We start from the raw sequence: 72089 nt of genomic DNA, 5'->3' as shown, positions 1-72089 counted from the left end.
CACACCCATGCACACATTGATGAATATCATGATACAGTCACACATACACTTATGTATACAGTGAGACACACAGGCACACACAGATTCACACATTAACACACCCAGTGACGCACAGATTCATATACTAAGACACACATGCACACACTGACTCATACACTGACGCATCCAGGAGACATTGATGCATACGCTGACCCACCCAGATATACTCTGATGCATTCAGTAGCACACAGAGGCAGACACTGATATATACACAAATACATCCAAGCAGACAATGATGAATCACTGACATGCCCTGGGACACTCTTATGCATACACTGACACACACAGCAACACAATTATGCACACACTAAGACAACCAGTCACACACTGATCCATATACTAGCAAACCCTGGCACACACTTATTCATATGCTAACACATCTAGGCACATACTAAGGCACATATGGATGTATAACGTGATATACCCAGGTACACACTGATGGATACAGTAACACATACACTGACCCATATAATATATAAGGGTGGGCGTAGTTCGCGAAGTAGCGCTACGCGAAGCTACGCGAAGTGCACTTCGCACTACGCGAACTTCACGTAGCACTATGCGAGCTGCGTAGTAGCCTGTTCGCACTGTGCAAGATGCGTTTTCAATGATTGCACAGTGCGGACAAGCATCCGGCACTGTGCAAGCATTGAAAATGGCATCTTGCACAGTGCGAGCTGTAGTTTTCTGCTGCTCGAGTAGATTATTACTCGAGCGGCAGCTTTCTCAACGCGAACAGGTAGTTTCTCATTGAGAACGGTCGCGAGCATGCGCAACCACTCACAATGAGAAACCTGACCTCTTTGCGTTGAGAATCTCGCCGGGATGTCATTTTACTTGCTCGTGGTCGCGAACATGACGTTCAGGACCGCGAACAAGCAAAAAAGGACCGCTGCACTACGCTACGCTGCAGTACGCATGTTCGCACTGTGCTACGTGCAGCTCGCGTAGTGCGAAGTTGCGAAAACTTCGCAAACTCCGCGAGCGTAGCGTAGTGCTTCGCCCAGGGTTAATAATATGACACCCAGGCACACATATATGCATGCACTGACACAGCCAGGCGCACACCAATGCATATGTTGACATACCCAGCTCACACTGATTAAGACATGAAAAGCAACAGGCGTATAGTGGCTATAACATAGTGTTATAACTGTTTATGTGGGTACTTAAATGCTTAAGTTGTGCATTTTAATAGTATATAATGAAAAGCTAAATGTATTGATTCTTTTTTCTTTCCAGACATCCGCTTGTACTTAAAATAGAGAGTATTAATGCTGAAAAAAAAGCACAAAGAGGAAAGAAACAGAGGAAAGGAATGTGATCTTATAATACAGAAAGATAGAGGAAAACATATGAAGAATGTGGTTAAATAGAAAATAACTGCGGGTAAAAAAACTAAGAAGTTTCTTAAAATAGTATGTGGAAAAATGCAAAGTGAGCAAAACCATGTAAATAAAAAGCAAGGTTTCAAATCAGCTAAGAAAGGAGAACAACTAAGTGACATTGAGAGTGATAAATCTTATAAGAAAATAGATGGTTAAACAAGAAGATAGAAGCAATTTAAGAAAATAAGAGTCAGAATATTTTGTAGAAGGGCAATTCTTTCACCAACAGAGTTACAGAAAGGCCTTAAAGGAAAAGTTGTGTACTTACCTTTAGATGTTTAAAGTGAACATTGAAAGTGTTGGTGTATACAGAGATGTTGATGAACCACTTCTCATTCTTGAAAATGGTGTCCTTATGGAAAACAACGAAAACTTGCAAAAGTTAGTGGATGTTAATAAAGTTAAAAAAACGCTACATTATACCTCAAACTAAATAAAATGTACTATAAAAATGTCCATGTTTATGGAGATGTACATTGTATGGAGGATGAAACATTAGCATCAATCGGACAGATATACAAAGTAAATAGATCCAAATCAGAAGAAATATATGAAAATATTAGTACCCATCCATCACAGTCCAAACAAGTTATTGGTGATGCTATTGATTTCTTTCAAATGAACCAAGGAAAAGGAGCTCCAATGAGTGTTTGGTGGAAAATAGCGAGCCTTTAAACATTTCTCCCACTCTTTCCCACTGGAGCATGTGGCCAGTATGATGACTGCTCCGTACAAACACCAGCAGCTGAGTACGGGTCAACCAGATTATATTCAGAGGATGATAGATTTTGGCAGTGTGTTCCAGCACATATTCCATCTATTATTTGAGAGTGACTTGTCTGTACTTTCATATACTGTAAACCACATAGTGAAGACGAGTAAATCCACAAAATCTCTCTGCAAAGTGATTAATTGACAAAGTTTATGGAAAGGATGAAAAGTTGGAATACTCTTTGAATAATCTGATGGCATTCCACCGTAGGACCAACGAGTATTGGTTTCATTGACGTGGAGTACTGAAATGTACGTTGAGCAACCTAGGTGAACCTACTTGGTTTCTGACAGTTAAACAGAATATGGATGGGATGATTTACTTGACTTTTTGAGAGATGAAAACTCAGACATGAAGTATACCTATGTGAAATCAGCAGGAGTACTTTTCTCCTTGGATCCTGCTAATATTTGTAGATTTTTTAATCACAGGTTTCAAACCCTGCTGTCTTTCATCCGCGACAAAAAAAATGCTCCTCTTGGTGAAGTTACTGATTACTTTTGGCGTAAACCATACCAAGCAGGAGGTCTTCCTCTTATTTACATGTTGTTATAGATGAAATATGCACCAAAATTTGGTACAGACAGTGATGACTCTGTACTCACTTTCATAAAACAGTATGTGACCAACACCATACTGAAAGACGAGGATGACAAAGGCCTGAGATAACACGTTCTGCACTTTCAAAAACATATATGTGACAAGTACTGTCATTGAAAATACAAGTTGAAGGAATCTTTTATACAAGGTGTCATTTAGATTTCCAAGACCTGCCATTTTTAAAAGAATGAACAACTTTTTATCTGCAGTTGGACATACACTGACACAAACATTACAGAAAAACACATACAACCTCAGAAGAACAGATGCCTCCAAGTATAAACATGAATCTAATCCTGTGATTTTAAAAATGTGGAATGTAAATATGGATATAATATTTTCTGCAGACAACCCCATCTCTGCTGCTTGTTATCTCACTTTCTACATTATAAAATCAGAGAACACAGAGATAAAGGAGATGTGGTAGGAGATTTCTGCAGACAAGTCTCTAATGAAGAAATTGTACAGCTTCAGCTTGAAAATCCTTTCACCTAGGGAGATAGGCTCTTATGAGTGTTGTGAACAGTTGAGCTCAGCCTGTTTGTACTCAAAGTCAAGGAACATTGTTTGGATAGGTGTAGGCTTTGCAAGCACATGAAACAGAGTCTTGAAGTCCTTCCCAGAAATTCAGTACCTAGCAGAGTTTGACTCAGAAAGTACAGATATTAGGAAAACAAATATGTTAGATACTTACTATCTAAAAAGGAGTCCACACCTTGAAGACATGTGTTTTTATGAGATACTACAATACTATAGATATACAAACAATAACAGAAAATATAGATGAAGGGAAATATGCAGTAGTTGGTTACAACCGTTGTTTAGTTTGACATGCAAAAGGAAGTTTAATATAGCACAGAAAAGTTTGTTGAAAAGCTCTGGATAAAAGAGAGTTTTTCTTTTTGATGCTTCTGCAACTGTTCAATCCTTGGCGTTTTGAAACAAAGTAACTCGGACATCTTGACTGCTAGAAAAATTCTTTTAATGCTGTGAAAGACAGTATTCAGTTTTCACTTTTCCCCAATTACATGTAAGTGTTACATGATGAGATTGAACAGGAGAAAACAGTTGCTGCTGAGATAGCTAAAGACAGTTCATAAAGAGGCCAAAGTCAGGTACCGCTAAATCAAGATCCTCTTTGACAACCAATTTTTAAAAATTAAGCTGCTATAGCCATGAATGAGGTGGTGACTGCAATGCAACAAGCAATGCAATAAAGTATGGATTTGGAGAGTTAGTTGGACAACTCAACAACGATCAGAAAGAAATATATATGGAGGCAAAAGAGAAAATATAGAGCACAGATTCCTGCAATAGAAGAATTCATGTAAAGGATCATCTATTAAGCCACTACTAATATATATTTGTGGTCAAGCTGGCACTGGGAAAATCTTTTTATTGAAGTTGTCACTTCTTACCTACAGAGGACTATAGACTAAAATGTGTTGTGTTTGCTAACAGCACCAACTAAATTAGCTGCACACAGTATTAAAGAAATTACTTTGGGCCATATGTATCAACATTCCGTTTTGCGATTCCTAAATAGTGATTTTTAAGGAATCGCTATTTAGAAATCGCAAAATGGTATGTATGTAGAAATCAGCTTCTTTTTAGCGATTTCTTAATATTCCTTAATTGCGATTAGCAAATCGCCAATCGCAATTAAGGAATAATTTCCCATTCATTTCTATAGGCCAGGAGCCCCATAGCAATGAAGGGGAAATGTGCGATTAGCAATTAGCTAAACGCAAATTGAGAATATTTTCAAGGGTGCAGGGGTGTCCAAAGGACACCCTGCTGCACCCCTGAAAATGACATGTGTGCGCATATGGCGCACATACATGCCCTAAGGGCATGTATGAGCATCATATGGCACCTTTAGTTTTAAAAAAAAAAATGCTTTTTTAAAGTAATTTGCAACTTACCACCAACTTGAAGTTGGTGGTAATTTGCGATTCCTTAGGGACAATTAGCAATATTTTTCTGTATCATACATTGCATTTAGGGAATCGCAAAATTTGCGATTCCTTAAATGCAATCGCAAAATAAGGAATCGCAAATTGTGCGATTCCTTATTTTGAACCACATTTGCTTAATGTAAATGTAAATGTAAATGTACATGTATTTATATAGCGCAAATCACCGACACGGTATCTAAGCGCTTGCTTAGGGAACCCGTCCTGGTATTCCCCTGTGAGATACCCCGGCAGGGTATCCACAAGGTGAAAGCCAGGCATCCCGCCGCGAGGGGCCGTAGTCGAGATTAAGCAAGCCATTGCCCAGAGTCGCAGAGTGTGACCCCGTGAGTCGAGTAGGCACCGGAGCGAGAATTATCGATAATACATACCATATTGGGAATTTGCATTCGCAAAGTGCGAATGCGAATTTCAATGATACATATGACCCTTTATGTCGATCAACTACTTATGCTACCTGTAGAACAGGACAGCAAACTGGAGTACCAAAAGTTATCTGGTGAAGCTTATCAAGAAGTCTCAAAAGTACTGAAGAAACGGAAACTTTTAATCATCGATGAGGTGAGCATGGTCTTAAAATTAATGCTTGCCTTTGTACACTTGAGAATGCAATAGATTTAAAAAACTGATTATGATGTGCTGTTTGGAGGAAAGCTCTTGTTTGTGCTAAGTGACCTACTACAACTTATCCCCATCTAAGAACAGCCTATATTCAATACACTTCTCCATGATGAACCTCGAAATTACCTGGGAAGTGTTGGAAATGTAAACATTTGGCTAAACCTCTAATACAAGAAACTACTTTGCATTATGCGTCAAGTATCTGATATGGAATATGGAAATATTCTCAAGGATATTAGTGTAGAAGTTCTAATCAAAGAGGGAAAATGTAAATTCAAAAGTTGACTTGTTAAGAAACAGTTCCCTACAACCAAGACAGCAGCAGAGCTAATGTTTAGTTTCATCCAAGAAGAACAATCAATCAGTTGTCTGCCTAATGCCTACATTTCAAGAGTGCTCCTGTTATACTAAAATTGGAGAAAGAAGACATGTTGTAACTTACAGCAATAGACAAAATGGAACACCAGGGTGTGACAATACTCCTAAATGAATAACTAAATGCACAACTGGATTTATTGGGAAAATCTGTATGCAGAACTGCGGGACTAGTGAAATGTTTAAGTATTTCCAAGAATTGTAGTCATTGTACGTAGGTATTTAAAAGTTGAGGAAGGATTAGTAAATGGTGCTTTGGGTAAATGGATTGATTTAATTAACATTCCAAATAGGAATGAGGTTGAATACTAAGCAATAAAATGTTATTGGATTAACGGCGTAAAACAGATTGGTAGGTGCATTGACACTTGTTACTTATAAAAGACATGTTTGGCGGTTACAGTTTCCAGTTTTGTTAGAAAACATTGTGACTATCCATTAATCCCAAGGTTTAAGTGTAGAGGCAGCTTTTATTAATACTGAAAGTACTGTGTTTAAAGAAGGTATGTCGTGTGTAAAGTTATCTTGAGGGAGATCATTGTTCGGTTTGTTTTTGGCTGAATTTGATGACAACAAGGTAAGTGTTGATGCATGTTGTGTCAAAGAGTTAACTCAGTTAAAAAGTGTAAGTGCTCCTCATTTAGGACAGTATCCCATTTATGAAAGACAAGTAATCTGTCCAAGGCAAAAACTTGCAAAACTTTGTGTGGATATTGCTGAAAAGAAGGAGAAGAAGGAGAACAAGCAATCTGTTAAGAAGAAAAAAGTAAAAATAAGTTGGATATTCTAGGTTACCAGTTGTCAAACTCTTCTGGTGTCAAGTGCTATGCAAATGTTGTTCTAAATGTACTCTTTCAGTTAAAACATCTTAAAAATGTAATTCAGCATTAACCACAGAAGAGATTATGTTCTGCACTATGTGGTTTTCTGCAATGTTTACATAGTAAGAATACTGTTCTACATTGTGCTTCAGGCATTCAAGATCTAGTAAATATATGTAGTGGATCAGAACAATTTATTCAGAATGCCTAACAAGATGCACATGAGTTTATAATGGTCATCTTTGGAGTTTTAGAAGAAGAAATAAGTATTGATGACTTATTTAGACAGAGTTACTCATGAAACCATGAGTGTGAAGATTGCTCTTTCATGCCAAGTACTCAAATCAATTCAGAGCAATTTCTTTACTTAACACTACTAAACTCCAAAAATGTGTCTTTTTACAGAGTGATCAGAGAGCTAAACAAAACAATACCTGCCCAAATTGTTGATCAGATGTTATGTCAACAATACATATATGAAGACGTTAAACATACCTTATATTAGTGCTACCACAATGCAGAGCAGATGGAAGTAAATTGGAAACAGAAATTTCACACTTCAAAGGTGGACAAATATCATTTTCTGGAAGAACCTATACGACTATGTCTATCTTCTTTCACAAAGTACTTCGTGTAGCATGTGGACACAATAATTTCTATTAATAAAGTGAAACTGGATGGACCAAATGTAATGACAGCAACCTCAAATTCAAATAAAAAATGTCTTTTAAGCTACCAAATTCTTATATTTTATTTCTTCAACCAAAGTTCTAAAGAGGATTACTGTTAAAAAAAAGTGGCATTGTGTATTTGTTCTACACAGATCGTCAATGTTTATGACATCATTAGGCCTACCAGGGGTGATGTCTTTACAAGGGCCTGCATATTCTAGTATTCTTTATATCTATTATTAGTATTGTACCACTTTTAATAATAGAGGACATATTTTAACATTTGTTTCTTTAGATTAATTCATAACTATAGGTAAAACAATTGATAAAATAATTGTAGTGAGTGCAATGCACAGTTTAACTTATTTATATTAACATACTATGCAGTTCTGTTTTTTTCCACAACTGTTCAAGGATGAATCTGTATATAGTGCACATTGGTTATGGTGTACACGCATGAAAGCTGCAAACAGTAAAAAAGGGAACATGAAATGGCTTAATATAATGTAAGATACTATTACAGCATAAGAAATGTCTACAGTCTTCTTTTTATTATGAACTTATGCATTGCAAAAATTAAAAGTTTATTGTGTCATTTTATAAAATGTAATACTAACTTATAATTATGTTTTTTTCACAGATGAATCGCACCATCTACTAGAGTAATGTTGTTTTTTAATGAGTTCTTTCTGAGTTGTTGAACAAACTTACATTGTCAAGGTACACACCAAGGTATATAGTGATACAGCTACTGAAACATCCAGAAATACATCGATACAGCCAATCACATACCAACTCACATACAGGTTCATGCACTCACATACCCACTCACTCACCCATATAGTCATTGACAACCAGACTCACTTACCTATACAGCTACTAACACATCCACTCACCCATACAGATACTCACACACTCACTTACTAACTCAAACAGATTGTAACACATGCACTCACTCACCTATACATTCACTGACGCAAGCACTAACTCACCCATACCACCACTTGCAAAACTATTAACTCACCCTTACATGCACTGACACACCCAGTCACTCTCCCATGTAACCACTGACACACCCAATCATTCATCCATACAGCTACTAACACACCCACTTGCTCACTCATACACTCATTCACCCATACAATCAATGACACAGCTACTCACTCACCTATACAGCTACTAACACAGCCAGTCAGTCACCCATACAGCTACTGACATATACTTATTCTCCCATACAGTCACCGACACAGCCACTCACTCTCCCATACAGCCACTCACACAGTGGGTCGCTCACCTATACAGCCACTCACACACCCTCTCACTCACTCATACAGCTATTGATACAGCTAGTCACTCTCTTGTACAGTTACTGATACATGCAGTCAGGCACCCATAAAGTCACTAACACAAACAGTCACTCACCCATATAGTTACTCAGACACCCAGTCACTCACCCATACAGCTACTCACATACCCACTCACTCTCTCATTTAGCTACTAACACATACAGTCACTGAAACAACCATTCACTCATACATGCAGGCACTCACACAGCCACTCACTCGCCCATACAATCACTAACACACCTAGTCCCTCTCCCATGTAACCACTAACTCACCCAATGTAGGAAAGTGCCTCTTTTTGCATGGTTAGCCCCTACTTCTTGCCTTTTGTAATTTTGAACAGTAAGTGCACTGTGTCCCTACTAACATGGTTACCGGTGCCAGACATCTTTCCCAAAAACACTGTGACACCCAAGGGCCCCCTCACTAAGACTATGCACTCTGCAATTGCAACCTCCGTGTCTTTGTGCAGGAAAAGCTGAATAGTTGACATGGCACACAGCCCTGTGTGCCATGCCAGCCATACACGTCATAGGATATAGGTACATCACCTCTACTGCAGTCCTTTAGCCCTAAGGCAAGGTGCCCTATATACTATGTATGGGCATATCAGCACCAGCAGATATGCCCCTACAATGTCCTGTCCATTCTGTGATATAAGTGAACAGGGAAGCTATAAAGAATACATGGGCTGGATACTTGTAAACATGAGTTTCCTAGCTCCGTGATGGCTTTGCTGATTTCTAAGATATTTGGTACCAAACATCTTGTCTTAATAAATCATCACGGATGCCAGTGTTGGATTTATTGACACATTTGTACAGGAAACCCTTTTAGAGGGTGCACTGAAACTTAACTAAACAATAGTAGGGTATTTAGATGTTTTTTACCAGCCTGCCAACATCAGACATGTTCCTGACCTCAAGGTGTGAGAGCAGCACTCTCAGAGGACACAATAAATACCTGCTATGGGCAGGGGTGTTTGATATCTACTCCAGGACAGGATGGCCTTCCTGGGAAGGACGCTTCAAAGGCAATGCCACCTTTGAAATTCTACTCAGAAACCTCCAGACAGTTGTTAAGTGCAAGAAAATTAGTTAGATGAGGATGAGAGTCCGTGCCTCAGCCTGCTCCACCCTAGGGTGTGGCAGGTGAGATGAACCCCTTCTCCTGAAATTCCACCATGTTGAGATGATGGGAGAAATTCCAATCATGGCTAGGATAGTGTCTCTTCCCACAGGAAGTGATCAGTTAAGGGTGTACACACCTTAATGTTAGATATGACTTTGGCTATTACTTGTCTCCCCTTCTAACACCCAGAAATCCAGTGTTTAGGTGTCTCCCTGAGACTTGAACCTCAAATTCATTGGACCAAGGAAGACCAGGGCAAAGAAGACCCGCTGCATGAGAACTGAAGCCCTGCTGCACAAAGAAAAAGGCATCAAAGCATGTTAGCTCCAAAAAGGATTAACACTGGCTGGGTTGCACAGAAAAATCAATGTATATGGTGACAAAAAACCAAAAAGACTACCAACAAGTGCTGATTAAGTCCTATCAGCCCACCTGATGGCGGAGCCTCATCATGTAGGACTTCCAAACCTCGGTCTATGTGTGATCGCCCAGTTGTATTTTAGCAATACATCACTGGACCAAGGTCTGGTCACCGCAGTTATTAGTACAGAAGGTAAGGCTGATATGTGCAGTGCAAAAATTAAATCAAGTGGAGTGTACTAAAATGGCTGTCAAAGCAAACAAGAACCTTTAATAGTGTTTGCCTGGACGTCAGGTTAAAAGATAGTGAGGGGACAGTGTGAAAAAATCACTGTCTGACTTGCTTGGTAGAAATCCAAAAAGATCTATGTAGGGCCAACATGTTTCTGCCTTAATGTGAACAATCACTGGCATTCGTCAGGGCCAAGCTCTTATATGCTACTGCAAAAAACCACTACCGTATGTGCTAGAATAGTGAAAGCAAAAAATCAGTAGACCATTATCAAAAATAAAATAAGAGTGGTCACATAAGACCATCCTACCGCATCTTCTTAATATTGCTCTTGATGCAATTGGTCTTTCCTGTGTGAAAATAAAACGGAAAAGAACCATATAGACAATATTTATACATAATCCTCAATGTTACATATTACATATGTGCTACGTGAGGTTCCATGACTGTGCAAACCAGTGCCAATTCACCTAAACTCAAACTGAACCATCACTTATTTATGATAGCCACATTCATGGTGCATTGCGTCACCAACAGATAATCAGTATGCAAAAGTTTTTATTTGAAACTTACCCATCAATGTGTGGGAAGTAAGCCTCACCTCACCCGGCAACTGCTCGGACGGATAAGGCACCGCTCTAAACATACAAGGACAATCTCTATTAATAGATAATTGCTTAAAGGATAAGACCCTAGTGTACAGTTAAAAAACCCAACTCTTTTCTAGTCTGTCTAAGACATTACCCCACCAGTGTACCAGATGGCAGCATAAAACGACTGAGAAATGCCCCCCATTATATGGATCCAAGAGAGGTGCTCCATGGTGAACAAGATGGCACCAACTCTTGTACATAACAGCCTCTGCATGGTATTGCTGTTAGAAACCAGTGGGAAAGTGCCCCACATACTGTTCACCAAACATTTGGATATATGTCTAAGTGACAGCCCATAACCCCAAAAGCCCCTCACTAAACAGAGTCCCTGGTCCACTCTTCCCTGTTCGTCGGTACCTCACGGCGGAATCACGAGCCGAAGGGGAGGCACCGATGGACAGGAAGACCGCTGATTTATACTGCTGTTAAGTGGCTTATTGTTTGCAGCTGGTTCTGTTCGTTATTGAACTGCGCAGGCGCGGTGCGGAGACGCTACACCCAGCGCATGCGCATCACCGGCTAGTGATATGCCAAGTTGCGTGTATCCACAATGTTGTTGAACTGCGCATGCGCGGTGCGGAGACGCTACACCCAGCGCATGCGAATCAGCGTCTAGTGATATGCCACGTTGCATGTATCCACAATGTTCCTGCGCAGCCAATACGCATGCGTACTACCCCGCACTCGCGCTACTGCTAGAGCCAGTGAACCCGACCCTGGCGCCGATCTCCGCACATGTGCGGTAACGGAACACATAGAAGTGTGTTCCGTAGGTAAATGCAAGTACCGACCCTGGCGCTGATCCCCGCGCATGCGCGGTAAAGGAACACATGCATTTGTTCCCCGTTTGTAAATAATGCTAATTCCTGCTAAGAGCGTCATTCTACTATGACCAGTCTGTTTTATGGCAGGGCCGAGGCAGGAACCGCGGCAAAAGGAGAGGACAACAAACTGTGAATTGGGCTCCGCAGACCAACCAGACAGGCCCAACAACAGGAGCAGCGACCTAGTGGTGAACTTGAGTTCGAGGACCATCACACCAACTGAAAATATTGTCTTGAACAAAGGGTTGGGCTTTGTTCCTACGAATACAGGCGATTTATTCAAATTGAGATGTGAACTTGAAAGTTTTTATAGGAAAATACGTCTGTTTTTCTTTTTCAAAACTTCTAATCCCAACACAAACGATGCAAACATGGGTGAACAAGGGGAACAGAACACCGGCCTCAGACAAAAATCATCATTTACACCTTTGAGTCAACAAGTACCAGCCAATGTCCTAGCCTTTGAGCAGGCAGTGACGCATGAAGTGATGAACAACGATCGGCAACGCAAGATTTTCCACAACATGTCCAATGTGGAGAAACGAGCACTGTCTACCCTTGCAAATGATAGATCTCTTGTCATCAAACCTGCTGACAAGGGCGGCGCAATAGTGCTACAGGACACCATCGTGTACCATCAAGAATGCCAGAGACAATTAAATGATACCAAAGCCTATCGCCGCCTAAATGAAGACCCTACCCCGAGAGTCTCGAACGACATTAAGAGCTTGGTAGAAGAAGGAGCAGCAGAAGGCTGGATCACTGCCCATGAAGCAAGATACCTAATCACTACACACCCAGTCACTCCCTACTTCTACTGCCTTCCCAAAATACATAAGGCCCAAAGGCCGCCCCCTGGAAGGCCTATTATTTCGGGAATAGGTTCCCTACTCGAGCCTTTATCTACCTTCGTAGATTTCTTCTTGAAACCCATTGTAAAGGAGACACCCACGTACCTGCAGGACACTGGAGATGTTCTCAGACTGTTGGCTGAAGCTGAGTTCAACGTTGAGACAGACCTGCTGGTAAGTTTTGATGTTGAATCGTTGTACACTTCAATCCCGCAACAAGAAACACTGGATTGTATCAGGGCCCTCCTCGAGGCCAGACAAATGGACACAATAACACCAGTTGCCTTCATAATGGAGTGTGCAAGGATTGCCATGATGGAGAACTTTTTCCAGTATCAAAACGATCTGTACCTCCAGGTCTCAGGGACCTCAATGGGGAGCGTCTTTGCGCCTAGTCTGGCAAATTTGTACATGTACCAATTCGAACTTGATCATGTATTGAACCACAGTAACCCCTTTATCCATCAGGTGGTACTGTGGAAAAGATACATCGACGACATTTTGGTGATTTGGAGAGGGACGTTCACGGAGGTGTCGTCTTTTCATACATGGTTAAACTCCAGGAACCAGTTTCTAAAGTTCACCATGGAGTCCAGTAAAGAAAAACTGGCGTATCTCGACCTCCAGATTTTTCCAGCAGAAGGAGGCCTACAAAGTGAACTGTTCAAGAAACCAATGGCACGCAACTCGTTGTTGTCATTCCAGAGCTTCCACCCTCAATCGCTCCGTGAGAATTTGCCGGTAGGCCAATTCCTCGGGGTTAGACGAAACTGTTCGTCTAACAGCTTATATAAACATCATGCTGAAGAATTGGCACTCAACCTGAGAGAACGGCAATATCCAAACCAACTTGTACGCAGAGCACGGAAAAGAGCCTACAACAACAACCGGGAGGCACTCCTACAACATAAGACGCCACAGGCTACAAAAGATCAGATGACTATGGTACAAACTTTCACTACATCCTCAAATCAAGTGAAGAAAACCATACTCAAGTATTGGAAAATTCTCAACACATCAACAGTGGCTATACCTCACCCGTTGTTTGCATTTAAGAGAGGACCATCTATTCGTGACAATCTGGTTCATACAAGACCACGCAGCGAGATGAAACAAACTACCAACACTCTCTGGAATAGTAACCCAGTACAAGGCCATTACCCCTGTGGTAATTGTGCTGCCTGTCCACAGACATGCAAGACCTTGACGATAGATATTGGTACTTGTAGACCATGGAGGCTCACAAGACATACAAATTGCAATTCAGAAAAACTAATATACCTGATCACCTGTCCTTGCAAGAAGCAGTACGTGGGCCATACAACTAGGATGATCAAGTCTCGCATCAGCGAGCATAAAAGCACAATCCGATGCAAGAAGCAATCAACAGGCCTGACTAACCATTTTTTGGAAGTAAAACACAAACCTGAGGATATGGTCTGGGTCGTGCTGGAACAGCCTTATATCCCGTCACACATCGCTGATGTCTCCCATTTTCTCTTTGTCAAGGAGCAACGATGGATTTTTAGATTGAAATCGGACGTGAATGGGCTGAATGACAACATCCCGTGGTTGTCTATCTGAGTGCAACATTTGTCATTGGGTGCTCTTTGTGGTCACCATATGGTGGATTTACCATTGTGGATTGAGGCTCCCACATCTGGTGGTAATCACTCCGTCTACAGGGTGCTTTTGAATTACCTGCTTAGAATACGGAACACTGTGGGACTTAAACTGTGATCCTGTGTTCTGACAAGAATTACATCAGAGTATTGGTAATTATCCACATTGTCAATAGGGTTCGTCACTCAACCCATACTTTGTATGCAATCTCAATGTCCACTATCACTCACCTTTGACCTAGTTGTTTTACCGATTGATATAGCGAGTGTCTTTTTTGGGGGTGAAGGGATTAATGATGACTATACAATTTACATTTTCCCGAGGTATAGCCTGAGATAATTTTCAGTGGTCTGGCTAAGAACTATCTTCATGGTGGTATTACACAGCCACCGATTTGGTAAGCCGGATCATAAGAAACTTTGGAGCATTAAAAACGGGGTTATCATTTACCACCCGCTCACTCGTGGCAATCAGAGTTATGGTTGTTTTATATAAACAATAGGATAAATGTAAAGACAATTGAGCCACGACGCTCTTAGCAGGAATTAGCATTATTTACAAACGGGGAACAAATGCATGTGTTCCTTTACCGCGCATGCGCGGGGATCAGCGCCAGGGTCGGTACTTGCATTTACCTACGGAACACACTTCTATGTGTTCCGTTACCGCACATGTGCGGAGATCGGCGCCAGGGTCGGGTTCACTGGCTCTAGCAGTAGCGCGAGTGCGGGGTAGTACGCATGCGTATTGGCTGCGCAGGAACATTGTGGATACATGCAACGTGGCATATCACTAGACGCTGATTCGCATGCGCTGGGTGTAGCGTCTCCGCACCGCGCATGCGCAGTTCAACAACATTGTGGATACACGCAACTTGGCATATCACTAGCCGGTGATGCGCATGCGCTGGGTGTAGCGTCTCCGCACCGCGCCTGCGCAGTTCAATAACGAACAGAACCAGCTGCAAACAATAAGCCACTTAACAGCAGTATAAATCAGTGGTCTTCCTGTCCATCGGTGCCTCCCCTTCGGCTCGTGATTCCGCCGTGAGGTACCGACGGACAGGTAAGAGTGGACCAGGGACTCTGTTTAGTGAGGGGCTTTTGGGGTTATGGGCTGTCACTTAGACATATATCCAAATGTTTGGTGAACAGTATGTGGAGCACTTTCCCACTGGTTTCTAACAGCAATACCATGCAGAGGCTGTTATGTACAAGAGTTGGTGCCATCTTGTTCACCATGGAGCACCTCTCTTGGATCCATATAATGGGGGACATTTCTTAGTCGTTTTATGCTGCCATCTGGTACACTGGTGGGGTAATGTCTTAGACAGACTAGAAAAGAGTTGGGTTTTTTAACTGTACACTAGGGTCTTATCCTTTAAGCAATTATCTATTAATAGAGATTGTCCTTGTATGTTTAGAGCGGTGCCTTATCCGTCCGAGCAGTTGCCGGGTGAGGTGAGGCTTACTTCCCACACATTGATGGGTAAGTTTCAAATAAAAACTTTTGCATACTGATTATCTGTTGGTGACGCAATGCACCATGAATGTGGCTATCATAAATAAGTGATGGTTCAGTTTGAGTTTAGGTGAATTGGCACTGGTTTGCACAGTCATGGAACCTCACGTAGCACATATGTAATATGTAACATTGAGGATTATGTATAAATATTGTCTATATGGTTCTTTTCCGTTTTATTTTCACACAGGAAAGACCAATTGCATCAAGAGCAATATTAAGAAGATGCGGTAGGATGGTCTTATGTGACCACTCCTATTTTATTTTTGATAATGGTCTACTGATTTTTTGCTTTCACTATTCTAGCACATACGGTAGTGGTTTTTTGCAGTAGCATATAAGAGCTTGGCCCTGACGAATGCCAGTGATTGTTCACATTAAGGCAGAAACATGTTGGCCCTACATATATCTTTTTGGATTTCTACCAAGCAAGTCAGACAGTGATTTTTTCACACTGTCCCCTCACTATCTTTTAACCTGACGTCCAGGCAAACACTATTAAAGGTTCTTGTTTGCTTTGACAGCCATTTTAGTACACTCCACTTGATTTAATTTTTGCACTGCACATATCAGCCTTACCTTCTGTACTAATAACTGCGGTGACCAGACCTTGGTCCAGTGATGTATTGCTAAAATACAACTGGGCGATCACACATAGACCGAGGTTTGGAAGTCCTACATGATGAGGCTCCGCCATCAGGTGGGCTGATAGGACTTAATCAGCACTTGTTGGTAGTCTTTTTGGTTTTTTGTCACCATATACATTGATTTTTCTGTGCAACCCAGCCAGTGTTAATCCTTATATCTCAGCACCACTCGACCTACGGGCTCCATTGTTATTTATGTAGCTATACAGGGGGTATTAGCCTGTTTGGTCGTTAAACACCTCCCTCGGACCCTCCCTTACGATTTGTTATGAGATAGTACTGAGCAGCTTCCGGCTGCGGGTCTTTGTTCTTGAATTTGGCATCACACAGCAAGTGTTGTAGTGCCAATTAGCTCACCCTACTCTTTTATTTAGTTGTTTGTCTATCACAGTTCCTCACTATGGAGGACTTCGGTGGTTTAGCGTTTGACGATGAGGAGTTGAACGCCATCCTAAGTGACAACCCTAGTATACTAGATGATTTACCCTCCACCTCTAACCCCACGACAGAGGATGATTGGGTTAAACTTCTTAATTTGAAGAAGAATCACTCTCGTGTTTCTTTACACGGCGTGACCATGAATGAGTACCTACATGGCAAATGTGCACCGTCAGGTCTGATTGTCACCACGGCACCACGTCTTTTTTTAAAAGATAAAGACTTCTTGAAAAATTGGGCATTGATTGCATGGCGGTGTACCCGTGACTGGCTGATTTTAATAATTAAAACTGCAAAAAAAACAGCCGATGCCTTATTGATAGAGATCCAAGTCCTGGAGGGACAAATCAATGCAGCAATTCGCCCCGTGATTTACAAAAAGAACTTGGAAGACGCGAACAAAACAAACAAGGAATACCGTGACAACATTCTCTTGAACAAAGTGGAGAAATTTAAAAAAGATTTAGCACGTTTTTCCATGGAATTGGCTTATCCCTACTTGAGCGATTCCTATGTAGCGCCTACAACCAACTCAAAAGGGAAAAGATACGGGTCAAATTACTCTTCTTCCGGCTCGGATTCGGGTTCTAGTGATCAAGGAAACTCCAACGCAGGCCCGAATACCGGGACACGCGGTGGTAACTTCCAAAGGAGACCCACCAGAGGCCGTGGCGCACAACAGTATTCCAATCAAGGACAATGGTGGCCACCAGGACCATGGAACTATCATCCTGGAGCAATGGGACCACCATCAATGGGCCACCCCATGCCCATGTATCCTCCCAACCCGTCATTCTACTATGACCAGTCTTTTTTATGGCAGGGCCGAGGCAGAAACCGCGGCAAAAGGAGAGGACAACAAACTGTGAATTGGGCTCCGCAGACCAACCAGACAGGCCCAACAACAGGAGCAGCGACCTAGTGGTGAACTTGAGTTCGAGGACCATCACACCAACTGAAAATATTGTCTTGAACAAAGGGTTGGGCTTTGTTCCTACGAATACAGGCGATTTATTCAAATTGAGATGTGAACTTGAAAGTTTTTATAGGAAAATACGTCTGTTTTTCTTTTTCAAAACTTCTAATCCCAACACAAACGATGCAAACATGGGTGAACAAGGGGAACAGAACACCGGCCTCAGACAAAAATCATCATTTACACCTTTGAGTCAACAAGTACCAGCCAATGTCCTAGCCTTTGAGCAGGCAGTGACGCATGAAGTGATGAACAACGATCGGCAACGCAAGATTTTCCACAACATGTCCAATGTGGAGAAACGAGCACTGTCTACCCTTGCAAATGATAGATCTCTTGTCATCAAACCTGCTGACAAGGGCGGCGCAATAGTGCTACAGGACACCATCGTGTACCATCAAGAATGCCAGAGACAATTAAATGATACCAAAGCCTATCGCCGCCTAAATGAAGACCCTACCCCGAGAGTCTCGAACGACATTAAGAGCTTGGTAGAAGAAGGAGCAGCAGAAGGCTGGATCACTGCCCATGAAGCAAGATACCTAATCACTACACACCCAGTCACTCCCTACTTCTACTGCCTTCCCAAAATACATAAGGCCCAAAGGCCGCCCCCTGGAAGGCCTATTATTTCGGGAATAGGTTCCCTACTCGAGCCTTTATCTACCTTCGTAGATTTCTTCTTGAAACCCATTGTAAAGGAGACACCCACGTACCTGCAGGACACTGGAGATGTTCTCAGACTGTTGGCTGAAGCTGAGTTCAACGTTGAGACAGACCTGCTGGTAAGTTTTGATGTTGAATCGTTGTACACTTCAATCCCGCAACAAGAAACACTGGATTGTATCAGGGCCCTCCTCGAGGCCAGACAAATGGACACAATAACACCAGTTGCCTTCATAATGGAGTGTGCAAGGATTGCCATGATGGAGAACTTTTTCCAGTATCAAAACGATCTGTACCTCCAGGTCTCAGGGACCTCAATGGGGAGCGTCTTTGCGCCTAGTCTGGCAAATTTGTACATGTACCAATTCGAACTTGATCATGTATTGAACCACAGTAACCCCTTTATCCATCAGGTGGTACTGTGGAAAAGATACATCGACGACATTTTGGTGATTTGGAGAGGGACGTTCACAGAGGTGTCGTCTTTTCATACATGGTTAAACTCCAGGAACCAGTTTCTAAAGTTCACCATGGAGTCCAGTAAAGAAAAACTGGCGTATCTCGACCTCCAGATTTTTCCAGCAGAAGGAGGCCTACAGAGTGAACTGTTCAAGAAACCAATGGCACGCAACTCGTTGTTGTCATTCCAGAGCTTCCACCCTCAATCGCTCCGTGAGAATTTGCCGGTAGGCCAATTCCTCAGGGTTAGACGGAACTGTTCGTCTAACAGCTTATATAAACATCATGCTGAAGAATTGGCACTCAACCTGAGAGAACGGCAATATCCAAACCAACTTGTACGCAGAGCACGGAAAAGAGCCTACAACAACAACCGGGAGGCACTCCTACAACATAAGACGCCACAGGCTACAAAAGATCAGATGACTATGGTACAAACTTTCACTACATCCTCAAATCAAGTGAAGAAAACCATACTCAAGTATTGGAAAATTCTCAACACATCAACAGTGGCTATACCTCGCCCGTTGTTTGCATTTAAGAGAGGACCATCTATTCGTGACAATCTGGTTCATACAAGACCACGCAGCGAGATGAAACAAACTACCAACACTCTCTGGAATAGTAACCCAGTACAAGGCCATTACCCCTGTGGTAATTGTGCTGCCTGTCCACAGACACGCAAGACCTTGACGATAGATATTGGTACTTGTAGACCATGGAGGCTCACAAGACATACAAATTGCAATTCAGAAAAACTAATATACCTGATCACCTGTCCTTGCAAGAAGCAGTACGTGGGCCATACAACTAGGATGATCAAGTCTCGCATCAGCGAGCATAAAAGCACAATCCGATGCAAGAAGCAATCAACAGGCCTGACTAACCATTTTTTGGAAGTAAAACACAAACCTGAGGATATGGTCTGGGTCGTGCTGGAACAGCCTTATATCCCGTCACACATCGCTGATGTCTCCCATTTTCTCTTTGTCAAGGAGCAACGATGGATTTTTAGATTGAAATCGGACGTGAATGGGCTGAATGACAACATCCCGTGGTTGTCTATCTGAGTGCAACATTTGTCATTGGGTGCTCTTTGTGGTCACCATATGGTGGATTTACCATTGTGGATTGAGGCTCCCACATCTGGTGGTAATCACTCCGTCTACAGGGTGCTTTTGAATTACCTGCTTAGAATACGGAACACTGTGGGACTTAAACTGTGATCCTGTGTTCTGACAAGAATTACATCAGAGTATTGGTAATTATCCACATTGTCAATAGGGTTCGTCACTCAACCCATACTTTGTATGCAATCTCAATGTCCACTATCACTCACCTTTGACCTAGTTGTTTTACCGATTGATATAGCGAGTGTCTTTTTTGGGGGTGAAGGGATTAATGATGACTATACAATTTACATTTTCCCGAGGTATAGCCTGAGATAATTTTCAGTGGTCTGGCTAAGAACTATCTTCATGGTGGTATTACACAGCCACCGATTTGGTAAGCCGGATCATAAGAAACTTTGGAGCATTAAAAACGGGGTTATCATTTACCACCCGCTCACTCGTGGCAATCAGAGTTATGGTTGTTTTATATAAACAATAGGATAAATGTAAAAACAATTGAGCCACGACGCTCTTAGCAGGAATTAGCATTATTTACAAACGGGGAACAAATGCATGTGTTCCTTTACCGCGCATGCGCGGGGATCAGCGCCAGGGTCGGTACTTGCATTTACCTACGGAACACACTTCTATGTGTTCCGTTACCGCACATGTGCGGAGATCGGCGCCAGGGTCGGGTTCACTGGCTCTAGCAGTAGCGCGAGTGCGGGGTAGTACGCATGCGTATTGGCTGCGCAGGAACATTGTGGATACATGCAACGTGGCATATCACTAGACGCTGATTCGCATGCGCTGGGTGTAGCGTCTCCGCACCGCGCATGCGCAGTTCAACAACATTGTGGATACACGCAACTTGGCATATCACTAGCCGGTGATGCGCATGCGCTGGGTGTAGCGTCTCCGCACCGCGCCTGCGCAGTTCAATAACGAACAGAACCAGCTGCAAACAATAAGCCACTTAACAGCAGTATAAATCAGCGGTCTTCCTGTCCATCGGTGCCTCCCCTTCGGCTCGTGATTCTGCCGTGAGGTACCGACAGACAGGTAAGAGTGGACCAGGGACTCTGTTTAGTGAGGGGCTTTTGGGGTTATGGGCTGTCACTTAGACATATATCCAAATGTTTGGTGAACAGTATGTGGGGCACTTTCCCACTGGTTTCTAACAGCAATACCATGCAGAGGCTGTTATGTACAAGAGTTGGTGCCATCTTGTTCACCATGGAGCACCTCTCTTGGATCCATATAATGGGGGACATTTCTTAGTCGTTTTATGCTGCCATCTGGTACACTGGTGGGGTAATGTCTTAGACAGACTAGAAAAGAGTTGGGTTTTTTAACTGTACACTAGGGTCTTATCCTTTAAGCAATTATCTATTAATAGAATTGTCCTTGTATGTTTAGAGCGGTGCCTTATCCGTCCGAGCAGTTGCCGGGTGAGGTGAGGCTTACTTCCCACACATTGATGGGTAAGTTTCAAATAAAAACTTTTGCATACTGATTATCTGTTGGTGACGCAATGCACCATGAATGTGGCTATCATAAATAAGTGATGGTTCAGTTTGAGTTTAGGTGAATTGGCACTGGTTTGCACAGTCATGGAACCTCACGTAGCACATATGTAATATGTAACATTGAGGATTATGTATAAATATTGTCTATATGGTTCTTTTCCGTTTTATTTTCACACAGGAAAGACCAATTGCATCAAGAGCAATATTAAGAAGATGCGGTAGGATGGTCTTATGTGACCACTCTTATTTTATTTTTGATAATGGTCTACTGATTTTTTGCTTTCACTATTCTAGCACATACGGTAGTGGTTTTTTGCAGTAGCATATAAGAGCTTGGCCCTGACGAATGCCAGTGATTGTTCACATTAAGGCAGAAACATGTTGGCCCTACATAGATCTTTTTGGATTTCTACCAAGCAAGTCAGACAGTGATTTTTTCACACTGTCCCCTCACTATCTTTTAACCTGACGTCCAGGCAAACACTATTAAAGGTTCTTGTTTGCTTTGACAGCCATTTTAGTACACTCCACTTGATTTAATTTTTGCACTGCACATATCAGCCTTACCTTCTGTACTAATAACTGCGGTGACCAGACCTTGGTCCAGTGATGTATTGCTAAAATACAACTGGGCGATCACACATAGACCGAGGTTTGGAAGTCCTACATGATGAGGCTCCGCCATCAGGTGGGCTGATAGGACTTAATCAGCACTTGTTGGTAGTCTTTTTGGTTTTTTGTCACCATATACATTGATTTTTCTGTGCAACCCAGCCAGTGTTAATCCTTATATCTCAGCACCACTCGACCTACGGGCTCCATTGTTATTTATGTAGCTATACAGGGGGTATTAGCCTGTTTGGTCGTTAAACACCTCCCTCGGACCCTCCCTTACGATTTGTTATGAGATAGCTCCAAAAAGGACTCAACAATCACTGCTGTTGTGTTGTTCTGAAGTCTGCAATGACTCCAAGTACCCTGGAGCACCTCTAGCCTTCAAGAAATTTCAGAGAAGCTCCTTTAGAATGAAGCCATTACTCCCCTGCATACTGCAGGCATCGATACTGTGAAGTCCCGTTTGTCGACTTGCTGTACCCCTATGACCTTGACCCAGCACCAAAGCAAGAAAAGGTGCAACAGTTCTGGAGAGCCAGATCTGCCTCTTCACCAGGTTTGGAGGCAGCAGGATCTACCAATGCCATGGCATACCGATACCTGGGTTACTGGACCACCAACAAAAAAACAAGAAGAAGAGTGTATACCAGACCTCAAGAATGCACAACACCTGGCTGACCGGTTTGCTCTGTACCTGGCCCCATTGGCCCCAGCACTGACCAACTATTTCTACTCCTATGGTCTCCCATTCCCTTGCAAACTCCTCTCTCCAAGGAAAGCCATCAGACTTACCTATCAGTATATCTATGCAGTGCTTTTTTGAGTGGCTCCCTTCATCTTTGCCCAGCAGTTCCCAAGACCCTCAGCAATCTGCTACGCCTGATATGGGGTGCTCCTGAACTTCTACTGCTGGAATTTTGGACTTAATCTTGACATCGGTATAAAGCGAGAAGGTGAGCTTTCTGAAAGCATTGCTTGATTTTATATACAATTATCTATTTTCTTTCCATTGATTATTATGGTGCGTAATTGTGCACAATAGTGATACATTTTCCAAACTCTTTAAAAATCGTAAATCGAAAAGTATTTATCTTAGAACTATGGCCCACATGCATCATTGTGACATTTTGCACTTCCTAATTTGCGAAAAATAAGGAATCGCAAATTAAGAAGTGCAAAATGCTATGCATCATTATTTTCGGTATTCATTTGTGATTCGGTAAAAATCGCAATTTTTACCGAATCCCAAATGAATACCGAATTCTTAAGTTAATTTTCGCAATTCCCATTGATTCCTATGGGCCAAAAGGCCCATAGGAGTCAATGGGAAGGCATTCGCAAATTGCGAGTGGCACTTTGAAAATTTCATGGGTGCAGGGGGGGTCCAAAGGACCCCCCCATGCACCTCTGAAATGTATTTTTCGCATCATGTTTCACACACACATGTCCTAAGGACATGTGTGTGTGAAACATGAATGTTGAAAAAAAAATTTTTTCAGCATTTTAAACACTTTTTCCAAATTTACCGAGTGGTTCAACCACTCGGTAAATTTGGCACCCTAATTGCGAATTTACAGTTTTAAATTTAATGATGCATTGCTTTTAAGAAATCGCACATCTGCGACTTCTTAAAAGCACCCGCAATTTTAGAACTCGCAAACATGTTACGAATTCTAAAATTGCTTCATGCATCCCAAAAAGCACTTTTGCATTCGCAAACGGCCGATTTTAAGGAATCGCACCGTTTGCGACTACAAAAATGCTTGATGCATGTGGGCCCATATTCTTAGTCTCTAAAAATACAAAAAGTAGTCTTTATTTTTACAAATTGGTCTCAGATTTATTCTTGAGTGTTTGTCTCATTTATTGCTTCAGTGTGTGGCAACACATGCTTAGCACTATTCTGTAATAAGCCTAACTGCTCACACATACTACTACAAAAGAGCATTAGAATTATCTACTTTTACTTCTGCCTACCGAAGGGGGAATCACTGTACTCTCTACACAGTCTACTTAATGTTAGTGCACTCTATTGAAAGCCAGCTTCCTATACTCAATCACTCACCAATACAACAATTAACACACCCAGTCACTCGCACAATACCTACTCATACACCATCTACTCACCCATACAGTCCCTGATAGAGCCTTTCACTCACCTATAGTGCTACTACCATGCTCACTCACTCACTCACTAGCTCACTCACTCACTCACTCACTCATATAGCCACTCGCCCATACAGATACTCTCACACTGAGTCACACAGCCATACAGTCAGTGACACACCCACTCACTCCTTCATACAGCAACTAACTGTCACTCATCCACCCATACAGCAACTCACACATCCACTCAGACAGCCATACAACCATTCACACAGTCACTCACTGGCTCATACAGCTACTAATATGCACACTCACTCACCCATAGAGGTACTCACACAGTCAGTTACTCATCAATACAGTCACAGCGACAGCCATTCACTCACCCATAGTGCTACTAACATATTCACTCACCAACTCACTTATAAAACTTCTCATATTCACATTCACTCACCCATACAGCCACTCACACATCCTCTTACTCGTCCATGCAGCCACTCATACACCTACATACTCAGCCATACAGCCACTCATACAGCCACTAACTCAGCCATTCAGGCACCTAGACAGGCATTTATCCATCAATATACCCACTCACATACCCATTCACTCAGCCATACAGCCACTAACACAGTCACTCATACAGTCAATCACACAGTCACTCACTAACCCGTGCAGACACTCACACATCAACTTACCCATATAGCTGCTCATGCACCCACTCACTCACCCATTAAGCCACTCATGCACCTTCTTCCTCACCTCTATAGCCCCTCACACACCAACTCACTCACCCCTACCGCTACTCACATACCCACTCACTTACCCATACAGGCACTCACCCACCCATACAACCACTCACTCAGCCACACAGCTACTCACAGTCACACACTCGCTCACAAAGCCATCCACACAGTCACTCACTCACCCATACAGACACTCACAGAACAATTCACTCATCCATACAGCCACTCATGCATCCATTCACTGGCATAGTTATAGACATATACGGATAGGTGTTGACAATGACATACCAACAAAAACATATAGTTAATCTTCCTTTAAATCGGATAAGGAGGTTCTGAAAAGAACTATTTTTAACTTGTTTTTTTATCTTTCTGATTCATTTTTTATTTTTTGGGGTATATTTTTCATTTTTTAAAATGGCAACTGAAAAATAGAGCTAAAAACAACATGCACAAAAGTTGTGCAATAGGTAAAAAAGTAAATAACTGTGGCACCTTTTTGCTCCCAGAATTGCAGTAAGTGACTGCTCACCCACATACAACACTTTGTCACACTGCCTGCAAAATGTCCCCACTGCCTTCAATTCAAAAATAACTGCTTGAAAGGCTTAAGTTTCAGCTTAGCAATGCTGGCACCAACTGCTAGCTCCCCCGTGTCATCAAACCCTCAACTGGCCACCATCCCTTTGATGGTTGCAATTCCTAATGAGTCGCAAATTGTAAACTACCTCATTAATATTTATTGGTTAGATCAAATTGCAACCCAATAGGAATAGTAATTTAAAATGTGTATGTTTTCTTACATAAGAAAACTTGATTTCCTAATTGCAATGTGGTAAGAATCATAAATTGGAAATCGCAATTCTTACTTTCTGTACATCTGTCCCAAAGAATAGCTGTTTTGCGAATGGAATTCGGTTGCAAAACAATAATACATACCATTCTAATGATGTGTTTAGATGGGATGGCCTATACGCCCCTTCCTAAAATAGGATCAGTACACATTTGCAATCCCATATAGCAATTCAGTAATGTGTTACCGGATGTGTTTGGGATTAATGCATTCCAAATTGTCGTCTTGAATTCGCGTACAGCCTGATTCTGAAAATCAGGCCATTTGTGAATGCAAATAGGCTTCACACATCTGGCCCAAATTCTCTTTTCCTGTTCAGGACCATCTTGTTGTGTATTAGAGTTAAACTGAGCTTTATTCAAAACTAATAACAACAACAAGGATATTTACAGGTATAACATGCCAAAAAGTTTACATATTTCTGAAGGCTGCCACCACCTTGGCATGTTGTTGATATCCAATGGAAAATATGAGTGTGCATGCATCTCATTTCCGGAGGGAGTGTGGGTCATGTTGATACACCAAAAATATCACAGGGTGTTGTCGGTGTCACAAACAGATTCCAAAAATGTCACATACACAGACAGATGTTCTTGCACTCCGCTCTCAGACCATTGAAATGCTGTTATGTGCAAATGCATGTTGAATAGGATGACAAAATCAAATATATCTCTCCAATTGGACTAGCCACAACTGGCTGTGAATATCAAAATGCTAAGCAATAGTTTTTTGTAACTAAAAACTTTGCGTGTTTAATGACTTGGCCATATTTGTTTAAAGAGCATAGTGCTGTTTTGGATGCATTTTATTATAACTGTTATCAGCTCATTCTGAAATGTTCAACAATATAAGTGATTTGTTAGTCATATGGGGAAATTTGGAATGCTCTACAAGAATCCCTTTCCTATATTATGAGGGTACTGTGGTTGAAATTCGATGTGTAATCCATAAAGAATATCTTTATCTGGCAACCTGCAACTTCATCTCATTGTCAGGAAATTCCATCATATGTAGCAGTTATTTCCTTCAAATTTTCTTAATCTAGACATTTCATGTCAGTTTCCTGACTACATTGATGCCATCTGTCTCCACATCACTGTACTATGAGATGTTATGCCATTATCTGAAGCTCCTAAGAAAAGATCTATTAAAAAGCTATCAACCCACGATCTTAACAAATGAGCAGAAAACATTTATAAATGCAACAGGCCTGATTGACAAAGGTAAACTTACACAAAGCATCCCTGCCATCACAATGCTATGGTCTATAATATAATTACAGATGTTGCAGTGATGGTATCAATGATATCATATAACATTCTATTAATGATATAAAATAGACGCGATTAGCAGCGCATAGCAAGGCTATGAGTTATAGTTACTTTGGGCACAAGTTATAGTTACGTAAGATAACTATACCGGGTGAATTACAGTGGTTTTATTAATTTAAAACTGTATTTTTTAACTGATAATTTCACTTAACTATAAAGTCCCTTTTAAGTTTGCATTTTCAAAACATTTCTTAGGGTTTTTGTAAATGTAAAGTAACTATAATGTCACTTTGACTTTTAGTCTTTGCACCGAATTTCTGTTTTTAATGTAAAGTAAGATGTCCATTGCCCACAGGGTGCCCAAGACTCCGGCACATGCGCACAGCTAAGTCACACAGTAATATAATCAGTGTAATTTTTAATAATATAGTCCTACAGGCTTTGTCAAATGGTCAAAACCCCAAATATGAATAAAACGGGGATCCTATTGGCTTTACCAAAAGGTCAGTTTACCACCATATATAAAACAAACCTACTGGCTTTGTCACAAAGTCACCACTAGCTCTAATATAAGGATATTTAATAACAGCGATTGTCACAATATTCTTTCTATCTTCATGTTTTCTAAGTTTTTTTTAATTTAAAGTAAGATATTACTACAGTTCCTAACTCTAATTGTTTTTAACATTTAGTTTTTCAGTGAATTTCTATTGTTTTTTAATGTAAAGTAAGATGTCCATTGCTGTGTGCTGTGTGGGGTGCTCAACCCACTCCAGGCGCACAGAGCTTTGTCATGTAATAATATAAACATTGTCATTTTAGGTAAGGGAGACCTACTTGCTTTGTCAAAGGGTCAAAACTGCACAATATAAAAAGCAAGAGGCCTCTTGGGTTTATCAATGGGTCAGAAGACCAACATATAAAAAGCAGCCCTACTGGCTTTATCACTCAGTCACTATTAACTATAATCAAATGGATTTTTTATAAATTCACACATTGTAATGTTTAATAAGAATGATTATCAGAAAATGTTTTCAATACAACATTTTTTTTAAATAAAATATTAAAAATGTCTATAGATCTAACAACAAGGGGTCCCTCCACTTTAGCTGAAAAATATCCACCTCCAACTCGGAGTGCTTTTAAAAAAAAAGAAGCTCTCCTGGGGTCATGAATCAATGACAGAGGAGACTTACCGTATTTGTTTAAAATGTTTGGTGGGGGGCTGCCGTGCTCCATGCAGCCCTACAGAACAATAGGAAATACTTGTTGGTGCACCAGCCCCTTTTAGCGGTACTTGCAGGATCCAAATTCACGACTAAAAAGACCTTGCAGGGCATTTTGAGGCATTCTTTCCAAAGAAGTGATTAATAAATGAGCTGCTCCTACTCCACATTCATTATTCTTTTTTCAGTTTTTGTTCTACATTTTGAGTGCCCAAACCTGGAACCCACACTAGTTTTGTTTTTTTGTTTAAAGTTGGGGGTTGCGAGAGAGCCCAAAGGCCTCAGCTTCCCAGCGAGTTCCCATATTGCATGTCAGCGGCAGCTGAACATTATATTCTTGTGGGTGCTTCAGAGCCCACCTGGGGCACCCACAACATAAAAGTTGTTGGGGCCCATGGGGGTTGGTTGCCTATATGTGGTTTGTCGCAAGGCCTGAATATGCATGGCAAGGTCTGGCCTTAGGTAAGGTAATTAAATATTAAATTACATTTAAAGAATTTTAGAAATTCAATGTAAAAAACAAAAAGTAAAGTGCTGTTCTAGTTAGGTATAGTAAAACAACTAGAAAAACAAAGGTAATGTTATAATTAGGTGAACATTTCAGTTTAAATGTAACATTTTACATTGCAAAACACTATAATTCAACAGTATGGTATTTTCAAATAACTATAACTCATGCCCTTAGCATGCACTGCTTATGACCTCACATATTATAACATTTATGAAATGTTCTGTCATATCATTAACAACATTACTGATGACAACTGAACTGACATCCTTGATGAGCAGACTGTGCATGGCAGGGGTGCCAGTGATAGTTGCTTGAAATAACTATTCCTGTTGAATTTCAGTGTTTTTTAAGCTTAAAACATTACATTTGAATTGACATTCACTATAACGTCACGTCTGTGAATTTCAGAGTTTTTAAATACAAATGCAAAGTAGGATATTATTACCATACCTAACTTTAAAGTTACTTTAACCTTTGATTTTTTCATTGAATATATATATTTATATATGTACTATTCAGTGCAGTTTGATATTGTGTAGGTATAGTTAGGACCATTTTTCCATACAAAATGGATTTTTTGTTTGCTAATTACTTTGGCGCCCTTTGATGAATATTCAAAAAGAAGCCTCATCCAACTCAGCTAGGTTCCAGGAAAGTTTCAAGGTGATCTGTCAAGCAGCGACTGAGAAAAGGGGGGTCAATAAATGCATTTTGCCCATGCAATTTTCCATAGGAAAAATGAACAGTGATACAGCAAAAACACCTGAATAGAATTATGCCCACTTCGGCAGAAAGCTAGATCTTTACTCAAAAAGAGCGCTTTTTGTGATTTAGTGTGAATCCGATTAGTAATTTTTGAGAAATTACGGTTCAAAATGTATGTGTATGTGATCTGTGGATTCAAAAAATCTAAAGGTAAGATCAGATTGACTGCTAATGCATCAACAAATATGAAATGGCTACCATTTTAGGACTCAAGAGCACAGTCTCCTGTCCTCATAAAGGAGCAATTATAACCAGACCCTCCAGCTTATCGCGATTTCGCGATTAACGAAAAAATCGCGAAATCAGCGGAAATGCGCGATGGCCGCGATATTTACCATTTCGGCCGCGAAAAAAGTGTCCCTGCTGCTAGTTTAAAAAAATAGTGTCTTCTTAATGGATGTAGAGTAGAGAAGCAGGCGAAAAGGCTCATGGGGTCAGAGGCGCAACTAGAGCATTTCTAAGCAATCGGCAGAGTGGAGCTGCAGGGGCTCTTACGAGGCGTGAAACAACAACTAAGCCTCATTTACATGCAAATGGTCTTCTAAAGACCAGTGAAGTACTCGGGTGCGGCTGAGCATGGCAGTACACAAAATAGATTCATTTGACCTTTTGGGAGGAGCGGGCTGTAAATGGCAGTGGGGGTGAAAGGACTTCCATCCTGGCTTGGAGGGGCTGAACAGGGTCACACCTTTCCTCCACCCCAAGCAGCGCACCAGGACAAACAGCTAATAGGATTGGATATTGCAGCAATGCAAGGACAAGCCAGTCACACAGAAGAAGGTCGGTTCACCCGTATAAACATTCGGGAGAGAGGATGTGGCCTAATGGTCAGAAATGCTGGAGTTAGACGTCTCGGTGTCTGCTCAACAGCCCGTGATTCTAGGCAGTTCAGTTCATCTCCCCGTGCCTATACACATTTTAAAATACAAATCTGATTGTGTGTAATATAACTAAATGCTCATTTAAAGCACTCTAAACCCTTTCGTCAAAATTGGCCCTAAATAGAACTGGATAAAACATTCTTGGTATGTTCACATCACTTATGTAGACAGCGCCTCATCCAGTGGGCTCGAACCCTTGCAAGGAGTGCATTTCCAACCTGATTAGGCTCTTTTTTCACAAGGATGTGTGACTGTGATTAAAAAAAGATTTCTGCAGCAGAGTTTCATAAAAAACGGAAGAGCTGAGAAATGCCCTTCCACTCGGCACATGCGTGCATGAAGTTCGCTGTCACAAGGCCTTTAGAGCAAAAAAATAAAGAAAGAAAGATAAGAAAGCGAGTATTCACCAGTGTGTTTACTTCCAGAAATGTACGTCACTAAAAGTTGACTCACTTCTAGATGCTTCCTGAGGGAAGTTTAACAACAGTATGTATACGTTATCCTCACTACTCTCAGATTTATGTAGAAAAAATTCTTCCAAATAACCGATGTGCTTGTTTTCAGCAGTAAAATGGGGTTTCGTGAGGTTGTTGTCAGTAAAATAGACGATAGACGAGTTGATGTTCCACAATGGCATTGTGGTCAGTCACATCTAAGAAAAACCTTCAAACAGTAAGCTGTCAAGCCAGGCAGAACTTTAAACATGCCTATTTTAAAGTTAATACTCTGCTTAAACATTTTCTATTGATTTAAGGCTGAAAATGAATGATAATGAGTAAAATAAAGTGCCGCAAAAATGCCGCTAAATTTCCACTTTTGTGCCGCTAAATTTCCATATTTGTGCCGCTAAATTTGCTAATCCATGCCGCAATATCCTGGGGGGTCTGTATAACATATGGGGTGCATGGTGGGATACCATGACCCCATAGTCCAGGTGGGGGACCCAGTGGGACCCTCCCCAGGCCACAAAATGTAAATTTATTGTGGTACAGTAGGTCCACGGAGAATTTGCAGATTTGAGGTACCATAAAAAACAGGTTGCCTCCAACTCTTTTTAATTTTAAGCCCCCTGGGTAGGCCAGGGACCAGGGAGCTGCAGAAATGTATTATTAATGGGAAAGGGGTATGCAGCCCTTTCCCTGAGACACAGAATGGCCCCCATACCTTGGGACAAAGCTTTTTTATGTAGGGACTATGTGGCTCCCCCTGCAAGGCACGGATTTGCCCCAGGGACTCCATACGTGGGTCTGAATTATTTTTTGTGGAAAGGGGGCATAGAAACACCCTCCCCAAGGAATGTATGTGCCCCGTGCACTAGGCAATTTGTTTGGGGGCAGTGTGGCCCCCTCTTCAAGTCATCCAGTGACCCAGAGGATCCTATCCCTCCACAGTAGCAGCAGTGTCCCAGAGGACTGCTGTTCCTTCCCATTAGAGTGCAGGCAGAGAGAACTTCAACTCGGTGCACATGCTCTTTCAGTCAGTGAATGGGAGTTGCTCAAGCCCATCAAGAGTAAAAAGAAAAGCTTCTCCGCCGGGCAGGAGCAAAGGCGGCACTTGAGATGAGTGCTGACAGGGGAGCCGGTAGGGTCAAGAGGCCATGTGCTTTCCCCAGAAGCCTCCTGTACTAGAAAATCCTTTGGGTGGCCTGGGTAGACTGGGACTCCCAACATATAATTAAAAAAACAAATAGTAAGTGAGCAGCAGGAGCTGCTCTTTTATTATTCACTGCTCCCGGCCAGGAGTGTCCCATGTAGCCCTTCATGGGCTTATTCACATGTTTTTTCCTGGTTTGTGGTACCCCACGCCAGCCAGGGACACCACCAACATGTTATAAAAGTGTCGCTTGGGCTGCAGTGAGCGCACAGAACCCCAAGATATTTAAATAACTGTAAATCTCCCAGGTCATTCATTGCATGACCCCAGAAGATCTTATTGTTATTTTTAAATCACTCGGAATGTGTGTTACATGCTCTTCATTTGGAATGCAGGAACCCCTTGTGGTTAGTTTTATGGCTGCATTTTGTTGCTTGAAAAATGTTAAAGTAAGATTCAATACTTGTTTATGGTTGTTTTGAAGAAAATATTTTTATATGTGACAATGAATATTATTAATCATTGACATTTATGTACAAAGAATGACATCAGATTATAGTTTTCAATAAATTCCTCTGCTGATTTATTGGCCAAGCCGATAAGTCAGCATTGTATATGTTGCTGTGTTGACCCCTTGATAAAGCCAATAGGCCCGCTTTGTACATTTTGGTTTTCTGGCACTTTGACAAAGCCAGTGGGTCTGCCTTACTTAAAAGTACACAATTTATATTGCTCCATGGCAGCTGACCATGGGCAGAGGGATTTGGGTGGCTAGGCCCTGCACCCAACATCATGCTGCACATGGTCGAAGGCCTGTACAGCAGGAGTTTGGTGGCCTTTAGAGGATTGTGCAGGGCCTAGCCACAGGTCAGGCCCTGCATCCAACCCCATGCTGCACACAGGGATGGACGTCTTAATTTATGTAAAAAAAACATAGACATCCACTGAAAAAACTAAGGGGTAAAGTGATGTTATAGTTAGGAATTTTGTAATAATATCTCACTTCACATTAAAAGAAAACCTTAGGAATTCCCTGAAAAAAAACAAATGTTAAAGAGATGTTATAGTCAGATGAAAATGTTGGTTAAAACCTAATGTTCTAAAGTAAGAAAACCACTGAAATTCATCAGTTCTAGTTATTTCAAGTAACTATATCCATTGGCCACACCATGCACTGCTTGTACCTTCAAATAGTACATAACTCATGACATTTTAAATGACTGCATTGATAACGTCACTAATTAAATTATAAATCACATCATTAATTATAACTCCATTATTTGAAATAACTATAACTGGTGCATTTCAGTGGTTTTGTTAGTATACAACATTATGTTTTAGCTGGCATTTGTAACCTAACTCTTTTACCTTTTATATATATGTGAACAAGGTCAGGCATGGCTGAAACGCATGATTGTGGACTATTTTCAATAAGTATTATTGGCACTTATAAGTTTGAAGTCTGTGTCCTGGGTTTGACAAAACGGTCAACGGAATGGGACAATGTAACAGGATTGGAGTATTTATACATACACATACATATATATATTTCTGTTGCACCATTCACCATACTTCCTTTCCTCAGGAACAAACAGAGACGAACCCAAACTTTGTGCCAGTGTTTTAGTTTATTCGTCCAGCACCACAACCGCCACGATGCGTTTTAGCGTATTCGGCCTTGATCACATGCCGCGCTCTAGGAGTTATACAATCTCTTTTAATGTGCCAAGTGCCTCACTCGTGCATAGCAAAATTTAGCTAAACATGGAGAAAATACTTCACAAATATCTTTCATAGACACTGCAAATTCAGCAAACAACGATGTTATATTCACACATTATAAGGGATTAAATGTTATTTTGATGTTCATATAAATACTAAAACCAATCTATATATATAAAAAATACATAAAAAGGTATATAGTATAAATAATTCAACAATATTAAAAGGCATATTAAACATTTTTTATCTGTGTGTCGAATTGGTTAATAATATAAAAACCAACAATTATATTAACCCCTTCCATACTCATGACGAGCTCAGCTCGTCATGCAGCACAGTGTTCGTGTGCTTATGACGAGCTGAGCTCGTCATGACCACACCCATTTTTGTTGCTGTCCAGCACAGCAGGGGAAACTCTCTAGCAGCAATGAGGTTAGTAACATACATAGTTCTTATAAAGAATAAAATATTTACCTGTTGCTGATCATAGAGATTTGTACTAACCCAATTCATTTGCATTTGGCCAACTTATCTCTCATAAAATTTATATCTGCCAAGTTTATCTAAAAAGTGCTTGAGTGCTTAAATAAAATTAACGTGTATTTTCAGGAACATCCCCTGTCCCATAGCTTTATATTAACTAACTAAATAAAGAAAAACTGTACAAAATTTTATTCAAAATCCAGTTTCCAATTAATTCATAGCATAAATTCTAGTAGGCAAAAAGCTAAATAGTTTCATGACGATTCTAATCAGGGTAGTTTAAAAATTACAAAATACAATGTATTAAATGCAGATATATGGGCATATTGAACATGAGGGACTAATGATTATATAAGGAATGATTATGTTATAGTCATCTAATTTAATATAACCATGTGTGGAAATCCTCACTGGAATTGTGCCCATTGGGGTCTTGGTATCCAGTTCTATAATGTACTGGGTTTCCATGCGTCTTAATTTTGCTTCCCTGTTTCCCCCTCTCCTCAAAACTAGAATAGCGTCAATCAAACAGTAAGGTAGGCTAAGCTATACATATATATATATATATATATATATATATATATATATATATATATATATATATATCACACACAAAGTCCTATTAGGATCCCTGGCCCTAGGTAAGTGGGCGGGAATGTCAGCGGAGCCGACTGACGAGTAATGCCACACACATGAAAAAGAAGAAATGTCCACACTCTCAGGAGGTGCAGAAGTGAAGTTTAATGCACATATATACATATATGAGTGTGTGTGTGTGTGTGTATATATATATATATATATATATATATATATATTTTTATATATATATATATATATATATATGCAGCAAAAAATCCTCAAACCTCCACACCGGCAGTGTGGCGAAAGAAGGAAACGGACCCCACGACTTCAGGCAAGATGTTAGATTTTAATAAACACCTTTCAAGCGACGCGTTTGGAGTACCATGTACTCTTGTTCACACACCGGTGAACAGGTCAGCCTGTTTGCTTTTAAATGCTTAGTTTCCCTGACCCATCCTATGGGCCACACCTCCTGACGTGCGTCACATGATCGTGAACATGGACATAGAAAGGGTGCAAATTATGTAAAGGGGAAAGACAAACAACTTTTCATGTCGTGACAGTAACTGGTTGAAAACTCAGCCTGAAAAAACAATACATTATATGAAATAATTAAATTTCATTTTCAAAGTCGATGTGTTGTCTTAAAAATAGATGATAAATAAACAATCCATTTTTTAACCCATAAAACATTGCACAAATCTCCAAAACGGCTTCACCACATATCATACCTGCTTGAATGCAGAAACAACCAGAGGCTGAAAAAAGTGACTAGTGCTATATCTTGACTGCATGAATGCATAAACCATAAGGTATATAAAGTGACTAGTGCTAATAGCTGTGGACTAACCATCAGATATGAAATATTATATTTATCGCCCAGTCCACTGAAATATATGACTTTTATTGCATTTGTTTGTGATGACACTCCACCCAAACTACCCACAAGCTAATGTCTAAAATATTTATTTAAAATTTAAATTTCATGAATTATATACATCATAAATATTGAGACCTATTTACAATTTATGTTACAGGAAAACGAAAATATAAGTGCTCTTCTGTACATGTGCAAACTAGTGAGGAAAAAAGGGAAAAAAATATTCTGTACAAAAAATGTAAGAAGAAAAAAGAGAAAACAATATCAAATCCATATATACCTGTGTTGTTAAAGGTATAAGCAGATGCTATACAATTGATATGCATCTGCCAAGTGTACTAATATTTAGTACAGTGGGCTGTTGGTTCAGAAACCAATTATGCCATGGCTACCAAAGTATGTATTCAATGGACCAAGACTTGTGCGCACTACTGCAAAAACAGCCACATGTCAAAAATGGATAGTCAGAAGGGGTATTTGCTAAGAAGCTGCTTTAAAGAAAGTTGTGAAGATCCTCAGTTGCGTTCAATCCATATGGCTGTTTACTGTCTAACGCAATAATATACTGGGTCTCCAATTTTCTTAGCAATTTGTCCCTGTCACCTCCCCGCCTCAAAGGGGGCACAGCGTCAATGACATAATACCTCAAACACGCCAGATCCCTGGCGTGTACTGAATCAAAATGTCTGGCCACGGGGTAGGCTACATCATGGTTTACAATGGCGGGGAGATGCTGCAATATCCTGACGTGCACCTGTGACCTCGTGCTACCCACATAGCACAAACCACAGGTGCACGTCAGGACATACACAGCAAACTCGGTCGTAGTGTGTCGTGTTCTGCCCGAACTTGCACGCTCGGCAAGAACTACATTTATAAAAGCCCTATATATATATATATACAGGAGCGATGTACCGCTGCACTTCAAACCTTAAGTAAAACTAAAGCACACGATTGTGAAGCTAATCAAAGGAAGCAACATTAAAATGGGGGAAGTGTCTCTGAAAATGATGGAGAAAACATTGCTGCCCAACACTACATGGAACTGATTCCTTTCGAGGCACAATGGATGAGCAAGTTTTTTCGCTTTATTTTACAAAGTCTTTATTTATATCTCTGTGGAATTTAGGATGCAACAACATCTGTTTATATTCTTGCAAAGGATTGTTGACCAACGAGTTCCAATTTTTAAATGTGACATCTGGATCGAAATATACAGACTCAGACATTGCAAATATTGAATGCATTCACAATGCAAAATATCAGAGTACTGTGGATTGTAAGCAGATTTTGATCCCATCAAAGAAATAGAGTATTTAATGAGAAAATCGGAAGTGTTGAACTTTATTTAAAACAATCAAGTTTGCACAGTAGTCCTATGTTGCTGATGACGATTTTGAAGCATAAAAAGCACAGGTAGACTAACCCTAGAGTTTGCATATGATTAAGACCCAGTGGGGTCGAAACACGTGATGCATGCTGCTTATCAGAACCTTCTGCCATGAATAAGATAAGTTTTACTCATTGTTTAATTGGAGTGGCCTGTTTATCACTCTGCGAGGATGGAGTGATTTCCTTTTGGAATATATATATCGCCAGTAGGTAGTTATAGTTAGGACCTAGTTTTCATAGGAAAAGCTTTTTTTGATTTGCCAATCTCTTTGGTGCCGTTTGAAGAATCTTTGTGAAATGTTCAAATCTAATGGGGGGCTCCTGTCAGCTCCTGTCTTGAAGGTTTTTGGGTGATTCGCCAAGTGGGGGCTGAGAAAAAAGTGATGTCCCAAAACGTGTTTTCCCAATGTAAATTTCTATCGGAAATTTAGACACAGCTACAGCCCGAACTGTTGAACGGAATTACACCAAATTTGGGAAAAAGGAACCTCTGGGTTCAGAAAGCACCCTTTTTTAAATGGTGTAAATCCATTCAGTAGTTGCTGAGAATGATTAAAAATAAAAATATCAATATCTGAGCACCGAGGAGGACTCGCAACTCCTCCCAAGCACAAGCTTCATTTTGATTGGCTGTCAACATTCCAAACCAGGAAGTGTTGGCAGCCATCTTGTGACCCGGTAACCAAGTCACAAGAAGAAGGGCGAAAAAACAAGAAAGTGCAGCACAACCCAAAAAAGCATTAAAAAAAATTGCTGCATACAGCTGGGTGAGCAAATCCGGTGAAAACATAAAAAATAAACAAAGCGGGGGCTCTTGTGCTTCCTTTCCTTATAGCCCCCGGGTGGGCTAGGTCCCGGGGGCAATGCTGAAATAATTAGCGAGGGCTCGTGGGAGCCCCCGCAGCCCCGGGGACCGGCACCTCCCCTGGGGCTTTTTAATTATTTTGGGTGGGGGGGCCTTGGGGGCACCCCAAGCCCCAGGGACCACCACCTCACCATGGCTACATGATATAAATGTGAGGGGCAAGCAGCCCCCACAGACCCGGGGACCACCACCTCCCTGGGCTTAAATTAGTTAAGGATGGGGTGCGGGACCCCCTCCTAGAGCCCGCCACCCCATGGGGCCCACTTCTGCAATGTCCAGGGGTGCCCACCCCCGGGACATTGCTGTTTGCTATGAGAGGGCAGGAGCATGGCTCTGTTATAGCAAACTCTGCTTTGCTTCATCGAAGTGACAGCAGGAAACCTTCTCTTGCTTCCAAGAAGCAAAGCAGAATTGCTTTTGGGCAAGGAGAGCTGCCCAAAAATAATGCTGGCTCACGCAGGAGGCAGGGAGACGGCTGGGACCGTGGGGCCATTTCTGTCTTTGGCATATATTAGAGTATACAAAGACAGTTTGAGGCAAAAGTAACATCAATTGTGCAAAGGTGTCCTTCATTAGAATCTCCAGACCTACCCCAGTCAATGTGCCTAGGTAATTGCCACCACAGTGCACAATCATGAGATCAGGGGGTTGGACATGCAAAGAGGTTTTAACCAAAGTCATCAATTGGTGCCACTTTAATCCTCTCTGTGCAATCCATTTAATATACACATTTTGCAAAGCTATGTCTTTTCAATACCTCTGTGTTCAGCATACCTTTTGCACCAGAAAACATAGCTGTGTCCAATAATACACACTGTAAGCATCTTGAAGTGATGTCTGGAAGTAATGAAAAGATGTCTGTAGCTAAGGTAGTTAGTTGGTAGAATAAGAGGTATGAAAATGGTGGTCAAGATGTTGTTTTTCAAAAAGTAGAGAAATTATTGGCTGTTTAAAAACATGGAACATTCAAAAATAGGGTGCATGTTACTTTCTTTGAAAAGCCTGTTTCTTATTGGTTAGTAAAACATGTTTAAAAGGTACAGTAGATAGGATAAGGTGATATTTTGGAAATATCAACCACACCTCCACACCTACTATTTGCATGTGCAACATAGTGTGGTGAACTTGAAGATATGGTGAACTTGTGACCTGTCAGTTTAGTTGAATGTTCCATGAACTGTTACAATGGAAACTGACATTAAGCAGAATGGGGGAAGGGTTGTAACTTAACTGTGAATTTAAAATGTGAATTGTAATTTATATATAAGTAATATCTTACTAAAGTAAGATTTCCCATGTCAGTACTATCTTTAGAAGTGGTGTGTTCTTAAAAAATAGTGTTATTTTTTTTAGTAATATATTTTTAAACTCCAGTAGGGATTCGCGGCTCCATCGCTTTGGTGCACAGTGGAGTCGCGACTCCAAAAATTTCCAGAACTAGTTTGGGCACTTTTCAGAAGTCAGTTATTATGGGTTAATATGTCTAACCAAAAATGTATTTTATAATTTAAAATAATGTAGGAATCTATGTGATTTGTTACTTGCAGGTATTTGTATGGAGAAAGAGAGGGAAACTTTGCCATTACTGGTTTTACCTTGCTGAGAGTGGTGCATTATATTGATTGTGCGCATAAGAAGATAATATATGAGTTTGTGATATTTTAAATTCTACAATTCTACAAATCTATTTGGAAGGTGAGTTATAAACTTGTGAGGTGCATTATGTATTAGTTTTTTTTTTTTTTTAATTATTGAAAAACTGTGATGTTAGAAATATATTATTAAATGTAGAGATGTGTATTGTAGTTTGTTTTATTGTAGTTAAATGCTGTTTGAAATAGATTCTGTATAGTATTATGTGTATATTGGAAGATGGATTAGTGATTACGGTAGTTTATTTTAGTGTGTGGATATGTACATTTGTAGCATACCACATCATTTTAGCTGTTGGTTTAAATTTGGAGGTTGAGTCTGTCAAGTTTTAAGGTGTGCACAGACTTCTTTCTCAGTATTTTTCTACTTGTATATGTATTTCCATATGTCATATACATTTGAAGGTACATGATGTATAACAAAGAGCTGTTGTTGCCTTTTATGTGATAGGCTCAAGAATGTGAGTACTAGTAGAATGGTGAAGATGCAGCACAAAAGTGCAGTAGCGGTCGGTGGTGGGAGTAGCTGCCGGGCAGTGACATGGGGAGGGGGAGGGGCAGGGTGGGGGTTAGTAATCTATGGATTACGGAGGATTACAGGTAAGTAAACATATAAATATTTTGTTGCATGCACTGCATCGCATTTGGTGATGCAGTACGTGCAACGAGATTAATTTTATTTATTTATGATGTGAGGAAAGTTTCATATGTACTGCATAATTTTCAGTGTCTGTTTGAAAATTGAAGTTTACTCAGTGAAGTTTTGAGCTGTACATGGTGTTGTGATTGAGATATGTGTCTTCTTGTTCATATATTATGGTATGTGTTATGTGTGTAAAGATGATAGATGTATAAAGTACACATGCATCTGTTTTTTACTTTTATATATGATGCTGGTAGGAAAAGGTACAGGCATATGCATACATTGACTTAGATGTGGGGAGGAGACTTTTATGAAAGATAAGTGAAGTGTTGCTTTGCTGTTAGCTATGCTCTATACCTGGTTACATCTAGAATAGTGAAGCAGTAGTATTGGAAAAGTGATGTTGGGAGAGGACTTATTGATTATGGTACTTTATCAGAGTCTACTTATGTAATCACTCAGCCAGTAGTAATGATGTTATGAAATTACCCAGGCACTACCTTTGCACTCAGACAAAAAGTACGCATGCACTTATAAAAACAACCAGTCAATTCCTATGTAGTCATGTAAATCCCCACATGTTACCCCTATAGCATTAGTCATGCAATTACCCAGGCGTTACCTATGTACTACTTTAATCCCCAAAACGTTACACCTGTACTCGTAAAATCACCAATTCATTATTTATACAGTGCTTCAATCACCCAGGCACTATCTTTGCACTCTTTGAATCACGCAGGCACTAGCCTTGTACTTATGAAATCTCCTGCCAGTACTCATGCACTTTTAAAATCACCTAGTCACTACCTTTTCAGTCCCGTAATCACTCAGGCAGTATCTTAGTACTTCTGTAATCACCCAGGCAGTACTCATGGACTTATAAAATCACCCACTCACTTGCTATGCACTCCAGTTATCCCCCATATATTACCCCTGCACTCATGCAATCACCCAGACACTAGTTATGTTCTACCCCTGCAGTCATGCAATCGTACAGGCTGTACCTATACACTCATGTAATAACCCACACACTACCCTTGCAGTCATAGAATTACCCAGGTCCTACTGTTGCACTCATCTATTCACCTAGGCACTACATAATGACTAATCTATGCCTTCAGGTGCTATTTATAAACTTATCCATGCACTCAATGTCTATATCTGCACTCATGCAATTAGCCAGCTACTTTTCATCTTCTCCTGCAATTACCCAGTGACTATACTTGCACTCATACCATCACCCAAGCACTACTCATGGAGTTATGCAATCACTCATGCAGATCTATTACATGTCTCAGTTTCCTGGTTTCACAATATTCCAGGAATATTGTGTGCATATTTCTTTTAGATATAATTATGATTTGAAAACGTGTAGACCTGTTTATGTGTGCTTGTAACAATATGGAGAGACTTACAGTTGGTTATTTAATAGCCTGCTTATATATGGCTAGGCCCAACACACATGCAGTTATAAAAACACCCAAATACTACTTATGCAGTCTTCCATTGATACAGGCACTACATATGCAGTGCTGTGATCACTCAGGCATTACTGCTGCACTCATGCAATCATCTAGGCACTATCTATGTACTCATACAATCACCAAGGTATTACCCATGCACTCTTTCAATCATGTAGCCACTACTCATGCATTTATACAATAACCCAGGCACTACTGTTTCACTCCTTCAATCACAGAGGCACTACCACTATACTCATACAACCTCCCACATATCACCCCTGCATTCATGCAATCACCTACGCTGTACTCATGCACTCCACAAATATATGTGTTTTTTTGCACATGTTGCTTCTGTGATGTATTCTTATAGGTTCTGTATCGATCCCCCTATTCCTGACCCTGTTCTCGTTAACGAGTTAACTAGCAGCCATCCCATGATGCAGAAACCGTTATCTGATTAAGCCACACTACGGCACAGGAACGTGTTATCTGATTAGGTCATAACGCTTGCCATCTAATTAGACAAGCGATATTCCTCCAGCCCCTGATAAGGCATACGGAGTTCTCAAAAGAAATCAAACCTATGACAACCTGGGAAAAACCCTGCGGCCATTGTTTTGATTTCATCGAGAACTTCAGCAAAAGAATGTGCTAACGACCAAGTCGTATGACATCCTTATTGACGTATCTATGTCCATCCTTACGTCAATCTCGGCACCTTACAGGTATAAATATTACCGGTATTGCCTTAAGCAAACACACGCGGTGGTGACGAGATCGGAGCAGCCAGACTTGCCGAAGCCCAGAGCAGAGCAGACCCCGCTGGCTCAGCCCGCCTTCCTGACGCGCTGAGAACGAGACGCTGCTTTCTCCTGCCGAGAAATCCAGCTCCGGCGCTTCCGGGTAGCCCTCGCAGGCAGCCTGGAATATCGAGACCAGAGACGAGAGATACCATCCCTCATTCATCCTAGATTCCAGGTACAGAACTGAATAACCCCTCGCAGAGACTTCTTGAGTCAGTCACTTGGCAAAACAAACTTAACTTAAACTGCTACTTTCTATTCCCGCCCACGTATTAGGCTTAGGTCAGGTACACCGGGGTAGGCTTGGTTAGGAGCACCAGTTGAGTACGATTAGTCAAATGTTTATATGTATGTATCTATTTTATCAATTTTAAACTACCTTATGGCTTAGAAACCATATAAATGTTTTTACAGTATTATTTTATACTTCTGCTTTTATTGTATGCACTTTACTTAACCATAAGTATTGCAATAATATCGATCCATTTCTCTTGTACGAGAAAAGAGACTGATCAATAAATACCATCTTTTATTGAACACGCCCGTCTCTTCCTTTTCTCTACAATCTGGTGAGACTAAGAATGCACGTACTGACTGAGTAAAATAAGTTGTCTTTTGTTTTCACACGACTCTAGAGATACACTCTTGATTAGGGGAGAGCAAAGTTGTCATGTTCTATGGTTGTCAGAAACTAAATCCCTTCTTGTCTATCCAGGGAGGTTCAACTCCTCCTTGCCTATTCGAGAAAGTTTCTAGTGAACTCTGAGCTAGCTGGCAAACCCAAAACTTTAAGTCTAATATCGACAATAGAAGACCTAGTTAACGTCTGGTCTAGGCCTATACTATTGAAGGTATTATTCCAATGCGCAGAGCCTATTGGGATAATAGGAACTACACTACATGGCGCCCAAACGTTTGGAAAGGCGATAAAACTAACGCAAGACATTAGAGTAACTCAGTCGTGCTTTTTCACTCAGACCCCTTTTTTCCCATAATACTCCAAAGACGTCTGGAGTGGGTGAAAGGTCATATCCGCCAAACCTCGCAGGAAGAAACTCCTATGTATGGTTCTTGGTTTAGTCAACGTTGAAGGATACACTGTTCCAAAATATTGTGCATCTAATCTTTGTTTCCAAAGAAACCTGATCTGCAAACAAACAAAATAACCTTCCTGACAGTAGAATGTCAGACACTGAAGAAGAAAGAGAGATAGCTAGAGTAGCAGCTGAACTCGTAACAGCTGATAATACTATGCAAGAAGCAGACCCGAATTTAATACTCATCGGGGTCAACATAAGGAAATCTATAACTTTGAAACTTATAGAAAATGGACTGACACCTAGAGGTGGCACAGTCATATTCGTAATAGAGGCACACGAATATCGGCAGACAGAGGTATTCTATTAATGGATACATTTTCCAGCAGCAAACGCTGTAACAAAGGTCTTCCACCATTACAAAACAGAGGAACCTCCTGAAGAGTACACTCCTTTCGAGGAGGTGGAAGTACCACTTAAATTTCAAGAGCACCTGCTCTTGTTTAATGGCGCCCTAAAACACAACAATCACATCACCAGGCTCGGTCCATTAGGTAGACCAGGAGCAACGTGGCCGGTCCTAGCCGGATACACACCACATCCAGACATCGAAAGAATGTCTGCAGCAGATCTTCTAATACAACTAAAACAATTAATAAAAGTACATAGACAATTAGTCCAATATGTAATGCGGACTTCAACAATCCAACCAGCAATTAAAATTCCACAGCTGACCCCTCATCAGGGGAACACAAATAAAATTACACCACAGAACATACAGTCCTGCCTAGGTAAAGTACCAGCTAAAAGGGAACAGATACCATTCTGGTTAGCACAAAAAATCACCCAAATAGAGGCGGTGTTTCCAGACACCACCCCTGTGGATAAACACAGGATTCTGACTATCTGTCTTCCAATGGGAATCGCACCACACGTGGAGGACTGTGACACTTGGGGTACAGTCTTTGCTTCCATTTACACAAAAACACATGGAGTTCCATCCATGTCAGTAATACCAGATGTGCTAAAACAAATTCAAGACGAATACGGTCCAGAACCCGCTTTAACTCTTGGTATGAAATTACTGAAAGACTTCAAGCAGGTCTCGGCTATATTACTAGCCAATATAAAGGGAGAAGCAGCAAACGTGGTGATCCGCCAAAGGTTAAAAGAAACAGATATAGCAGACCAACCAGCTGAAATTGCCAGAATTATAGAAAAATCCTATGAGGAACTAGGTAGAGATAGTTTAGGTGGAATACCAGTAAAACCCCAACTGATTGAAAGTCCTGAAAAAATATTTATTAAAAATCATCTAAACAGTCAAAAGAAGAACTGGGATGGAAACAAACAATCCAATCCAAAAGAAAAGAGATTCCAGTCCAGAGGAAGGTCTCCTCGGCGGAGAGAAAGATCTCCGGGCCAAGGACCCAAGTCTCCCCAAAGCCAGCCCTCTGTGAAAAAATACAACCTTAGAAATAGGGATAATATAAAGAAACCGGATAGATATCAAGATTTTGATACACGTCCCTCTCAATCTTTTCAGACTTCCTCGCAGAAATCGGAAAGAAGAGGACGATCGGAACCCAGGGAAGGGCACGTCAAGTCCAAAGACAAGGAACCTGCTCATCCAAATAAGAAATTACAATTTCCAAAAAAGAAGGTAGCCAGTATTAAAGTAGTTAACAATGCCGAGAATACTGAGGACACAACTGAAAAACGGAGAATGGGCTCAGACAATGCTAGACAGCGCAGCAGAAGTGAGCATAGCTCGCAAAGTCCTTATGAATCATCTGGAGACAGTGGACACAAATGAATATCTTCAAGTGGAAACTGCAGACACCAGAGTTAGCAAACCTCACAAAATATATGAAATAACTTTACGTATAGAAGGGGATAAGACTAGAAAAATAAGGGGACTATTTTGGGATAATCTCTCCAAGGGCTATGACATCCTTCTAGCTGAAAAAGACTGGCCACCAGAGTTTGTCAGGGACTGCCCTCATGGCGAAGAAATAATTATGCCTGTTTCTCAAATCATATCCCAATTCATAAAAAATATACACTTGCAAGAAAGTGGGCAGTAGCTCAAGCTCCTGCTTTATATAAAAATCACGTAGGATGGGATGAGGACTCTCCTCCTCACAAAATCCAGTTAAAATCACAACCTACTGCACAAAGACAGTACCCAATTAAGCAAGAAGCTAAAAAACAGGTAAAAGAAATCCTAGATCAACTAGAATACCAGGGGGTGATTGAAACTTGCACCTCACAAATGAACAACCCTTTGTTTCCTGTTTCCAAACCAGACAATTCATATCGTCTAGTTTTGGATTACAGACACCTTAACTCATGTTGCAAAACTTTTGCAGTGCAAAACTCGCATAGTGCAGCGCTAATGAACAACATAGTGCGCAAAAAATACAAAACAACATTAGACATCTCTAATGGATTCTTTTGTCAAAATATAGCACCAGAGAGCAGATATTTGTCTGCGTTCTCAATAAATGGCGCTCAAAAACAATTCTGTCGGTTACCCCAAGGGTTTAAGAACAGCCCAGGATTATTCTCAGCGAGAGTAACAGAGTTACTACAAACATATGATGACGAAGCATTATCTTATGTCGATGACATATACCTAACAGATGATGACTTGGATACTCACTTGAAGAGAGTGAACACCATAATACTTGGGTTCGCAGCAGAGGGTTACAAATTCAATTTTAAAAAATCTAGAATTGCCCATCTAACAGTCCTGTTCTTAGGATATGAATTATCAAGTGAAGGCAAAAGCCTGGCTGACAATTTCCTCGAGAAATGTGCCGTACTCCAAGCACCTAGAACACTAAAAAACCTACAGTCAATTCTAGGCTTCCTAAATTTCGGAAGAACATACATTGCAAATTACGCAGAAAGGGTCAAACCCCTTTATGATCTAATAAAACCAGATTTTAAAAGAACCAATTGGACTCAAACACACACAGAAATTTTGAGATCCTTACAAACAGACATGTTAATTAAAACAAAATTAGAAACACGTGATAACACACGCAATCTTGTGATTCGAGTCATCCCAGGAAGATGCGGATTCACATACCTGACCTCTAACGAGGGAGAAAAGGTACCAATTGCATTCAAATCACACTTGTACACTAAAGCTGAAATGAAATTTAGCCCAACGGAAAAAATTCTTACTGCAACACAGACAGCTATAGCAAAAGAACGAGCCCTGTCACAAGGTAAACGAATAATAATCGTTACACCGATATAAGCCCTAGAGGCTGTAACAAAAGCAAGCATACCGAATGCTAAAGCGCTCCATCCGAGATGGATACAATGGGCTAATTCTCTTGCTGCAACAGACGTGGCATACGAATTTGATCCTAACTTAAAAACACAAGAGTTTCTCCAATATGAATTCGAATGTCCGCCGCCGACCGAAATTCTGCCTCTAGATCATTACGGCTGTATAATATATACAGACGGATCAGCACAACCCGCAGTGGGGGGTAAACAAGCTTACAGTGCTGCGTGCGCGATTGTTAAAGGTCGCTGGCACGAAGGAAAATTTAAACCAGCTATCACCAAAACACAATCTCTGGGAGACTGTACAGCTCAGCGAGCTGAACTGATAGCATTCAAGATGGCGCTTGAAAATACCGATCGAGAATTCCCCACACTCATAGTGTGCGATTCGTATTATTGCGTTCAGTCTTACAACGAATACTTGCAGATCTGGCTTCAGAATGGTTTTAAGGATGCAAAAGGAGGCACAATCAATCATAAAATGCTCTGGGAACAAGTAGTTCTTTTACAGAAAGAACTACCAAAGACTCACGTGATACATACACTGAGTCATCAACGTGATGGCGTTCACGTTGCAGGGAATTCATTGGCTGATGAGGCCGCGAAGGCAGCTGTGCAAACGGCTTCCGTAGCTGCCATCACACGGTCAAAAACAAAAATAGACAGCGAAATATTACAGGCTGTCACCGCTACAGAAAAGGACTCGATAGAAACACTCCCGAAAGGCTTTCCAGTAAAATACTCATACATAACTGATGCAAACAATGTTCCTTTTGCTCTAATCCCTGGAGTGGGGGATAGGGCAATTCCAAACATGGAACATAGGTTAGGACTAATAATAGCGGCACACGAAGGGCTCGCTTCTGTACATGCTGGCGTCTCAGCCACAGTATCATTGTTAAAACAGAGATACTGGTGGCCACAAATGAGAAGACAAACAAGGAACTATGTTTTAGAATGTGAAATATGTCAAAGAATGAAAGTATCAATGGTGAGACGACCAGCGCAGACGCCCCTTCTAATCTCAGATAAACCATTAGCCTGTGTCTATCTGGACCACTGTGGTCCCTTACAAAGGGAGAGTAACTATAAATATATCCTGGTCACAGTGGATTCATGCACGAGATTCATATGGATGTGGCCCCAGCGCTCGGCTGATGCCAGAACTGTTATAAAAGATTTGCGGGTCTTTATCGGCACATACGCAATTGGCATGCTGCATTCTGACCAGGGTCCTGCTTTTAGCTCTCGAGCTTATAAGAAGGCCATGGTCAGCATGGGCGTTACATTGCGGTACTCTTGTCCATTTCACCCTGCGGGGAACGGAATTGTAGAAAGAAAAAACCGTGACATAAAGCAATCTATAACAGCAAAGGTATTAGGTTCGGGAGCTGGGTGGGTCAAACATCTAATGAGTGTCCAACGTAGTCTAAATAACCTGCCAAGAAATTCTCTGAAGGGATTCAGTCCGTACGAATTATTGTTTGGAACTAGGATGTTAGTCTTAGATCTTGACAGTCAGACTTCAGTGGTAAAGGAAAAAAGCTTTGATATCAAAGATCGTTTGGCTATTTTGCAGGACTTAAACAAAACAAGAAAAGACCTGAGCAACATAAAGTTGAAACAGCAGCCAACAACCACTGAAGAACCACCACCTGTCCCAGCAAGACCTGTCTGGATTCCAAAAGTCGGGGATCTAGTCAGAGAAAAGATCGCGGTAAAGAAGGAATTTGGGCCTTCTTACAGAAAAGCAGTTCCTGTCTTGTCTATCACCGGGACAAGATCAGTTGTACTACCGCCGCTTGCTGGTAAAAAGGAGAACCGAGTTGTATCCATCGACCTGGTAAAACCACAATCATGTGGCCGATAACAAACAGTAGGCCAAGTGGACTCCCGATAAGTAGTAGAACACCAAGATTTGCTACCAATACAGAGGTCCTAACTAAGAGGCTAATCACATTCGAAACGCCTACAGAAGAACAACAAGGACTATGCAACAATGCATTGGAACTTAAACCTCTGAAAACCCAAATAAAAACATTTAGTAAAGACACACCAACCTACAATGAAGTAACAAACGAATATGCAAGAAACAGTAATCCTGAAGCAATTGGAACAATTGACAGAACTGCATCCGGCTACTTCATAAACTTCGATGATTCCTCTGAAGACCTAAGTGAATCAAAGACACAGCCATCATCAAAAACCTTTAAAGATAAAGCTACAGAACTTTTGAAACAACTGAAAGAAACATATCTGATTTCTCCATGGATTGAATTTTGGGTGGGCTTTGGTGCATTTATCCTCATACTTTGGCTCATCATGGTACTAACTTTGGGACGCTTCATTGAGGGAAAATATGCTAAAATGGACACAGCAAGTCAGAAAATCAACTTTATCCTCAAGCCACACACGTCTTCACACGTCGAGAAAAGAGAACTTTCTTCAGTCAACTTCACAGCCAATCCTATACCAGGTGGGGTAGCATGGGACAATACTGACTACGAAATTTATGGTCCGGTTGAGATCCTGAAATATCCACACCAAATTAAGATCTCGTTGAGTGACTTTGTAAAAACAAGCTCATTTGCTGATGATTGGGATTTTGAAAGTATAAATAATATGATGTCTGACTTAGTGATGTCTGCTAAATTTACCAAACATGATTATTTGCAGGGTTCGACTAATTATGATAGTATGTACTGTTACAACCACTATGGTAACCATTTTCTACATAAATCTGCACAACCTAGAAATGTTTTAAATTATAATCAATGGGAACATTGTGCAACCCCTCCAAAAGGAAGCTCAAGAACCTTTTACGACAAATATTCATACTTTTCAGGATTCAACACAAGTAATGCTGAAACATTTTATTTCAAATTGTCAAATAAGACAGGGACAAAGACCATGCTAACAAACACGAAATTGATATATTCAGACTCGTTTTTTGAACAAATGAATACTTTTGGGTTTAATTATTGGGACAAAAATGTTGAAGTTAAAAGTGTTTGGGGTACAAAAGAATGGCAAGTACAAGGTATAGAATCATTGTTTAGAGCCTGCATGATCCCAGAACAAATTATATTTTTAAATGACACTGTTCAACAAACCACCTGTCTTGGCCTAGCCAAAATCAAAGACTTAAATAAACCGTCTATTCCAAAGCCAACAATGGACAGCAATAGCTCTACAGATGAAGAGATAGACGTAAACTATATATTAAACCAAAACAGAACACATCCTGATTGGAAACAGTGGTTGATCTGGCCCACAGATACTAATAACTGTCAAGACAGATTCCTGAACAAAACACAGGGGTTCAAATTGACCAGGCCAGACCCTAGATATTCCCAAAGACAACACCCAGGGATAATAACCACCTACAGTGTGGGCAAATTATGCCTTCAATGGCTACAAACTTCCACACTGACAGAAATTAAGCAACACCTAACTTTACTTACTGATGGTGCTGACTTGCGTGATTTCATTATGGGACCACGCAAAAAGCGTCAAAAACGCTTTATAGCAGCCTCTATATATGCAGCTTACAACGAGGCCTGGAAGGTAACTCAAATTGAAACAGCAGAAAGTATACGGGAAATTGACCGTATTAATTTGGAAAAATCACTTTCTGTAGTGGACAATGGGTTAATGACTCTGTCCTCCAGAATTTTTTCTTTGGACAGCATTGTGTCTTCAGCAATCGACATAATATCGCAAGACTTACTGCTGTTACAACACGGTCAGTCTCAATTGCGTTCTATTGTACAGCTTGGCTGGACGTTACAAAACCTGCGTTCAGGCTATGTGCCATGGCGTTTAATCAACACAACGTCACTATTCAATATCTTTAACCTTACTGATAAACAAATCAGTATGGCACAAAAGGGTGCTGATTATACAATCCTGAGCATTGAGAAACTCGAGAGATTACCAGTGACAATGTCAGAACGACTTGTCAGTGAATGGATAATACATGGGATAATTAATATTCCAATATCAACCTTCAGGTTTCAATACTGCCAAAAATATATACAGGCTGGCATGTACGAAAAATTGGGAAAAGGGTACATTAAAACAACATGGAACTTGCCCTATTCACATGCATGTGTCAGTAATAAAGGACAGAAAGTGTTTCTTAGTGGCAATAATTGTGCGATGTCACTAAGCGGTACACTTCTGTGTAATGGAATTAGTTTGCATGGAGCCTGTGAAGGGAACTCAAATAACCCTTCATGTCACCAGCTAGGCACACCTGCTACAGAGATAGAACCATTCTTTCAAAGACTCTATAATGGGAGTTACATTCTAATTGTGGACCGCAGATGCTGTAGTCTTATGCCCGGGACTCCTTATCTCGTAACTACGACTGCGAAGGTCAAGTGCTGTGGACGCTTATTGTTCCCCAGCTCCTTTCCAGACAGGGAGGCAAGGGCATGGCCCAACTTGAAAATTACTTCTATTCGAATAGACACTTTAAGCAGAATGAAAACAGTGCTTCTTCAGACGCCAACCAGGCTCACGTCATCAAAAGAAACGTATGATCTCCTAGTCGCAAGGACGACTGCAGAGATTCACTCATTGTTATCAACTAATTCCCCCATACATTTCTCAGAAATCCTGAATGAAATCTTAAATATTTCTGATACCAGTGGAGTCTCAAAAGTATTTAAGACAGTATTTTCGATGGCATTAACACCATTCAAAGCCATACTGGGTATTTTTCCAGATTTCGTCCATTCGATTTTTGGCGGACTTCCCCTCACTTTAGGACTTAATGCAGGAATCCTATTCTTGGTCCTTATATTTCGTTATGGCAAACCGTGTCACAGACAAAACACCTGCGACAAGGGAAGAAACAATCCGAGCCATTGGATACCGGGACCGGATATCAAAAATCCTGGGACTATCCCGGCTTAGAGACCTGAACATGACTTGGTTTCTTTCATTTCGACCAATGTGGCATCGATGTGTTTTACCTGTATTAAGGTGCCTGCTGTGCGGAGAAGAATGCGTGTTGGACACCTGTCTGACGCTACAATCGGATGCGCCTATGGATGCAGAAACATTGTTGGGTCCGATAAAGGCTCATGCTTTGTGCTGCCCTCAACGGCTGCCAATCCTGATGACGGCATTCGTGGAAACTTCACCACTACGATTAAGGGGTAGTGGAGTTCAAGATGAAAGCAGCATCGATCAGGTACGACCTTCTGTCAGCAATACTAATCAAAACGTCAATGGAGACAATCATGCACATGAATGCATGGTTACATCCTTTTCCGAGTTAGTGGAACTCTCCCAGGAAGCTGTTGACAGCTTTTTCGACAGTCTAAATGATATGATGTTCTCACCAGAGCAGAAATAGAGACTTTTGAGCAAGCTAGCACACGGCGTTCCCTGAGTTTGGCCTTCAACTTTATTAACAGAATACCATGAACAATTTCCCCTCCTGTTCACGGACAGCAATTTTTCAGCAGCCCCAAAATATTTTTCGATTTTTTCGGGACACTTATCTTCTGCTTAAAGTAAGAACTATTCTTAGAGAACTAAAATTTCTATTTTTAGAAACTTTATAGACATTAGCTGCCCGCTGGTATGTTCATAATTATTTTTATTCTGTGATGAAATGGTCTCGAACCCTTTTCTTCTGTATTAAGAGCCATTTCATGTGTAAATTCTCATATACCAATTAGCAATAATGTATACATATGCGTGATTACTTTAGCATTATTCTACAGCTTGAGTGCATATAGTACATGTGAATATTTTTTCCGTATATTACATTATTCGAAATGCATTATATGTATTTTGGGGTGGTAAGGTATACACGATACTCTACAGTATGTTTTACTATGCCTAGATTCGTAAACATGGCCATAGTTAGCGTGGAGTGGGTGTGATGTATTCTTATAGGTTCTGTATCGATCCCCCTATTCCTGACCCTGTTCTGGTTAACGAGTTAACTAGCAGCCATCCCATGATGCAGAAACCGTTATCTGATTAAGCCACACTACGGCACAGGAACGTGTTATCTGATTAGGTCATAACGCTTGCCATCTAATTAGACAAGCGATATTCCTCCAGCCCCTGATAAGGCATACGGAGTTCTCAAAACAAATCAAACCTATGACAACCTGGGAAAAACCCTGCGGCCATTGTTTTGATTTCATCAAGAACTTCAGCAAAAGAATGTGCTAACGACCAAGTCGTATGACATCCTTATTGACGTATCTATGTCCATCCTTACGTCAATCTCGGCACCTTACAGGTATAAATATTACCGGTATTGCCTTAAGCAAACACACGCGGTGGTGACGAGATCGGAGCAGCCAGACTTGCCGAAGCCCAGAGCAGAGCAGACCCCGCTGGCGCAGCCCCGCATTCCTGACGCGCTGAGAACTAGACGCTGCTTTCTCCTGCCGAGAAATCCAGCTCCGGCGCTTCCGGGTAGCCCTCGCAGGCAGCCTGGAATATCGAGACCAGAGACGAGAGATACCATCCCTCATTCATCCTAGATTCCAGGTACAGAACTGAATAACCCCTCGCAGAGACTTCTTGAGTCAGTCACTTGGCAAAACAAACTTAACTTAAACTGCTACTTTCTATTCCCGCCCACGTATTAGGCTTAGGTCAGGTACACCGTGGTAGGCTTGGTTAGAAGCACCAGTTGAGTACGATTAGTCAAATGTTTATATGTATGTATCTATTTTATTAATTTTAAACTACCTTATGGCTTAGAAACCATATAAATGTTTTTACAGTATTATTTTATACTTCTGCTTTTATTGTATGCACTTTACTTAACCATAAGTATTGCAATAATATCGATCCATTTCTCTTGTACGAGAAAAGAGACTGATCAATAAATACCATCTTTTATTGAACACGCCCGTCTCTTCCTTTTCTCTACAATCTGGTGAGACTAAGAATGCACGTACTGACTGAGTAAAATAAGTTGTCTTTTGTTTTCACACGACTCTAGAGATACACTCTTGATTAGGGGAGAGCAAAGTTGTCATGTTCTATGGTTGTCAGAAACGAAATCCCTTCTTGTCTATCCAGGGAGGTTCAACTCCTCCTTGCCTATTCGAGAATGTTTCTAGTGAACTCTGAGCTAGCTGGCAAACCCAAAACTTTAAGTCTAATATCGACAATAGAAGACCTAGTTAACGTCTGGTCTAGGCCTATACTATTGAAGGTATTATTCCAATGCGCAGAGTCTATTGGGATAATAGGAACTACACTACCCCCTTTACATGTTTCTACGCTCCTTTTCTCTCTTCCTGCATCACTGTTGCCTTTTTCTGCACTTCTTTTGTTTCTTTCTGCACCTCTTTTGGTTCGTTCTATATTTCACTTGCCTCTTTTTACCTACCCCTCTTGCCTTTTTGTGCACCTAAGTCGGTTCTTTCTGCACTGCTCTGGCTTCTTCATGCACCTCTGTTCCACATTTCTACATACCTCTTGCCTTTTTCTGTACCCCTGCTCCCTCTTTCTGCACCTGTGTTACCTCAGTCTGCCCACCTGTTCCCTCTTTTGTACCCCTGTTGCTTCTTTCTGCACCCCTATTGCCTCTTTCTGCTCCTGTCCTCTGTTTATTTTTTTGTGTACTTGTTTTTATTTGTGTACATCTTTTGCTTCTTTCTGCACCCCTAGTCTCTGTTTCTGCACCCCTCTTCCCTCTTATTGCTGCTGTGTTCCTTCTTTCTGCACTTCTTTTCTTTTTTGCATCCCTCTTGGCTCTTTCTGCAGCTCTCTTGCTTTTTTTGCACTTGTTTTGCTTCTTTCTACTCCTCTGTTGCTTCTTCCAGCAATTCTGTTTTCTCTTTCTGCACATTTTTGGTTGTTTGTACACTTTTTGTACATCTTTCTTCACCTCTGTCACTTCTTTCTGTACCTCACTTGCTTCTTTCTGTATCCCACTTGCCTCTTTCTGCAACCCTCTTTCCTCTTTCAGCACTTTACTTGCCCCTTTTCCTGCACATCTCACTCCTCTTTCTGCACCTCTGTTGCTTCTATCTGCACATCTCTTGGTTCTTTATGCACTGCTCTTACCTTTTTTTGCACCCCTCTTGCCTCTTTTGCACCTCATTTGCTTCTTTCTACATTTCTTTCTGCTTTTTCTGCACCCTCCTGTCTCTTACAGCACCTCTGTTGCTTCTTTCTGTATTTCTTTTTCTTTTTTCTGCACCCCTTGTGCCTCTTTCTCCATCTTTTTTTCCATTTTCCTGCAGGTGTATTGGGTCTTTCTATAGTGCTCTTGCCTCTTTCTGCCTATCTCTTCCCTTCTTCTGTACCTCAGTTGCTTCTTTATGCATTGTTCTTGCTTCTTTCTGCACCTCTGTTGCAGTTCACTTCCTAACATGACGTAAACGTCACTTTTGTCCTGCTGCTTTACCAATCTAGTAATGCTCAGAGTGTTGGGCCTAGGCAAATATAAAAAAAAGCTATAACATGTCTCAGGTGTAAGTCTCACCATATTCCGGAAACCATATATGCATTTATTTGTACCTTTTAAATAGAAGGTGTAATAGATAATAATTTTGTATATAAATATTTCAATAATATTAGATTATTTTAAAGAAGTTTTTTTTAGATATTGTCCATTATTAAGAAAGATTCAGTATGACAAGAAAAGTTGAAAAGAAAAGACAACAAAAACAATACTATTTAAAGGAGAGAGAAAAACAGAAATTAGATAAAGTACAACATGTGACATTGAAGAAAAAATCTTCTGGTAGAGAACTAAAGAATTTCTAAAAAGACTTTTAAGGACTAGAAAGTATTTTGAAAATGAGGAAAACGAAAGAAAAGTTGTGGAACCAAGGAGAATGAAATGAAAAAAGGACAAATTATTAGAAAATCAGGTTATGGGAAAACAATCTATGATGAGAGAAGGATGAAACAATATAAGGACATTAGGAAACGAATGTATAAAAGTAAAGTACTAAAAAATGTATTGAAAAATTGCTAAAAATATCAAAAAGATCTGCATCTTACAAGAAAAAACAACAGATTGAAAGTGTGGTCAAAAACGCTTTTGAATTGAAAATAATATTTTTATATTAGTATTGGAGAGAATGAAAACATTGAATAAAACAATGCATTTTATGAGGGAGAAAAGTAAAAGTAAAAGGCGGGTTAATAGAACTAACTTTTGTCAAAAAGTTTTAGGTGAATGGAAGCAAACATTTAGTTCAGAACCTTTTTTTAATGAAGAAAGCTATTTTCAACAAAATACATTAGTTAACACAGTTGATACCAGTGGTGGTTCTTTTGAAGTTTAAAACGGTAGTCCAATTGAAAAAGAAAAGATGGTTGCTAGAAATGTAAAAGCTGTAATAGCTGAAGAAGTTCAAGGGAAACATTAACAAGCTCCAGTGTATACATGGGATTGTAGTAGTATTTGTAGTATGCAACAGGAAGCAATTGATATATTTTTTAATTTCTTACAAGAGTATTGTTAAAAAAGTGTTAAACAGAAAAGTAAGATGTTGCAAGGACTAGATCCTTGTAAAGTGAGAACAAATATTGGCTTGCAAGTTCATTGTCTGGCTTCTCTTTCTAGAAAAGTGTGTCAAACTACTTTTCATCATTTGAGAATATTAGCAGTACATCACTCAGAAATGTGGAAGTTAGTGAGAATATTTTACTATGTAAAAATTCCTGCATCATCTTTAAGTGAAATAAACACTGCTCTTTTGCATGGTTCAGTATCGTATGTAAAAAAGATTGTGATGATATTCAGTTTCATTTCTTGAGTACTGAAGAAGAGTGTAGAGAAAGTGAGAGTTTAATAAGTGTAGGTGTTGAAGAAGAGGTGGAAGATAGTACTACTGAGAAGTTTGTAAAAGAAATTACAAAGTTTAAGGTAATTTGTTGTGAAAAACCAAACTATATTTGTATTTGTTGTCGAAGTACTCACTATAGAAGTAAAACTAGGAATGTTGATCTGTAAAAGTGCAAAGGAGCAATTTGGTGCTTATTTGTTGGTGGAAGGTCGTTTTGAGTTGGGTAGTGATCAACATATTTGTAAATATTGTTACAGCAAATTGGAATTGAACAAAATGCTAGCTAGAGCTGTACATAATAACCTAGAGTTTGTAACTATTCCTCTGGAATTGGTTGATTTAAATACATATGAGTCTACTCTTATTCAATTTGTGCCCCCGTTTCAGGTCATAGTTCGAATGGAGCCTAAAACAGGTAAGCTGCCTCTCACAGATTTACCAAGAGGATTAAAAGGAAGAGTTGTGTATTTACTTTTAGATTTTAACGAAAAATATTGAAACTGTTGTTGTAGAGAGAGAGAGGAAACTGAACCTGTAGTTCTTCTAGTTAATGGTCACCAAAGTTCAAAAGGCTAAGAAAATAATATTTATTATAAAAATGTATATCTAGAAGAACAAGAAATATCTGTATGAGATGATAGAAAAATTTCAAATGGCCAAATCAAAAAAGTGGACAACTCCAGCAGTGAAGAAATTTGTGAACTTTATAGTATACATCCTTTACATTCAAAAGAGGTGATTGGAAATACTATTTAATTATTCCAAATGAAGAAAGTGAAGGGAACTCCCTTGAGTGTTTGGGAAAGAAGTTTAGAAGCCCATTGTTTTCCGCAGCTCTTCCCCATTGGAAAAGATGGACGATATGATGAACGACCAGTACAGATTCCAGCTTCAAGATTCCGTGCAACAAGATTGTATTCAGGAGATTCATGATATTGACAGTGTGTTCCATATTTATTTCATCTTCTGTTTGAAAGTGACTTGTCTGGACTTTCATATGCAGTGAACCACATAGTAAAAACAGGAATTCATCTTACACATCTTTCTGTGAAGGAATTTTTGGACAAAGTTCAATAAAGAGAAGATCATTTGGAATCTCAGTTAAATAATTTGATGGCATGTCAACGTGGTACAAATGAGTATTGGTATTGTCGTCATGGAGAACTTAAATGTATGTTAAGGAACTTAGAAACCACTTCGTGGTTTGTTACGCTTAGCTGTGCTGAATATGCATGTGACGATTTACTTGAATTTCTACAAGCAGCAAATTAAAATAAAACATTGAATTGAAGACAGCTGGACAACTGTGTTCCTTGGATCCTGTAAAAGTGTGCAGGTATTTTAATCATAGGTTTCAAGCTACGATGTCTTTTATCTGCAATAAAAAGAATCCACCTCTTGGAGAAGTTATTGACAGTAGCGGTCGGCAGTAGGTGTTTCTGTAAGGCAGTGACGTGGGCAGGGGAAGGGGCAGGGTAGGGGTAGTAATGTATGGATTACGGAACTTTACAGGTAAGTAAACATTGAAATAAATAAAACAAATTTTGTAGCGCTCACTGCATCAGAAAATGTGATGCAGTGCGCACAACGAAATTCGTTTTATTTATTTAAATGTTTACTTACCTGTAAAACTCCATAATCCATACATTACTACCCCCCACCCTGCCCCTCCCCCTTCCCTCATCACCGCCCTATAGAAACACCTGCTGCCGACAGCTACTAGTTATTGATTTCTTTTGGAGAAAGGAGTACCAAGCCAGAGGTGCTCCTCATATACACATGCTATTATGGATCAAGGATGCACCTATATTTGGAACTGATTCTGATTAAACTGTTTTGTCTTTCATTGAAGACTATGTTACCTGTGCTATTACAAAAACAGGAGGAGAAAATAGCTTAAGACAACAAGTTTTACGCTTTCAAAGTCATCCATGTGGGAAAAATTGTCGACGGAAATCCAAGTCAAATGGAAAGTTTTATAAAAAATTTGTTTTAAATTTCCATATCCTGTAATTTCGAAAGGAAGAGTCAACAGTTTCATGTCAGCAGTGAGGCATACTATAACTCGGAATTCTCTGAAGAATACTTAGAACATAAAAAGAAGTGAAGATTGAAAGTATATTACTGAGTACAATCCAGTGATTTTGACAATGTGGAATGCAAATATGGATATCCAGTATGTTGAAGATAAATCGATTGCTGTTGCTCGCTACGTTACATCATATATAACCAAATCTAAAAAGACGAAGTTAAAGGAAATGTAGGAAGAAATTTCACAAGAAAAGACTCTTAGTAACACATTGTACAGCTTCAGTTTGAAGACGCTTTCCCATCAAGAGATTGGATCATAGGAACGTTCAGATCGGTTGACCTCTGCAAGTTTATGTTCAAAGTCAAGAGGAAGCATTTGGGTAAGTCTAGGTCTTGCTGCAGCACAAAATCAAGTATTGAAATCTGTACAAGAAATTGAATACATAGCATTGAATGAACCGTAAAGTACAGATATTGTTAAAACAAATATGTTGGATACCTACTATCCTAAAAGAAGTCCACATCTGGAAAACATATGTCTCTATGAAGTACTTCAATATTACAGCTTTAAGAGAAATGTTACAGAAAATATAAAGAAACATATGCAGTAATTGGATGTGATGGATATTTGGTAAAACATACCAAAGGAATCACAGGAAACTCTGTTGTGATACTCCAGATAAAAGGTATTTTTCTATTTAGCACTTCTGAAACTATTCAAGCCTTGGTGTAGAGAAATTGAATTACTTGGGGATTTTGACTGCTATGAATATTCTTTTAATGCATGTAAAGATAACATTGAATGCACAGTTTTTCTAAATGATCTACAAATGTTGAATGAAGAGATTTAACAAGAAACTAGTATTGCAGCTGAAATTTCTAGAGATAGTTCTCAAGATGGTCAAAGTTCTGTCAGAATCCACTAGGACAAATAGTTCTTGAAAATGAAGCATCAGTCGCTATGAATGAAGTAGAAATGACAATGGAACAAGCACAACTGGATATTATTGAGTTGGGAAACTTGGAAGAACAACTAAATATTGAACAAAAAGAAATCTATCAGCAACAGATAGAGCATGGTTTACTGCAGGAAAACGTTTCTTAATTAAAGTTTTGACCAGTTATCTGCAGAAAACCACTGAATTACATTTATCTTGTGTTGTAATCGCTCCAACTGGGTTAGCAGCACATAACACATAACATTAAAGGGTTTACATTATATAGATTACTTCTGCTACCAGTTGAACATTAAAAGAAGTTGGAATATCACAAGATACCTGGAGAAGCTTGTTATGACGTTTCAAGAGTACTAATGAAAATGGAATTTCTGAGCATTGATGAGGTGAGCATGGTCTCAAACTTAGGGGCACATGGCGGGTGGACTTTGTCCGCCCGCCTCCCTAACAGAGAACGGGACCGCCCGCCATAAGGGTGGGTGTCCCGTGGGGGGAATTAGGATGTGCCCGCCACAGTGGCGGGCACATCCTGTAGTTTTAGCAATGTGGCGGGCGGTGCACTCTGCACCGCCCGCCACAATACAAAAAATGCTTTTTCGCATTTGCGTATGCAAAGCGGCAGGCACCGCGCGGTGCCTGCCGCTTTGCATATGCAAATGTGGGGGGTACTCCTCCCCCACCTCTGCCTACACCAGGGGGGCCCGCAGGGGCCCCCCGCAGCAAACACCGCCTGCATTTCCGTGGCGGCATTGCCGCCGCGGAAAGTCACCTATACCTCAGCATCGTAATATGGCTAGCGGTGTCCATTGGATACCGCCACCATATTATTCCTTTTCCGCCGCGGTCGCAAGGTGACCACGGCGGTAAAGCGGCGGACGGTCTTTCAGGCCGCCATGCTCCCCCCCCGCCATCCTAATACGGCGGGGGGAATCCAGGCATGGTGTCGGGCGGATTGCCTCCGCCAGGCCGGCGGTGGCTACCGCCAGCCTGGCGGAGGTAATCTGCCCGACTTCATAATGGGCCCCTTAATGTTTGCTTTTGTACATTTAAGAATGCAACAGATTTTAAAAACAGATTATGATGTTTTATTTGGAGAAAAACATGTAATTTTATTCTGCAATCTATTACAACCAACTCCTGTGAAAGGACAACCAGGTTTTAAGACACTTGTCCGTGAAGACACTAAGAAATCTTTGTGAAGTATTGGAAATGTGAACATTTGGTATCTTTTTGAATATAAAGAACTTATTAAGAACATGTAACAAGCAAGTGATTGAACATTATGGAAACATTCTTCAAGATATTAGAACTGGTGTTTTGACAAAACATGGCAAAGAAGCTTTAAAAAGTCGACTACTAACAAACTTGTTTCCAAATGAAAATATTGCACCCGAAATAATGTACAAAACATTTGAGAAAAGAAGTCTATAGTTTGTCTAATGCTAACACTGCAAGAGTGTTCTACATTCAATCAAGAACTTTGAAACTAGAAAAACAACCAATTGTGAAAATGGAAGCCGTTGATAAAATGGAACATGAAGGAGTTATTATTCTACTCTCAGAGTAATTACAGTCAAAATTGGATTCTTTGGAAAAGTTTGTATCTAAGACTGCTGGTTTAGAAAAGACTTTATATGTATGTGTAAAATGCAGGGCAATATTACGGCGTAATTGAGATGTAGAAAAAGGTTTAGTAAATGGCGCAATGGGAAAAGTTGTTGATTATGTACATTTTCAGAACATAAATGGAATTGAACTTTTCAAGATTACATTTTATCAGATTGAAGAGGTAAAACAGATTGGATGTTGTGCTGTTCATTTTTTGCTTGTAAAAGTCTTGTATGTTCACAGAAAACAGTTTCCTCTTTCTTTAGCATATGCAGTGACCATTCAATAATCTCAAGGTTTAAGTGTAGACAGTACGTTGGTAAATATTGGAAGTACAGTGTTTAAAGAGGGTAATGGCATATGTTGCATTGTCTCGAGCAAGAATATTATCTGGTTTATATTTGATTGATTGTGATGAGAAAAGTTTAGTGCTGATGCAAATTGTGTAAGAGAGTATAATCGGCTAAGAAGACTGTGTGGTCCTAAATTAGAAGAATATCCTGTATATGAAAAATGTGTAGTGTGCCCAAAACGGAAATATGAAAAGCATTCTACTGAGATTTAAAAAAAGAAAACAATTCAAGAGAATTATGAAGGTGCAAAGAAAATGAAACTGGACACTGTTGATGATATTGTAGGATACCAGTTAGAAAATAGTTCAGGTATCAACTGCTATGCTAATGTAATTGTGAATGTTATCTTTTATCTAGAAGATCTTCATCATGAAATTATGGAAAATTGAGAAAAAAGATTCTGTTCTTTATTATATTATATTTTTCAAAAGTTCTTAACTGATAGAACTGAAATCCATACTGCTCCTGGCATTTGACATCTTTTTGATTTTTGTACTGGTTCTTCGCAATTTACACTTAATATACAACAAGATGCACAAGAATTTCTTATGTTTATGCTTGCAGTATTGGAAGATGAAGGATAAGAAATTGAAAATTTGTTTGGACTAAGTTACAGATGGGATCATAAATGTGAAGTGTTCATTTTGTTCTACCACTCAAATAGACACTGAACAAATCATATATTTGACAATACAAGATTGCAAATCAGTGTATTTTAACAATTTAGTAAAAACAGACAATCAAGATTTGAAATGTTCTTATTGTAAATCAGAAATGTTGTCAACATTATTTATAGAAAGATTTGGGAAATATGTCATTTTAATGCTACAAAGTTGTAGAGCAAATGGAAGAAAATTGGAAACAAAAGTAAAAATTAGTGTTGCAAGTCAAGTGTAAATTTCAGGAAGAACTTTTAAAGCAGTGGCTATTATATGGATCTACTACAACATCTGGACATTATACTGTGTATTTAAAGTGCAATAACGGATGGATACATTGCAATGATGCCCATTTGGAATTCGAATGTAGGTTGCCTTATGAATTACCAGATTCATATCTGATATTTTGTATGCCAAAATTTTGAAAACATCATTCAGCCTATTGGTAAAATGTGAACACAAAATAACAAGTTTATTTTGGATATTATCAACGCCAATGGATTTGGAAACATTATTTGGCCTATTGGGAAGATATGAGCAATTAGTGTTTGGATTATTATTTCTACTATTTTTTATTTCATTTGCATAATTGCGTTTCAAGGAAATAGTTTATATATTTGATCTTTATCTGATATGTGATGTAAATGAGAGTGTATATTTTAGAAAATATACTTCAGAAAAATAAATAATTTAATGTAGTTGAAGAATGTAATTTAGAAACTGTACATAGGTAAAGAGCCTCTCTTTCAAATCCCAGATATCGGGCCTGGTGGGCAAATGTTTTGCCATCTTAAAGATGATTTGGAAAGTTCTGCCCCTTCTTTCAGTTGACCATAGAAGAGATACGGTACAGGCACTGATCGGTGCTCGCCTAGACTATGCAAATGTACTTTACCTGGGTCTCCCTGATTTCCTCCTATCTCGCATCCAAGTTGTTCAAAACTCGGCAGCATGTGCCATTTTTGGTCTGACTAGGAGGGCCAATGGCAGCGCTCTTCACACCACCCTTCACCGGCTTCCGATAAAAAACGGATCATCTTTAAAACAATGACGTTGGCTTTCAAGGCACTGCACGGCCTGAGAGCCTCCTATCTCCAGAGACGGGTGAACTTTTACCTGCCTTCCAGACCACTCAGATCGACCTCCCTAGCCTTGGCCGTGGTTCCTGCCACGAGGCGGGCTAGATGTGGCGGTCGCTCTTTCAAACTCCTCGCCCCTCAGTTATGGAATGCCCTTCCCGTGTCCCTCAGAATCACGGGCAATCTGCTCGCTTTCAGGAAGTGCTTAAAGACCCTGCTGTTCACTCAATAAAGTTACTCAGCTCTCCCACACCGCTGTCTAGTGAAGGATCTTAAGCGCCAGGACACTCTTTGGAGTAGCCGAGAGCTATGGAAACCCCCCACATAACATAACATAACATAACAGATAGACTCAGATTTTTTTTTTTTACTATCACATTGATTATATTTTTTCCTGCTGTTATATGATGATTATGTACATATTAGCCAGTATGGCAAATCCCCGTGTATATTTAAAGGTGTTTTTTCTATTGAGTAGGCCAATATAGCTTTGAATGTCATAAAAACATTTCAAAATTGCATGAATATTGGTCAATGAAATTTTCTTATGTATGTTGTTATAGCCTTGAAGAAGTCTCGTGGAGACGAAACGTGCCGCGTCGGCAATGATGGCTATGATTTTGTATTGTATTTTAAATGAATGATTGCCTGTCAAACAATTGAATAAAGAAGAAGACAAATATTTTCATGCACAAATTTGAAGCTTCATACACTTTCTTTGGGGAATTTGTTCATGCCTGTGAATAAGATTGAACTTATGATCATTTAATTCATGATATATATTATGAATAGACAATATGGAGGTATGTGCTGAGCTTATCTGAATTTTGTTATATGTTGATCTACATTGAAATCACTTTATCGTGAAATTCACTAGAATCTGAAAACAGTAAAAAAGGGAAACTGAATATGTTATGTAATTGTAAAATTATGTCGTGTTCTAAAGTTCATAATATTATATGTGATAATAGTTTCCCTTCTTTTTTATTACAGAAAGTAATAGTAAACCTTGAATATATTTTAAATTCAATTTACAACAAAAGAACTGTAAAACAGTTTCTCTGAGTTTGGTATGTATTTGAATAAAGAAGGCAAGATGAAATAATGCAATAAGAATAATATTATGAAGTAATGTGCACAGTCATTTTTATTGCACTGATCCATTTTTTCAAATACTACCCATGCACTGATCTATATAATTAGACACTATTCTCATACTCCTACCTTCACCCACACATTGTCCAATGCATTTCTCCATTCACCTAGCTTGAATCTATATACTTATAATATCACCCCCTTATGTACTCATCCAATCACCCAAGCACTACCTATGCAGTCTTCCTATTATCCGCACACTACTCTTTACTCATGCAATCACCCAGGCACTACCCTTGCACTCCACCAGTCATCCAGGCACTATCCATGTACTCCTCCCATCACCCAAGCACTACCTATGCCCTTATAAAATCAGTGCTGTCATCAGTGATGTCATTGACCATGTCATGAGTGATGTGATATGTGATGTCATCAGCAGTGCATTGCGGGGGCACGAGTTATAGTTAGCTCAACTAACTGTAATAGCCACATTTCTCTGGTTTTGTACAAGTGAAATGTCCAGCTAACTATAACGTCCTTGAAACCGGTGTTTTTTTCAGTGAAAATACATACATGTATATGCATATATGTGTGTGTGTATATATATATATATATATATTCATATGTGTGTGTGTGTATATATATATATATTCACTGAAAAAACCATAGGTTATAGACCATATATAGTTAGGAATTAGCATTTAAAAAACCTTATTTTACTCACACAAAACCATTGAAATTCCATATATAGTTAGTTGCACTAACTATATATCGCGCACCTGCAATCCACTGCTGATCATGTCACATATTACATCATTCATGACATGGTCAGTGACATCACTGATGACATCACTGATGACATCTCAAATGACATCACTGATGACATCACTGATGACATCTCAAATGACATCACTGATGAGATCACTGATGACATCATCCAGTGACTGTGTGTTTCTGTAAAGTTTAAATATGTTTTACATATTGAAGAATGAGTAGATGTATAAGTGTCTGGACGAAGGATTTAGTAGGTGCATGACTGAATGTATGAGTGAGTGATTAAATGTGTCTCACTGAGTGCATGGGTTAGTGACTAAACTGTCTTAATTTGTGCATCATTATGTCTGTTGTTCTGTAAACTGCTGCATGTGTTGATCAGTAGCTATATGATTAACTATATGGGTTATTGATTGATTGTCTAAGTATTTGTATGGGAGACTGAGTGTGTGTGTGGCTGGCTGGGAGGTGTGTGACTCTGTGCAGATCAATGTGTACTTGTATCAATGATTGTATAAGAAAGTAAGTATGTGTTAGTATATGTTTGAAAATGTAAGGTGCTCTATGTTTAACTGTATAGACAAAAAAAATGGAAGTGTGATTGATTCTTTACAGGACTGACTAGGTGTGTGAGTAACTCCATGGATGAGTGGCAGAGTGTGAGTGTCTGTATAGGTGTATGAGTGCATATGATAGTGTTGTAAAGATGAGTGATTGTATGTATGAATGATTGTATGGGTGAATGAGTGAATGTGTGTGTAGACGTAGGAATCAGTGAGTACGTATGTAGTAACTAGTATTGGTGTGTCAATGGTTTCAAAAATTATACTCTGTATTTAACACTGGGTGAAACAGAGGTTATATTAAAATGTGAGGAGATGCATTGTATTGTCACATGAATGATATCATCAGTGATGTGGTCATTGATGTCAAATGAGATGTCATCAGTGATCTCATCAGTGATGTCATTTGAGATGTCATCAGTGATGTCATCAGTGATGTCATTTGAGATGTCATCAGTGATGTCATCAGTGATGTCACTGACCATGTCATGAATGATGTAATATGTGACATGATCAGCAGTGGATTGCAGGTGCGCGATATATAGTTAGTGCAACTAACTATATATGGAATTTCAATGGTTTTGTGTGAGTAAAATAAGGTTTTTTAAATGCGAATTCCTAACTATATATGGTCTATAACCTATGGTTTTTTCAGTGAATTTTCAAGGTTTTGTAAATGCTAATTCCTAACTATATATGGTCTATAACCTATGGTTTTTTCAGTGAATTTCAATGGTTTTTTAATAGCAAATATCATAAGCTGTCGAATGTCAAGTACGTGGTAAGTGAAAACATTTTCGTGTTTATGCACACTGATCTGCTTTGAATGGTGCCCCCCCCCCCCTCATTTCTATTAGGAGTACTCTCTCTTTGCAGATAGTGAAAGGTAGTTAACGCAGGTCTTTGCCCCCATTGTAATCCGTCGTGCCTGCTTCTCTCTCCATTTGATTGATTGTTATCCAAGTATTTACTGTTTTAGAATTAGTTCTCTTTGGTTCATTCTCTATTTACAAACAAACACAGAGTCGCAATACTCTGTTTAGTCTTTGCAGATAACGAAAAATCGTGTAAAAAAAAAAGAAAAGGAATCGAGCAAAATCAGTAGGCCACTAATGGGATCTCTTTTTGACCTCGCTAAAATAGAAACATTAGGAACAACCCCTCATGACAAATACAAAACTAGTGAGATGAACTGAACTCCACACAATGATGGCTGCAAAACAGCTCGGCTCCGCCACCCACCCCGCCCAAAATAACGATAAAGAACGGCTGCCATGATTGGTTGCGGAATGACCACGACGGAGCTACGAAATGGTGCTGCTCTCATGCTAACCCCAGCTTCAGTCTGAAACATCCAGAAACACTGTAGACTACCAATTCGATCAGTTCCGGTAGCGCCCCATGTAACCCGGTAGAGAAGAACTAGCTCTCCCCTCTTTGACTGATGGTTCTTGTTGCCTGTCCCTTCTGTTGTCATTTAACAGAACTATTTAGCCTGCTGAAAGGGGTTGTGTTCCGACCGCTGGTTGGTGGAGACATTTTGACTATATTCTGTACCTGCGTTGTCGCGTAATGCGTCATATGACGCGCCGCGTTAGCGCATCCGGAAGTCATCCGGGGCGCGCAGCGCGTAACGTAAGCATAACAAGTCATGTGACTTGTTAATAAAACTTTTCATTGGTTCATTTTACTTTTCTTATTGTAATGATGAAAGGCTTGGTCATATGACCTAAAAATTACGCTTTTCATTACTTCCGAACATTATTTTTTCTTAAATATATGTTATAATGTTCCAGGCTAATGTACTTTCCCGGAAATTTTACAACTGTCCTGCAAGTAAAATATATTCTTTTTTCGAGAAAAAGAGCGTTTCTTCGTCCCATGACGGAGCCGTTGAGCAAAAGAGGGTCGACCTGCTGTCTTAGTCGCCGATACGCCTGAATATGAGATTCTTATCGATCACTTTATGTTGCAGGAATAGAAAACACAACAGCCCTTGACCATTTATCTTTACTGCGTTCCTTCGTATTATACCTTTTACCCTTCATGTAATTGGTCTGCTTTATTTCACTTGCCTTTTAATGATTCTAAAACAGTCACTATTATTAAAAACTTTACCAATGTATATACTACTACCATGTTTTCTTTTAAAAACCTTTATTGTGAAAATTTCATTATACAAATACGAGCCTATAACCACGTGGGCCTGCCACAGAGCAAACTGTAATTGTATATGATGAATAGACATTTACACTGTAGAGGAACGTAACGGGCGGGCCATTAGGTTGCAAGAACTAAGGTGTCTAACAGTTACGGAATCGGTGGACGTACATTTTATAATTAAAATACGACAGGGCCAGTTACAATAAAATTATCTAGATATACATTTGCGGGCAAGTACCATGGGTGACGTTAATTCGAACTTTCAACAGTACAGTAATCAATAACGCATCAGAACTTAATATCAATAGGGATGTCGAAATATTCAATCAATTCTCGTCCCCGCCCGCCATGTGCTTCAAAACTGCATACGTATCTCGTGATTTCAAGGTTCTGCAACCAGTACACAACAAGGAGTTACGAGTCCCATTTATTCCGGCGCCATTTTGGGCGAGGACGGGCAGGTCCAGGATATAGTCAAAATGTCTCTACCAACCATCGACTATGATGATGTTCATATGCTGTATTTATTAGAGTAACACTCATCTGTCCACATAAAATTAATTTGCCACAATCTAAACATGTCATTTTAATCTTTCCAAAGTTCTTCTAAATATTTGGGACCGTTTCCCTTGCCTCTGAAGCTCTCAGTGCCACTTCTTTGATGAATGTACTAGCAGGTCAGGGGTTCTCCTCCAAATCTCTCTTTTATGCAGCACTATAATTAATTGGTGCCACCTCTCCATATGACGATGCATGGTATAGTTACCACAACTATATTTTTTTTCGGTTCCTCTGGAGAGTTCATCGTGGCAGATGAAGCGTGTAACGTACCGGGCATTTACCTTTTTTTGCATGTACAGGAAAGGAAAAAAAAATCGAGCGTCCGAGTTCTAAGGTGTCCCAGGGCCATTTTGGTGGACCAGGCCCAAATCCAAAGAACAGCCATCTCACAGGCTAATGGGGCGACCCACGCCGAGTTTCAGCATTGTAGGATGACCACACAAGTACAGCAACTTGCTAGACATCACCTCGGTGCCATCCGGATCTCGGCGCCCCACTGCAGATGAAGTGCCTCTCAACTATGAAACCACCACGGTGACATCCGGATCTTGGCGCGTTGTGCTGCCTTCGGCCTATTCGCACATCGGTCCGCTACTGACGCCATCTCACAGGCTAATGGGGCGACCCACGCCGAGTTTCAGCATTGTAGGATGACCACACCAGTACAGCAACTTGCTAGACATCACCTCGGTGCCATCCGGATCTCGGCGCCCCACTGCAGATGAAGTGCCTCTCAACTATGAAACCACCACGGTGACATCCGGATCTTGGCGCGTTGTGCTGCCTTCGGCCTATTCGCACATCGGTCCGCTACTGACGCCATCTCACAGGCTAATGGGGCGACCCACGCCGAGTTTCAGCATTGTAGGATGACCACACCAGTACAGCAACTTGCTAGACATCACCTCGGTGCCATCCGGATCTCGGCGCCCCACTGCAGATGAAGTGCCTCTCAACTATGAAACCACCACGGTGACATCCGGATCTTGGCGCGTTGTGCTGCCTTCGGCCTATTCGCACATCGGTCCGCTACTGACGCCATCTCACAGGCTAATGGGGCGACCCACGCCGAGTTTCAGCATTGTAGGATGACCACACCAACTTGCTAGACATCACCTCAGTGCCATCCGAATCTTGGCATCTCAACGCCTAGTGGTATCTTCCATACAAAAAATATTGTTACGCTGCCTTTGGCCCCATTCGCACATCAGTCCGCAACTTAGACATCACCTCGGTGCCATCCGGATCTTGGCATCTCAGCGCCTTGTGGTGTCAGTCAGAAAATATTGTTGTGCTGCCTTCGGCCTATTCGCACATCGGTCCGCTACTGACGCCATCTCACAGGCCAACGGGGCGCCCCACGCCGACTTTCAACATTGTAGGATGGCCACAGAAGTGCGACAACTTACTAGACACCACCTCGGTGCCATCCGGATCTTGGCGCGTTGTGCTGCCTTCGGCCTATTCGCACATCGGTCCGCTACTGACGCAAACTCACAGGCCAACGGGGCGCCCCACGCCGACTTTCAGCATTGTAGGATGGCCACACCAGTGCGGCAACTTGCTACACACCACCTCGGTGCCATCCGGATCTTGGCGCGTAGTGAAGCTGCAGCAGCTGCAAATAAGCTTCAGACAGTGTTACAACCGCTGCTCAGAACTCTCAACTATGACACCACCTCGGTGCCATCCGGATCTTGGCGCGTTGTATTGCCTTCGGCCTATTCGCACATCGGTCCGCTACTGACGCCGCCTCACGTGCCAACGTATTTTCTCCGCATTTTATACCCTATGCCGCATAACAGGTCATGTGACTTGTTTATAAAACTTTTCATTGGTTCATTTTACTTTTGGTTTCCGAATGATGGAAGGCTTGATCATATGACCTAAAAACAACACTTTTCATTGGATGAAAACTTTTTTTTTTCCCCAAACGATGAAAGCCCCACCTTGTTTCTGGATGTTTCAGACTAAACTGGCGTCAGCATGAGAGCACCACCATCTCGTAGCTCCGTCGTGGTCATTCCGCGAGCAATCATGGCAGCCGCTCCCCACCAGAAGCCTGCAGGAGTCGGGCCCCCAAAACTTTTGATGAATTCTCAAGGCGGAGGGGACGCTTTCGAGAATGGGGTCCAAGACCTAGCAGACAAGCGTCCGATTTCCAAGGTGTCCCAGGGCCATTTCAGTGGACCACGCCCAAAAAGGAAAGAGCCTGCCGCCATTTTGAGAGTCCTGTGGCAGCCGCCTATCGCTGCACCGCAAGAGTGGGTGCAACTCAGCTGAATGGCGGATTTTGACACAGTGGACCAAAAGCGGACGGAATGGCAACTGAAACGGTAAAGGGGCGCGCCACTAAAACAGATGAGACTCCACCTGGAGAGGCCCGTTCACGCCGCCTCCCCCGGGGCGCTCCACGCCGTTATTCGGAGCAGCATTGTAGGATACCAAAACCAGTGCGGCAACTTACTGGACATCACCTTGGTGCCATCGTTCTGCTGCCTTGGAACTATTCGCACAACAGTTTGCTACTGATGACCCACCCCCCGCGACGCCCCACGCCGTTATTTGCTGGGTGGCAACTTACTAGACATCACTTTCGTGTCATCTAGATTTCGGCGCGTTCTGCTGCCTTGGAACTATTCGCACAACAGTTTGCTACTGATGACCCACCCCCCGCGACGCCCCACACCGGAAATCTGGACGTTGTGCTGCGTTGGGACTATTCGCACAGCCGACCGCTACTTCGTTGTTTTTCTCTAAAAATGTTTATATGTTATTACTATTTTTGTTTTCTTGTATATATTTATAAATTATTAAAGTTTTATAATCTTACTACTTTGTCGGAGTGCTATATATTTTTAATGTGACACATAATTGTAAAAACTTTGATGTACAAAGAGTCATCCCTGGAATCTTCCGCTTCACGCTCGGTCCCCTCCCCAATCACAATACAGGATGGTTTTCAGATAATAGCAACGCTTCTGCTGTGACGGATCTCATCGAGTGTGGGCCTTGATCTACTATAACTCCTTTGAAGAGGGGTGATTCTTTACAGCTGTGGCCATAAACTACATCTGCAGGGCTAGCTGATAGCCTAGGACCGGCCTGGACAATCGGACACAGAGGAAAAGGAGTGTCAGAGGGTGCGGTAGTGAATAGGGCGAAAGGGAGGTGTCGGGCGGGCACAGGGTGTGATTCTCAGGGAAGAGCAGCGCAGATGGGGGGAGGTTTATTACCCATGCATAAGACAGAGAGCGGGGGTGACCACTGCCTGGGTGAGATGCTTGCGAGGGTGGGGAGCCATGCTAAGGATCGACAGCGTGCACAGAGTGGGTCTGGTCAAGGCATCTAAAATGGCTGCCGTGCACGACAAAAGTGTGGCATTTGAAAAAGACAAGATGGCGCACACAATGTTTTTCAACAATTCCTGATT

This window comes from Lissotriton helveticus, chromosome 4_1 (assembly GCF_964261635.1).
Source record: "Lissotriton helveticus chromosome 4_1, aLisHel1.1, whole genome shotgun sequence".
Lineage (NCBI taxonomy): Eukaryota > Metazoa > Chordata > Amphibia > Caudata > Salamandridae > Lissotriton > Lissotriton helveticus.
Note: the sequence above shows the minus strand (reverse complement) of the source record.